Here is a 60,948-nt window from a genome sequence, read left to right as displayed (position 1 = left end):
ATCTGTATCCCCAGAAACAGTTTAAGATTGCCTTAACCTTCTTTTGTGTGCAAAGACCTGTACTAAAGATTAGTGAGACCATCAGAGATCACACAGGATACAGAATTCAGCTCCTACAAAGGAAGATGTGATGATGGACTGTATCTTTCCTACAATTGCCCTGCAGTGCTTTGCAGCCATATCCCTTTCCAGCCTGTTGCAAATGGCATTTAGGATCAGCCATCCATAAATCACCAATAGCATCAAAAGCCCATGAAAACACAGATTTGCTCACCATGAAAAGTTCTAAGAAGCCTTGCTGTAAGGCAGGGTCAGAATGTTCTGGTTTTAATAAATAAGCATTGAGTAAAAGAGAAGTTTTCACTTCTTGTTCAGTATTAGTTACAGAAAACACATTTTCTTGCCCCTTTCCTGTTTGAAAATTCTCACTTGTACATTTGCTCTGGATTGCAGTTGTGGGACCACTTTGGTCACATCCCATAAACTCCAGTGCTTCCCTGGGTTATTGGTGTAACACCTCTTCAGTGGCTTCCACCTCATCAACTGTATCAGCCAAGAGCCCAGCTGGGTGAAACAACAGGACACCAGCACAAAGCCAGGGCTTGTGCAGCACCCATCTTGGTGGTCCAGTGTCCACTGCCCCTGCAGGAAGCCTGCAGTCTGGAACCAGGACCTCTTGCTAAGGAACCCAGGGAGCAGATACAGTGCTGTAGATGAATGGATGGCTCTGAGTTGCTTTCAGCAGTTTTGCTGCACAAGTGATACGTATTGGTATGTCAGCATCTTCCCAGCATTGTTTTGAAACATCAAGTTTGTTAAGAAAACATTTTGTTCCTGTTGTCTTGTATTATCACTCACTTGCTCAACAACAAAAAATGCCTAAACCCCCAAAACTTTATGTCAAAATCCTTGAGTTGAGCACATAAATCTGCAAATAGTTGCTGTTTGTCTTCCTATGCTCTCGTCACAATGAAATTGCTTAGGAAATAACTTTCCATGATAGTATAGAATTAGCTGCTTTACACACATATCTGTGTAATATCAAAATTCATGTCAACCAACAGCAGTGCCTTTTTAGAGAAGCATAACTACAGTGTGATCTGTCAGCCATCATTGCAGCTATTTTGTCCCCTGACCTAAATTTGGGTGTTCGTCACCACCACAAACACTACTACTATTTGCTTCTAAGATTAAAGGGAGAAATAATGTCTTTATCTGCCTGCAGTTGTAAAGCTGTGCCAGAGTAGCTTTTATTCTGTTTATTACTTCTGCTGAGGCAGAAGAGTGCCCTTTCTCATATGGGGATAATTTTAGTGCAGGCTAGATAAAGCATATATAGAAGTAAAATGCTGGGAAAGAGACTATTCTGAAATTTGAACACATTTTCTTTAATCTCTTATTTCTGGACTTTTTGTGAATATTGTGTATCTTGGTTTAACTGAAGGTCAGTCTTGCATTTCTGTGAGAAAAATCAGTCTTGTTCTTTTCCTGGATGAAGCTGGGAAACCTCAGGAATCTCATGCAAGCAATTTTGTGAAATTTCCATCCCAGCTTCCCAGCAGTTTAGATGCAGTCTTAGTCATACTCTGAAGAATATTCTGCCACTTAAACAAGGAGTACTAAAAGAAAAACACCCTTCTTTCAAAGATGTCTGTTGTCTACGGGCCAATAACTCTTTTTGCTAAGGACTGAAAGGTAATTGCAAGCCCTCACAATTGTCCATGTATACATTGGGGATCCATTTTTTGCTAGAATGGTGTTTGACTGACTGTACTTTTTAGCTTCCTTGAGCCAGAACTCCCAGATAATTCATGCTGCCTACACATTAAATCTCCCCTTGTCTAAGCTGGGTGAGCCAAGAACTTGCCAGGAGGAGTGACTCAGACATGGGGATAGCCTGGTTCCCATGAAAGTCTATCCCTCTAGGCTCTGTGGGTGCAGCTGGCTCCAGGAACTGGACCATAAACATAGGCTCAGCTACAGCACTATATGCACGAGCTTAATTTGCCTGTTTCATGTGGTTTAACTAACAAATTGTTTGATGCAGAAAACCCCAACCCAGCTCTGTAGGAGGATGTCTCTCTTCTATTTATGCAGAAAAACCATGAATCCCATAATCCAGTATTCCTTCTATTTCATAAGATGTCATGAACTGCCACTTCTGCAGCTGTCTCTGCAGGCAGAGGCTGGTGCTGCACTTACGGGAACTGAGCCTCTGCTCCTTTATGCTGTAGGAGGGGCTTCCTCAGATGTCCTTGAATGTTTTCTGCCTCTCCAATTGTGGTTCTCAGGAAGTAAAGCGGTTTTACAAGGACCAAGGTTAGCTGGAGCCAGACTGTGCTTCTAATTCTGTAGTTTAATAATACTTTAATATTGTAATGCCTGTCTAACTAGATGTGAATGTGAGAGGAAGGGGGGAAAGGGAAATGAGAGAACTGGAAAGCTGGAGAGAAGGTGAGAAATACACATAAAACAGGAAAGAAATGTACTTGAAAGCAGAACATGGAAAATAAAAATAGAAGCAGAAAGGGAAATTAAAAAAAAAAAGAAGCAAAAAAGACAATTTTTTAAAAAACGTGATTCTATTTGTCATAAGTACTTGGCTCAGCTGCAGCTGAGACTGCAAGATGGAGACACTGATAGACTGCAGTGCAGGAAATGGGCATTGCTCACTTCTTCACAGGCTCACATGCTGCAACAGATGAATGAATGAAAGAAAGAGAAGCTTAGATAAATAGGGTAATTTAAACCTGCTAGCTGTCAGAAATTTTGTAATATGTCATGAGATCCTATGGAAAATCGTGCACATTTTGCTGAGATTTTCTTACTTTCTTCTGCTGAATTTTGTCCTTATTTCTCTTACCCATACTACACATCCAGGGAAGTAGTGGATCTCAGAAACAGCATGCTTATGATTTACTGGAAACTTGAATTTCACGCACTCACATGTGGGAGAAGAAGCTTCAAGTAAAAATTGTTAGATTGTGGTGGCTGGCTCTGACACAAATTCCTGGACAGTGGCAGCCTCGTTTTGTGCTCCCAGGCTCACTGTGCAGCCCATGAGTAGTGGAGCAGGGAACCATCCAAACCCTTGGTGGTTGCTACTGAGCCTAAAGGTTATGTGGGCAAGTTCAAACCTCAGTTCACCCTGCAGGAAGGTCATTCCTTTCATTTGTGATCTTGTATTGAGGGGGACTAACAGCCTTCTGAGCAGAACATCACAGCAGTCATTTAACAGTCAGAACAAGAGGTGGTAGGGTTTCCTTCTTTTCACAATATGTGTATTGAAGCATCTGCCAGGGAGTAAAACACCCGTGTGTTAACTTCTTCCTCTGCCAGAATGGATTTAACTACCCTCCCCTCCAAACTGCAGCAATCACTAGCTGTCCAATTGCTGTGGGACAGAGCCTCTCCTTTTATCATGCATGATAACCAGGATAACTGGGCTCTCATATGGGAGAAAGTTTCATTGGTTCTCTTTCAGGATCATTAAATAATCATTGGATAAAACACCTACTTTCTGTCTATATACAGGCTTGGATTTGACTCTTGACTGAATGGCAAAGCATTTGAATTGTGCTTATTTTACAGAGCACATATTAAATAATAAACAGGATACAGGAATCTGGCTTGCAGTCAGAGGACATAAATCTTGTCCTGGAGGTCACCGTCCTATGAGACGGAAGCAAACAAATCTATCTAAAAGCACAGTTTAAAAACTTTTTTTGCTGACTGACCAAACTATGTTCAAAGGAAGTTAGTTCACCATCACATTGACCTTTTCTTCTGTGAAGATGGCTATCACTGATTCTGTTACATTAATTTCTCACTGCAAGCACTAAGGGTTAATATAGAAAGTATTTTAGTTTAGTATATGGCATTTGTACTATCTTAACCCACTCTAAATAGTCTATTTCATTTTTACTAATTAAAGCTGTCTTCATCTGTGCAGGTTTTACAACTGATAAAAAAAAGGCAAGAAAACTTAAATATATCCTCAATTTCAGAGGAGCTGAGCACACTGCAACAATTGTAAACTTCAGTGGGAATACAAAGAGCCACTTCTGGAATCAAGGCTTCATAGAGGTATGTAAATATTCTCAACTTTACCTGGCAGCAGGCTCTGTGCTATTGAAAGGGCCTGTCCTATTGAAGGGAAACTTCTAAACAATTTAACTTTTTCTCCAGAAGTCCATCAAGTTTGAAAATATTTTTCCAATATAATTAATGTAATTCCAATGTAGTTAATTAGGTGAAAGAAATCAGCACATTTAAATGTTTCCATGTGATGGCTGCATAGATATTTTCCTTTCCCTTCAACAAAATCAGCAGCTTAGACTGATTTTTTTGTAGCTGTTTTTTGAAATAATTCCATTTTATAACTGAAAAAGAGATAAAGAAAAAAAAAAAAACAAAGCAGAATTAAGAGATATTTTCAAATGCTTTTGAGGGCAGAGACTTCTACATTTTGGAATGGAAAGAGGAAAAATAAACCCAGCAGGGGTAATAATAAGAATGTTTCAGCTGAGAACTCAACAGTGTGTAGCAAGATCACTGGTAAAACTGAGGAGCTGAAGTTCAAAGCCCAGAGCTGTGATGTGGGGAATATGTGGGGATAAAAAGATGAAAGGTTTGAATAGCTAGAAGGCCCAAGATTTGCCGGTCTTTACGAAATGTTATTAATTTTAAAGTCCTGTTTTGAGTTCATACAGTTCAGCTTAGCTTACAGAATCTTTCTTTATAGTTTTACATCTGTTGATTTTATTATGAAAATGAACTCTCCCACATAGCAGAGAATGCTAGCAATCCTGTTCTGATAAGAGATATTTATACAGCACCACCAAATCACTTTAACATAAGGGGGCCATGTGCTTATCCTCATTTCTGATGACGAGCCCACTGTAGCTATCTAAGATTTGTCAGCGCTTGTTGATATTCCCTGTTCAGTCAGGGTCAGTGCTTTCCAGTGTTACTTCAGAGCAACAACTTTGACTTACTTGGATATTCTGTGAATTTAATTGCTGTGAATTGAGACTCTTTCTTTGTGCTTGCAGCTTAGAATAGAGAGGTTTTGATAGATGACCTAACTTTTAACCCATCTTTGATCAGGGGGAAAAGAAAAACCTAAGGAGTATTGAGAAACAGAGCAGGGGAAGAAAAGACTAACTTTTGTAAAAAGCAGTGTAATTGGTAAATTTTCATGGCTGAAAGGTATATTGAGTGAGCATAAAACATTTGCTGTAAAGTATTTCTTAGCAAGCCATTTCAGCAAAGTAGAATTCAAAATCATAGTTGTGTTTGGAGAATCTGGGGAGATGATGGTAGAACAAAAGTTATGAAATTATGTTTATACTCACTTCTTACTCTTCCTTCCTTTCTTTCCAAATGATATAATTTAATAATCATTTCAATTTCTGTCTATTGCCCAAGTTCCATCTTCAGTTTAAAAAAATGTAAATTCCCAGTTATGGTTTCATCATATTAAAACCAAATATTTGCCATTATATTACAATGAAGCCTTAACTGCTGTTTCTAAAACACAGTATAATGGAATTGTCTTAGTCTGCACAGACATTTTCTGTAAGGCCCATTCTGTTAAAAAGTGAATGCTTTATTCATCAGATTTTTTAATGGAATGCAATACCAATATAAGAAAGAAGTAACAGAAGCCTGACTTTGTGCTGATGCTACAAACATTAATAGCTGAGAAAACATATGATATACTAGAGCATTTCTGGATTACAAGAGTTGGATAAACTTCAAGTCAGCTGGCGTTGTATAAACTAGAAGAGTGCAATGCATGTAAAATTCTGTTTATAGAGTGGTTTCCATATGAAAAAAAATAATGAAACCCTGTCACAAATTGTCTTTTTATATAGGAATCATTTATCTGATAATGAAAGTCTAAAGTAGCTAGAAAAATATCTCTGGAAGGAGAGAAAGAAAACTAACATTAGATATTTTCTGAGCTAATATTTGTTCTTTTAATGGATCTTTGAAAACTTGTATGGTGTGACATAAAAAGTCTAAAATTCAATCCTAAAAAAGTTTAATGTGAAGAAAAAAGGTTCTGTTATTATCTGAAAGTGTGAGTTTCAAATAAGAGTTCCTTGTTCTAGTGAATGTCCTGTCATTATGAGATCCAAATTTTTTGGATATGGAAAGCATTGCACAGAAAGCCTCCTGGGCAGAGGAGAGACAATTGGGTGGGACAAAAATTCAAAGTCACACAGCTTGCACTGGGACGTTCTCCAAATGCACACTCCACAAGGGCTTTTAGCTTTTAAGTGCACTTATCAGTAGGCTTCCTAAGCCTTGAACTTTGGTCTTCAAGGCAACAGAAAATCTGGGATTAAAAGAAAAAATCTGGTTCTGCCCAAGTTTATGCAGAACTGTGTTCTCACTTGTTTTACCTGCCTTTACTGACCTTTCTCCAGTCAAATATTAGGGAAGCACTTTTCAGCTGACCTATTTTACTTGATTACTAGATATTGATATTACCTCCCACTCTCTCCAATCACCAACAGATTTGATGTCTGTGTTTGCAGTCACTTCTTTTGAATTCAAGATGTAGCTCTAATTCTAACATTTCTTAATTGCTCCCATTCTAAAGAATTTGTGCTGGCAATTTTTCCCTACATATACCTTTGTTTTGTGTAGTGTTTTATTTAACCTCTGGCTGATTTCAGCATTGTCACTTATAGATAACCTGTGCTGGAATATTTTGGAGAATTCTTCCACACTATGTTTGGATAATGGTTAGTTGCCAGATAGGGATTTCAGAATCAATGAATGAGGTGGGAAGAGATCACAGATGGGCTCTGGTCAAAACTGCTGCACAATGCAGGGTGAGCCCTAAGCTCAAGCTGGGTCAGTCAGGGCTCTGGCCAGCCTGAGCATCTCTCATTTCTGTTTCTTACCCTCTGCCACACAGCATGGGCCTGACTCCATCTCCTCCCTCACCCCTGTGCAGGCACTGGCCATTTGCTGGTAGGTCTGAGCCCATTCCCTCCCTGGGCTGAGCGAGTCCCCTTCCCTCAGCCCTTCCTTACAGAGCTCCAGCCCAGACCAACTTCACCACTGGTGTTCTCCTTGGATGGAGGGGCCCAAAACTGGATGCAGTGGTCTCAGCATGGGCTAGAAAATAGTGAACATGCCACAACATTTCAGTGACCAGAACAAAACACCCGGGCTCAGAAGAGGAACAGTCACCAGACGACCTAAGGGCATGAAAGGAGAAAAGGTTCAAAAATATCTTTTTTGGAGGAACAGAGTTCCATCAGGACCAGAGTGCAGTATTTCCTGGAGAAAGTTTTGTAACTGGCTGCACATAATGCCCATATTATTTGTCTTGCAACTCCCAGTCCCCACATACCTGAGTGAAGTGCCTCTGATCATTGCATTCATCCAAACACAATTGTCTTTCATGCAAGTACACCAGAGACACAGAGTTGGAGAGGATTTATCCCATTTCCTTGGTACATAGAGCTTCTGAGTCATTGCCACAACTTGTTTGAGCAGTACTAAATGTAAGCATCTTAGTTGTATCTGTACACCCACACTGAAGTTTTTATATAAGATTCAAATGTGCCTGATTAACATAAGAAAACCCAGTGCATATTTGTGGAGCAGGTGCAAGCAATGTCTCATCTCTTCCTGAACAAAAGGTTAATACATTCTCTCTAAGTGACTTAATCCAACCTTATAGTTAAAAAAATTGTGATTGTAAATGGATAAAAATGAAAGTTAAAAAGCTTCCAGTAATGCCCTGTAAATATCAGTTAATATTCAAAGAGGACAGGGTGCTTAAAATAAAGAAAAAAATTACACCACTAACTACCAACAACGAATTTGCACACACTGGATTAAGAATTATTTATGCTGTAAAATTTAAGCTTAAATACATACAGCATGTGCAATGTAGGAGTGTGAACTAACAAGGTCTCCAGCTCGTGTTTTGACTTGTAGTTTTAAAATCAAGTGAATTGAAAGTAAATGTAAGCCTGGAGGATTTAAGTTTTGTGGTACAGAACCCCATTGAAAAGGGAAGGTAGAAAGCTGGTAGAATATGAATGATAGCAGTAATCCCAAATTCATTTAATACTTTTTATAATTTCAGTTAAAATTTTTTCAAGTATATATGTAATGAAGAGTAATTATGATATGTAGAAAAATAAGAGGAATTACAATAAACATTTCCTGGTAAGAGGTTACCATGAGGTGACAGGATGTGAATTGGGCCTGGGTAACAAAATTCTGTGTGTGTAGCAGGGGCAGGGGGTAACAATTATTTGGGGAATTTAATCCCATTAAGGAGTAAAACCTGTTGTGGATGACTCCCATCTAAAGCTTTTCTGATCCCGAGGAGAAAAAGTTTGCATGTAAATCCTTGTCAAATCAGCTCCAGCCTCCTCCAGTGCAGGAAGCCCAGCAGGGATGGCAGCAGGGGACAGCCTTCACAATGACAAGGCGAGCAAGGAAGGGGCAGCTCTGCAGCCTCTCCCCAGCCCACTGCTGGCCCTGAGGTCGGGTCACAAGGAGCGAGGGCTGGGTGCCTGACCAGGCCTGCCAGGAAACCAGCAAGGACTGCCAGTTAGTAATGACAGCTGCTCTGTGGAACAGACTTTCATATTTAGCTTTCATATTTTCCAGATTCTGTACTGCATTAGTGTATAACTCTAAACTTCATATGAAGTGTCAGCAAGTTCTCTTCACAGTTTAGTCAGACAAAGCAATCCTTTTCCAGCCTGACATCGAAGGACAGTGTTGGAGCTTCAGGCCCAAAAAGTGCAAACCACGGCGAATTGAGGAGAGCCATCTGGGAGGATGGGACTGCAGAACCTGGAGCTGTAATTGGACAGTTAACCCCAGTCTGTAAATGGACCAAAACTCATATAAAGGTGTGAACTTGTGACCTGGCATCCATCTTGGGTGGAGCCTCTTGTACTGCCCAAGGTGTATCCTTTCAAAGCCTTTTTAAAAAACACCTACTTTATTCCTTTAGCTCTGTCTAGCCTCTGTTCTAGCCTCTGTTCAAGGCATCACTGGTAACCTGGATTTGTTAATCTTTGTTAAATGTATTGGCTGAAAAAGCACTTACATGTTTTTCTATGTCTGGAAGACAAAAATTGCACTTCAATTTTTCAATGAGATTTTTTTGTTCAACTGAATTTTGGTTTATTTAGTGATTTTTAAAAAATATATTTTAAAAATATTTTTTAAAACTTTCATTGGTAACAAAGTCTGTACATTCAAATACCAAGTCAAGCATATTAACCTTTTGAATACTGAAAACAGGTAAAGATCCATTCAAATGTGGTTTTAAGATCTTGTTTTCTTAAGCACAGACAGCAATTTCTTTGGGATTTTCTTTCAAGGTTTTTTTTTTTAATACATTCAGAATTCTTAAAAAAAGGAAAAACAGATAATCATTACCAGCACAGCTGAGTAACTGAGAGAGGTGTTCCTCAAAGGATGTAGAGTCTGTGTTCCAAAATTACTTCAGTGTGTTACTATTGCCCCCTTCAGACTACTCCCAGTACTAGAGAAAAATAATTAGTTGGAAATTAATAGCATTCCTTTGCACTACAGGGAAAACCCTAAGAAGACAGATACTGTTAAGTAGATAGCTGGTGAACTTTTTTGGATATTAGCGAAGGTTTTTCCTGGTATTAGAAATGTACAGTAATGCATTAAGTAATTATCTTAATTAGTACAGCAAACAATACCTCAAGTTGCATCTTTAGCAGTTAGATTCAATAGTCACAACTGAGGGGAAAAAAAAAATCTTAGAACAATGGCTGCAGGATGGGCTGAGAAACTTGGAAATCAATTCCAGCTTCCAGAGTGCATTTATACTGTTTTGGCTGAGTGATTCCAACTCCTTGATTAGGGTCTTCATATGCAAAACCAATGGTGCCCTACTTCTTTCTTCCTTCTACTTTAGAGAAAGTTTTTGTAGCATGATCAACACCAGCCTGGTAGAAGCTCTTCTTTACTTAATGCCCAGATAGGGGACAACACCCCTGGGTTTTATATGCCTACACAAATTGTGTGTATTTAAAGTGCTCCATGTCCATACACATAGGTACTGTGTCTATATGTGTGTTCAACAGCACCCTACTGTCAGCTGAAATTAAGTACTCCCCTCAAAAAGAACACCACCTCAGTGAAAATGTAGCCTCAGTTAGTATGCTAAGTGACAAGGACAACTGTAGCTAGAAAATAAAATCAAATCATGGAGTTAATACTTGGTGTCTGGGATGTAATGTGGTACATTGATTTAGCTTGCCTGAGCATCTATTATACAATAGATGAAAAAAGATTTAAAAGATTATCTTATGCATTTAGTCTTCTTTGTGTAAGGGGAAAAATAAACTATGCTGCTGGAAAGTTATTTTGTATCCACCTTTCCCAAGCATAACCTACTGACATAACAGCAAATATAAATACCAGCCTGTAGGGTGATACTGCTTTATTATTTAACCCAAGCATAACCTACTGACATAACAGCAAATATAAATACCAGCCTGTTATAGGGTGATACTGCTTTATTATTTAGCAAATGGCTAAGGAAGAACAGCAATACAGATTTGATGGTGCATTTCATTCCATGTACCTCATAACATGAAGGCTTCCAGAGAACAAAACTTACAGTTTTTAAAAGTGAAAGAAATACTGAACTAAAATAGTTATTTTCTATTTAGGTAAAGTTCAAAGCCTCTAACTGAAGCTCTTGCATACATACAGTATATGCCTTTTGCTGTCCTGTTGCTACTCATTTTGCTGCTAATAGTAAAAAAAAAACAAAGTAAAGTTTTCATTTTTCACATGACAGATTTTCACCATACCAAGGAAAAGACTGACATCAACCTTCAAGTTAAATCACTCTGATGTGACAGAAGGCTCCTCCTCTTCAGGCAGATCATACATCCAATGAAGTGTAGTGCAATACATCACTGAGGTATGTTGAGTGTTGCTTTTGGCAGCTTGCTGCCTTTTCTTTCTTTTTTTAACACTGTAAATTTGAGTTTATCATCCCCATTCCTTGGCACTCAATGATGTAGGTATCATTACCAGGGTCTTCCTCTTCTGATTTTGTCACAGTAAATTTGGCCTAGAAGAGGATTAGAAATACAACACTAATTAAGTTATCACATACAGCAGTTTAAATATTGAGTATCAGATACCCAATAATTGTTCTGCCACATATTTATGCTATTACAGCTTTGACAGATTTAATTTAAAAATCCATTTAAATAAATGTGGTAAAAGTATCTAATTATTCTAAAAGCCTTTAACTCCAGAGTATGCTCACTTTCTACAGGAAAACTCCCAGGTAAATACTATAGCAATTGTTTTATCAATGCTTGTCCTCTATGATCAAGTTCAGCTCACACTGCCTGATGAACTGTACATTGCCAAGTTACTGGAAGAAAATTGATAGGTAAAACTTCCTGAATGTTTGGACTCACCTTTGTTAGCTGCTCTGCAAAGTGTATAGCTGTTTGAGTATGAAGTGTGATTGGTCCACTTTTCACTCTAGACACTCCCTTTGCTAATGCCATAAAAATGATCAGCTGAAAGGGAGGGAAAGGTAATTATTAAATAATTTTTCAGATTCTAGGAATTTATTGATTAAAAAAACCCAACTAAAACATGCAAAATGTCTGTTAATATAAAAATTTAGTCTTCCAAGTTTCACAAAAGTTCATGAAGCTGACTTTGAAGAGTGAACCACCGCTCTAGAAATTCAGAGATTGCTACTGTAATGCCTATTACAGAAGAGCTACTTTTCCACAGTGGAGTTTGCCCCTGAATTCCTATTACTGAATTCCTGGCCCTTAATTCCTATTACTACATTTAACTTGGCTCTCCCCCACCGTATTACCCCAAAATTCCCCAAAGTCACATCAGACTCCAGATTAGTAGTTTACCCACATGGAGAGAAACTCAGGAAGAGGTACTTTAATTCCAGCACTTCCTGATCACATATTTAGCAGACAGACATCTAAAAACCTTTGATTTGACTTAAAAACATCACCATAACAAGAATACTGCAAGGTGCAATTAACTCTGTGCAGTTCCCACACACAGTGACTCTGGCTGTGGCTTGTACCCATCAATGGTACTTGCATGCTTTGAGAACGGTAGGCTGAGTCCAAAACCCAAACACTTATTATACTACATAAAATTAATGTGTGCCCAGGTGTTTCCAGCTAAGAGTTAGCATCATCCTAGCTAAACCAGCCCAAGATTCTTATCAGGCTAAGATAAGGCAGTGGAGAGCCTTCATTATCAAATGAAATTAGGGGAACAAGATAATTGGGAGCATGTCCTAGATATTCTCTAGTGCCTTCCCTTAGTATCAATCTATATATGTAAGGAGGGAGCTATTATCACTGCACTACATGGAATGCCAAATAGAAGCAAATTCCTGCCTCTTTCTTCCATACTTACTGAGGGTTAGAGAAAGGGTTGGTGCAATGCTAAAAGCATTTGTGGTTCCTAAAAACTGTATGTAATTTGCTAATTCTAGTGATGTTGTGACTACAAATCTCTGAGACTACTAACTAACATCTTGTTCCTTCCCTATTCAGATGTATATTGTTTACAAGTAGTGCATGCATGTCCTTGCTACTTCAACTTCATGTAAACACATGTAGGAACCTTACTTGGTCTTGCAGAGAATCATCTACAGTTCCACCATGTTTAAGATTCTGAAGCAGCATCTCAGCTGCTTCAATGCCAACCTTGTCAGCATTCTTTCCTAAGAGAGAAATCAGAAAGCTGAAAATTACTATTTAAAGTTTTAAAAGTAAAAAAAAAGAAAACCTAGAAAGCAACCCAAGAAATTGTCAACTTTTTAGATCTTCTTTTCTTTAAACCTAATGCTCTTGCCTCAAATGTCTGCTTATAAAAACCCTTCCCATCTTATGCTCATATATAGTTCATACTTCCTAAGCAGTGGAGAGAAAGTAGCTTCATTTAGTCAGAAAAACATTTGATTCAAATAATTTAAAACCAAGATCACTTCCATTCATTTTAATCTAGATTCACTCTTGAGCAAAAACTTCAAATGTAAAACACAAAGTCTATGCTCCTAAAGTTCAGAAATATTTCCAGTGATTCTCCATTCTGGTACAAGGTAAAGTTAACAGTTCTGTAATTTTTGTAAATTTCCATTTACTGTGTTTTAAATCTGCTCATTTCTGTTGTCCTTTATTTCTAAAAGCATGTATTTAAAAATTAAACATTCAGAGCATCAGATCTTTATAGAGATGATACTTCAGATTCCTATTTGTCTCATTGGTATATTAAATTAAGTCTCAAAGAATTCATGGAATTCTTACCTCTCTTGCCAAGTGATGACCCAGCTAACAAACAACCTGTTGACGTCTCTGCAACAATACTAAGCAGAAAACCAAAAATAAGTAAAATCAAAATCCCTCATATTACAGTTTATTTATCGGATATGTAATCAAGATCCAGCTAATTAACCAAAAACATTAGAAGTAACAATAGAAAGCTTGGACTCATCTTACATTATTCCACTTCCAGTCCCAACAGCTTGATCATCAGGTTCTCTGACAGGCTGAATGTTAATGTACAGGTCTCTGATTTCTCTTCTGATGCATCTCACTGCTGCTGCTGACATGTCTTTTGCCAGCTAACAAGACAAGACATAAACCCAGTAATTAAACTATGTAATACAGCAATACCTTTTCCTCATAAATTCAATTATTACAGTTAATCCCCGAATTAACCCTTTATTAATTAGAAAAACAAAGGATTGTTATAAACCCCTACAAGCAAGAACTGAATGTGATTTTTTTCTGAAAGTTTTTCTAAAAAATTAAGGTAACATTAAATCCTGTACAAATGACAGCTTTAGAAATGTATGTAGAAATATCAATATCAATAGAAATTCAAGAACTTTTCTTCATTCACAGAGAAAGAAATTTTATTTTAGTCTTCTTGCAAAACTTTGGATTCTAAAAATAACCCATCCCAAAACCAAGTGCAAAAACCCCACCCCACAATTATTATGTACAGAATATTCTCTGTAAGAGAGAATACATAGATTAACAATTTTACATTACAAGCAAATGGGGACATATGGAGCTTATCCCGTTCCTGTGATCTAATCACAGCTATATTCACATACTTGGACATTTTAAGACCAAAACCAGCAGTCCACAGTTTTTCAAAAATTAACTCAGCTTCTCCTCTTCCTTCCTCTACTAATTCCTAGCCTATATGTGAGAAGGAACCTCAAGGAGATCCCAGTACTCAGGACAGGAAGAATAGAAAGGAGGAGATATAAAGGAGCAAATTTTTCTCCCTTTATTTTTGGCTAAACCTACCCTTAACTTGTTCTAATACCCCTAGCAATGGTTGAAAAACTTGTTGCAGACTGGCCTCCACCTATTACAGTGCTCATAAATTTATGAACAAGGGTCCTAATTTCAGATTTAAAATAATGCACATGAATATGAAGAATATATAAATCAGATATAAGGTATCCCTCAGTATATGCCAAAGACTTTCGAACAGTCCTGTGAAGGATGAGGACACAGTTCTCATTTCCTGTTTTAGCTTTACACTGCTGTGTAATTAATGAATTTTAGGTATGTCCAATATAATATTTCACAGCCTCAATAATTAAAACCATTTAATAACGTTGCTTAGCTTGTGTAAGACTGCAAAAGACAGGAGAGTGGAGGAATGATGAGCAGATTGCATGCAATTTTATATAGCTTTTATAAAGTTGGATGCTACCAGAGCCATGATGAGCACTTACTTTGATAGGCAGCGCTCCGGCAACAAATGCCCTTCCATAAATCTTTGTCACTGTGCCACGTTCTGTTAAGTTTATTGGGCTCAGCTCTTTGACTGGAGACATCTGGACCACAACTTCACCACCTCCTTGAGGATAGTAGCCCCTATTTAGAAACAATAATTGGACATAATTAAATGCAATGATCACAAGGAAACCAAAAAAAGGGCCAGGAGGCTCTTCACATATTTTACTATGTATTTTTATGTTCCCTGTTATTGTACATACAAATTTTCCTGATGTGTGCTTTAGAAACCCTTATAATAGAATTAGGCTCTTTAACAGTAATCCTCTGTAATTCACATTTGATTAACTGCCTAACACCAACCTAACTGGCTCCTTGGAAAAAGCTCAGTAATGCACTGCCTGTTCAGCATGTACTCCCCTCAGGGGAGCCAACAGGAAACATTACACAGCAGCTGTAGCCTCAGCAATGAAAAGAAAAGACAGCCAAGAGCCCTATCCCATTCATCATATGTGACAGTACACACAGGGGCAGCTAATGCAGATTAGTTCATGTATTATAAATTCACCCCTCAGTTTGATTGAGAGCCCCTTGTGTGTGCCTCTGCTCACACATGGGTTCAGTAAGGCCCAGCTCTGCTGCATGGCTCCACAACTCACCTCCTTTTTATGTCACACTTAAATGTGAAATTGAACTTTTCTACTATTGGCTTGAAAACCTGAAAAATAAACATATAAAAACACAGAGTGAATTTATTTTGCACTGATAATTTCCCACTATGTTATGCAATCTTAAAAAACAAACAAAACAAAAAAAAAAGCTCAACACAAAAATTTCAGTTGCATTATTAAAAAAAAAAAAAAAGATAGCCAGTCTCATTCATATAGCTTATTTGACATTCCTCATACTTCATTCTCAATGTCACTTTGTGTAAAAGGATTTTGTTACAGAAAAAAAGAAGAGTAATTCACAGCACTTCTAGAAAAAAGAATACATTTTAAGTGAAATTTTCTGTAGTAATTAAAACCAAAGAGACTATTTGCCATTTCAGGAAATTCCATGAAACACCAGTTGCTCTCTACATCCAGTACACTAACAGTGTTATATTCCATGCCTAATTCCATAATCACAAACAGACTCGCAGTGAGAGCAACAGAGGAGCAGCAGTTACATTGCACACACGTTCAGGGAAGAGGCACCAAGGCAAAGGAACTTCTCCCTACCATGACTGTGTAGTCTATCTGAGGAGCCATCTCCGCATTAGTCCCACCTTTTAAATGAAGCTCTGATGGGGAAGCAGCAAACAGCACACAGGGCATTGCTACCTGCATCAGCAGACACACACTCCTAAAAGCAATTGTAAGATACTCCAATGTTCATACATTCATAACCCATAGAATCATTATATATCAAAGAACATTTTACAGAACATTTACTTTTGTATTTTATTTTTAAAATTATCTATAAACTTATTAGTCTTAAAAGATATCACTTTAAAACTTCATGTCCTTAGCAAGCCTAAATATGAAAATTTTCGTTTCACAATAATTGCATTTTTAATAGATCCAATTGAAATAAAGTTATGTATCTTCTTTACTATAGTGATGAAAACTGTGGGTTTAGGTAGCCGAAAAGGTTTAGGCAGCAGTGACATTTTAATACATGAATATGTTCCCATTTCCAAAAGAGCAATATGACATACTGTGCTACTATGAGCATAAGTAAAATGTCAAAATTTACCTTATTATATGGGGTTTATGTCAGACCTCATGGATGTGAGATACTTATCTAATTTAATGCATTTGGTCTGGTATGTAACACACTAATGTGAGGAAATTACACCTGAAGTTTTAAAGACGTGGGCAGCTACTTTTTTCATTACATGAACGAAGCATTCAGCTTTTATATCAGTCATACTTTTAAACTTCACATGTACTTCATGCATATCCTGCCTATACTACATGTTCTTTGGTCACATATCCTGGGTCACTACCAAAGTATAAATGTTCTTTCCTCTCTCACCCCCCCTCCCCCCTCAGTGTGATAATTTTAAAGTTATCAGAAGCTGGTGTACAAAGACATACCCTGCTGTTTTTGTATCTGCGACATGGGTTCCACCTTTGATCTTCCCTGGAGTGAAGGTTATTTCTGTTGAGCCAATTTCTCCACCATTCAGCTTCCCATCACACAAATCTCTAATGATCTCCAATCCAGACAGATGCTGAGGTCTTAGAGAGACAATACACTTTAAAGACACATACAAGTAGACTACATGCTTATGTTACATTAAAACAACCACTGAACTCCGACTAAAAAACTACAGCTGCAAATTTTGGATCAGACAAGGACCAGAAATTCACTCTGGTTGCTACAGTACTTGAGATCACAGGAGTCAAAGGAGTAGCATTCAGGCCATACTGGGATATGCAGGATTCTGGTATCTTTTCCACTAGAATGGGCCCAAGACAGATAGACGAGATGCAAGAGCAGCCACTTGTCCTAATGTGATAAATGCTTGGACAGAAATGCAGTGGGATAACGATGGCAACACTGGCTGAGCCAGAACCGGTTGCAGTGCTACAACAGAATTAAGAGGTTTACTATGTACCTGCCTTGCGCTTGTTTCCATTTGTTAGGGTAATCTAAATAGGAAATGCACCAACTGTTCGTAACACTGGAAATACGCTAACTGTATCAGCACTAGGATACGCACTAACTGTTCTTAGCACTGTACTCTCGGTAAGCTATGCTTACTACATCAGTGTGTTCCTTGTTTCAAAGCGTGTTCCTCTCAGCACCTGTGGAACCATTTCCGAGGCAGCGGCCGGGCCGCGCCCTCACCTGCCCTGCGTGCGGCCCGGGGCGGGACCCGCGCTGAGGGCACCGGCAAGAGAACCGAGCCCGCTTCACGCCGCAGCGTTCCCCCTCACTCCTTGAGAGCCACAGACGGGATTTTCTAGCAAAAAGGCTCTTTTAAAGCAATGGAAAAGCAAACGTTTCAGACGAGAGCAGCCGAGGCCTTGCGTGGCCGTGCCCCAGCCCGGCAGGGCCCCACACGCCGTAAGTGACCGGCTGAGCGCCGCGGGACTGCCCGGGAGGGTCTCACCTGAGGCCGGGCTGGCTCCGCCCGGCGCGGATCCGGCGCACCCGCAGCGGCAGCCCCAGCAGACAGCTCAGCGCCGTGGACACCCGCAGGATCTGCCCGCCCTGCACGGAGAAATGGCGCTCGTCAGGCGCTACGGCACTTCCCTCCCACCCGGCTGGCCCGTACCGCTGCCCGGTGCCAGGTAAGCCGCGGCCCGCTGCGCTCACCCCCTCCATGATCCCGCCGTCTATCTCCACCCTATCCCCGTCCATGGCTGGGGATGACCGGTGTCTCTCGCAGAGGCCACGCCGATGGGATCCCGGCGGGGCCCTAAACACGGCGAGCCCTCGGCGAAGCAGCCCCGGGGCCAGGAACGCTTGACGGCGGCGGCGCGCCCGGGATGCTGCGGTACCGGTGCTGGGGGCGGGCGGCGGTGCCGGGCAGGCGCAGAGCGGAGGCGCCTCCCTGCCCGCCCGCCGGGGGTTGGTCGGGGCGGCTCCGCCGCGGGGAGGAGCAGCCGGCGGGCTCGGCGCTCAAGCAGGGGCCCGGGGTAGTTCCATTGTTCCCGCTGTACTGACCGCGCTCCGCAGGAGGCAATGCCTTTCCCCTGTCCCGAGGGCCGGAGCGGTGACAACCAGAGAGCAGAGCCATGAGTACAGCGCTGCCGCCGGAGGAGAGCGGCCGGACTGCTGCCCTCCTCGTTACGAGCTAGTTTTCCTCAGAATCACAGAATGAATTAGGTTTTAAAAGACCTCTGAGGTTATCAAGTCCACCCTATAAGCGAATACCACCATGTCAACCAGATCATGGCACTAAGTACCACGTCCAGTCTCTTCCTTAAACACCTCTAGGGTCGGTATCTCCACCACCTTCCTGGGCAGCCCGTTCCAATGTCTAATCACCCTTTCTGTGAAGAGATTCTCCCTAATGTTCAACGTAAACCTCCCCTGGCCCATCTTAAGACTATGCCCTGTCGATCGTCACCTGGGAGAAGAGGTCGACCCCCAGCCGGCTACAATCACCCTTCACGCAGAACCACAGACACGGGCGTGTTTCTTTGGCAGGGGCGCTCGGGACTCTATTACACGTGTATGGGGAATGGCCGGGCTCTTCGCGCTGCCCTTCCCGCTACTGCGGCCCGGGGAAGCCGCATGCCGTGCACCGCCACCCGCGGCTGTGGCCCGGGAGCCCCGCACAGGGAATGCTCTCGCGGTCCCTCCCGTGGGCGTGTGCGGGCCCCGAGCACCGCCCGCGGCCCGCAGCCCCCGCCCGCTCCTGGTTGGCTGTGGCGGCGCGGCCGCCGCCGGTTGGCTGTGCCGGGGGTGTGTGCGGGGCCGTTCTGCCCGGGGTAAGATGGCGGCCGTGACCGCGCTGAGGAGCAGCTGCCGAGCCGCGGGGCGCCTGGTAAGGGGAGCGGGGACCCCGCGGGCGGCGCCGCTCCCGGCCGGCCGGGCGGGAGAGATCGCTCGTGGCATCCCCGAGCGCTGCTCCTGCCGTCCGGCGGGCGCACCGCGCCTCTGCAAACGCGGCGCGCTCGCGGAGCTGTCGCCTCGGCGGTGTCCGGGGCCGGGCAGCGCCTCAGCTCCCTCCCCGCTGTGCGCTCCCCGTGCTCCGCGCAGCTGACCGAGACCCCGGCAGGGCCTGGGACCGCCCGCCCCGCGCTGCACAGGGACCCCCAGAGCTAGCCCCCTCTCCCCCGCTGCTCTTGCCCATGCTCCCTGTGAAAGAAACGTGTGCCTTTCTGTAATAAGACAGTGACATCCTCCTCTTCTGTTATTTCTAAGTCATCCCATTACTGCTTTGCCTGTGCCTTGCTCTGCCATCACCGCTTCTCCGCCCACGCAGCAGCTCCCTTTGCATACCGCATCTGCACGGAGACGGTGTGGATACACGGACAAAAAAGGGAAACATTTCTTTGAATCCCAGGAGTCTTGATACTTGAAAAGTAGTTGAGATACCTTGCCATGAGAAGTGAATCTACTCGGTTGCCTTTTTGAGATACTTACAATTTTGTGAACATACGCTTAGTTCATGTATTCTTCTGTCTTCTTGTATTATAGTCTTCTTGCTATTGTGAAGAGTGTTGGTTTCCAATTGTGTCATCCCTATTTTGTGGGATGTCAGAGAAGAAATAATTTTTGAAATTTAGAAACAAAATTAAGGATCAGTTCCAGTTTCTCTTTATAGTTCATATTGTAATTTTAAAGCATAATCATGAGGAATTTTTAAGTGATACTTTTGTAACCTGGTTTTCAGCCAGTAACTTATAAGTATTCATAAATAATTTTACTAATTAGGAGCATTGAAAATAGCACTTTCTTTTAAGTTGTGTTTCTAACCTTCTACTCTTAAATACTGAGGGAGATTCTGATAAGATGAAAATGCTCATCTTATCTATGTACATGCTGAACTATAGAATTGGCTGGTTTATAGTGTTTCCTGCAGGCACATTTTGAATCTGAGCCAGGAGGGCTTTGTGTGAAGTGGTAGGGAAATGGCAGTTACCTGGACACTGGGATGTGTGCCAGGTATTTGGATGAGGGTGACGTTGGATTAAAACACATTACCAGGGATGTTGCTTTAGTATATAGGTAAATATATACTTGGAAATACAGAATATATATGCAAAACACATCTAATTGAGGAAATGTTCATTAAAATGACTCAGTGGGACAGAAGTCGAGAGAGTTCAGCAGGACAGTATCCTTTAATGCAAAGTCATTGCCTGTGAGCATGAATTGTTCAATTGGTCTTGGAAATTTAGTGTTACTCCATCAGGTAATCAGTTCTCTGCAGGCTGCTTAAAAATATTTTGGTCTGAGGCCAGCATACATTTTCAGGATCAGTGGTAGTTTGACAACCGGAGTTGGCTTGTTTTTAAGGAAACAACCAAAGCTGAACCTGAGGGGCAGGGCAGTTGTCCTGAGTGCACTCAGCTGCCCCTTGGCTGGGGTCAGACACGGCTCTGTCAGCCAGGCTGGGTGGCCTCAGTCCCAGAGGGGCACTCGAGTGGGCCCTCGGGTCCTTCTTGCCAGAGTCACTCTGCACATGCCAGACTTGCACAGGAAAGGTGTTCCCTTGCTGTGGCAGTATTGCCTTTAAGTTGCTGTTTAGTGTAGTAGTAGCCACATTAACAAGCTTAGTACTAGCAGTTATCTTTGGGGTTAACTGATAGATTTTTCCAGACATCAAAATATGTAGATGGGTATGCTATGGCTATTAGAGCTAATTTTGTCTTTTGTGTGCCATTTTTATTTCCTTGTTTGGCATTACACCAGTATTATGGTGATTAAATGCTGAAATTGTAAGCACAGTCTCTTTGTTTAATGGATTTTAATTTTTTCCTTGTTAGTAAGGAGCGCTGCTCTATGAAGAGATTGTGTCCTGTATTATTACTTTAACATACTAGCACAGCAACTTTTTGGTAGAGAATGTGCAAAACTGAAAATCAGAAAGATTTCGCTTTTAAAAATGCAGTAGTTTTGAATTATTCCTACAGATATAATATGAAACAGCATGGGTACTCTTCAATAACAACACCAGTCTCTTTTTTTGGCAGTGGCATTACTAATTCACTACCTGCATTGGTAACCAAAGGTTAAAAATCACATGGAAATCATTGTGAAACTTCACATTTAGAAATAGTTCAGAGATTTGATGTGCTCCTTGTGATCATCTTCACAGGTAAATACTGAATGTTTTTCATTTAGGGTCGTGTAAAGAGAAAAGAGTTTTTGCAAGTTTGTGACAAAAAGATCTAGTTAAACAATTTTTTCGGTAACATTTTTATGTAAACATGTAACCTTCAAGTGAGAAGTAACCCAGAATTAAAAACAGATGAAAAATAGGATTGTGAAGATGTACATTGTATACCAATTTTTTAATTTAATGTGAGCTTTAAATGTATTCCTAAAGCATGATTTTTCATAGCTTGAAATTGCCATGTTACCTGATTGTTGAATATGGAAAGTTGTTTGGAAGACTAATGAAAAGATTTTCTATTTGCTTGTTATAGGAATTAGAAAAATACTAATTCTAGATCAGTAGGTACCATCTTAGTGGCAGGCTGAAAGGTAACTCAAATGATATGACTTTGTTGTGTCCATCATGGTAGACTGTGTTGTATAAATGTTTGTTCCTTAAAGAAAGGGGATATTAAATATAACTTGCAGTGCTGGGTTAAATAATACGGCATATGAGTACAGTGTCAGTTCAGAATTGTATGGCCTGCTGAATAATGTACTTTTTAAACAGTGAAAAGTGATAGCAAATAGTTGGACAGTTTGGGGTGTGGGAGGGAAACAAGAAATTTCATATGCTCTGTAATTACTGAAAGGATTTTTTAAACAAGAAGTTAAAATTAACTTTCCCATGCAGGTGTGCTGTTTTCTGGCTCCTCTAAGAAGATAATTTCTAAATTTTACAGTTTTGAGCTACTTGAGGTACATTGTAGCACCTGAATTTTTTTCATATCTCTAAATTAGTTAGAGATAGTATCTACAGAGAAATTGTTATTTTTATAAATTTTACAGCACTCTTAAGACAACATAACACTAGAATTACATGAAATTTAATAAATTTTACTGGATAAGGACGTGTCTGAACTAACTTGTGTTGAGATTAATAAAATACCTGCTTATGTCAATGCAAGCACTACCAACTTTGCTTATGATCACAATCATGACTGATTACAAGAGGCTTTAAAGCATAAAGTTTTGTCTGAAGAATCTTTCAGAAATTTCTGTAAACCCTTTAAAGTTGATTTCTGGATAGATATTATTGTAACCATAAAAGAAAACCATCTCATGGCCACTTCTTATCTGCAAATATCATTGAAGCTGATTTGAGATAATGTTTACTTGAAGATGATTGCGTCCTGTATAGGAACAAAAATGAAAGGGCGACTCTCTGGGCCCTCTGCTGTGAATTTCCTTTCTGATTAGTACTTCTGATCAACCTCTGATGGGACAAAGATGCTGGTTTTCTGTGCAGTCTAGGGAAACCTTCCAGCATTCATCCTGGACAGGAGTATTTCAGATATCTGATGTGGTTGATAGTGTGTGTGTGCTTTTTGTGTGCCTGTCCTGATTAAGCTAATTCCTGAGAGAAACAGTGGCAATGAATCACTCACCAAATCCTGTCATGATTTTTGTTAACTGGTTATGTCACTGTGGCTTTGATCTCCCCATGTGTTGTGTTAGTGAATGAAGCTAAAAACTGGCAAGGGTTTTGCTGATGTAAAGGGGGTTTTACTGTATGTTCAAGAATGCATTCAGTGTAATTGTGTTCCATAAGAACTTCTGTCTTATACAGACTAGGATGAAGCTATTTTAGTATGGCTGTTAGATGGGGAATACTGAATGAGCTCTACCTCCATTGTATTAACCCTTGAGATTTTCTCCCCAGGTTTGCATTCATCGCGTTAGATCGTGCAGCAGCATTCGCTTTATAAAATCAAAATATGTGTGCGTGTTTGACAAATCTGCCCTCAAGTTTAGTCATCAACAGCGATTATTCAGAACATCTGCTGGTAATCTTTTTCATAATAAAATAATTTCTTTTATTTTGCTATTTTATGAGTGTTATGTTAGAGGTTTGCATATGGCTGGTATGTAGACTGTTTCTGATGCATTCAGATTTTTCTGTCTGATAGCTTGTATTTAATATTAAACGTGCTGTATTTTCTTATTCTCTGTTTCAAGTTTCATGTGGTCAGATTGTCCAGTTTAAGCTTTCTGACATTGGAGAAGGAATTACAGAGGTGACTGTAAAAGAATGGTAAGCTCTGCTTTCCTGGAAATACACTAAGAGATCAGCAGGTAGTTTAGCAGCTTTAGCTGTATGATCAATGAGTTATTTGAGAATATTTTTGGGTTACTAGTGAAGTTTTTCAGGTTTCATTTTGCACATTTTAAAACCTTGTACTTACTAAGCTTTTTATTTTTTTTGTTTTCAGTCTCATATATTTGTGAGTGGAAAAATTGGAAGGAATGGGATGCACCTGTATATAGGCTTTTCCTTCAGTGATTGATTTTTTTTTTTTTGTGTTCAGGTGGCCTGTCTTTTGTTATGTTTACTTAGCTTTAGAAACAAATGGCTAGTCTAAAGAATACACATAATTTTATCCTGTACCCCTCCTCTATTGCTTTTAGTAAAAGATTTAACTTCTAAATTGTTTGTAAAAAGCCAGGAATGAATGGATTAAACAAAATCAAAGTGAACAGTGAAGGAATACAGTGTTAAAAGGCGTTGTTCTTTGTACAAATACCTCTCTCTGCATGGAAGACAGTGTTCCCTACTATCCATTTCCTTTCTGAAACTGATCGTATATTGACAAGTTGAAACCAACAACTTCCTTGCATTCAGATTAAACTGGGCTCATTCTTATTTTTAGGTGCTTTATAATCTGACAGGAAAACTCTGCTTTACTAAAGTAACTGTAATATGTGTGTAATGATATTCATAATCATTTTGCCGTTTCACCCAACAAAGAGTTCTGTATCAGACAAGATGCATGTAGCAAATATATCCAGTGTGTAGAATTTGTTTTCTCATCTGGAATGCACTTCCATGTTGTGGGATGTATATTACTGAACCTACCAAAGGAATACACAGAACGGGTTTTTACCCTGACTGTGTTTCCCAGTAGCCTGTGTCTTTCCCCAGGTACATAAAGGAAGGTGACAGTGTGTCTCAGTTCGACAGCATCTGTGAGGTGCAGAGTGACAAAGCCTCTGTTACTATCACCAGTCGTTATGATGGCATCATCAGAAAGCTCCACTACAGCATAGATGATATTGCTTTTGTTGGAAAACCACTAGTGGACATTGAAATTGATGCTTCAAAAGGTATTGTAAGCTATTTTTTTTCTCATGCATATTTTGTGTTTGTTGTCATAAAACAATCAGTGGCAGAGAAGCTTACTTTTTCCTCCTGAAAATCTTCAAAATTATTTTCCCTTTATAAAGTCAAGAAATTTGAGTAGAGAAAGTTTAAAATTGCCTAGACATTTCCTCATGAATATTTAGCTTTAGCAAGCTGTGTTCCCATGCACATTAACTCAAAGTAAATCTTAAAAGCTTCAACTGTCACAGAATGGTTGAGTTTGGAATTTAACAAATGCTTATAATGTAGTCAAGTTAATTTTTTTCTTTTTGTTTGCAGGTGTTGCCTCAGAAGAAGATGTTGTTGAAACACCTCCTATGTCTCATGAAGAGCACACTCACCAAGAGATAAAAGGTCACAAAACATTAGCAACCCCTGCAGTTCGTCGCCTGGCCATGGAGAACAATGTAGGTTTGCTGAACGGGTCCTGCTGCATTTTACCCAGCTTTTCTATGGCAGTTTGGCTGACTAGAAGAGCACTGATCTAGAGGAAACACTTGTTTTCAAATACATTTTACATGTGTGAGAACTGCTGTAGAAATGAAGAGGGTTGTGCTTTCTGATGATTATGGTGGATTGAAGAAGAATTACTGGGCTTAAAAGACAGTTAGGAGGCTTTAGGCTGAAGACTAAGAAAACCTTTCTAGAATAAAAATAAGAAACTGTCAGAGGAGATTGCTGAGAATCTCTACAGAGAAAGTAGGAGGGAAAAATAAAAAAAAAAACCACCTTGTTTTGCTTTTCAGATTTGTATTAGAGCAGAGGATATACTAGGTGGTGTTTTACATTGCTTTTTTCCCTGTGAATATTCCATTGGTTTCGAAAGCTCATGATGCATTTTTAGGAGAGAATTAAATGACAAATAGCTTTTCTCAAATTAATACTTCACTATTGGTCGTGTGAGGTAATTAGGAGGTTAATAGTATTCATAATTCCTCCTTGAAGTATGCAGTCAAATACCTAGTGGGACTTTTGGATGATTTGAACTATGTTGAATACCTAATAAATTATAGAAAGGAACAGAAAACTGCAAATATGTTATATCAGAAGTGGGAATAGTTTTTAACCATAGCTCACAATATGTGATATTTTTATGTTGCTGTAAAACTAAAGAATCACTGCTTGATATGTACTTTTCAGATTAAATTGAGTGAAGTTGTTGGGACAGGAAAGGATAACAGAATCCTTAAAGAAGATATACTCAACTACCTGGCCAAACAAACAGGAGCTATTTTGCCTCCATCACCGAAGGCTGAAATTGTCCCACCTCAGCGGAAAGCAGAGGCTGTGCCAGCTGCTCCAAAGGACAAAGCACGCAAAATCCCTCTTCCTGTTTCCAGACCCATTGCATTTGCAGGAAAAGATAAAACTGAACCTGTAACAGGTAAATCATGAAATTAAAGTCTTGAGACCATGGTCACAGTAGACTTCCAGTACCTGTTGCTCTGTGAGTAGCTGATTCCTTTGATAGAAGTGTGTTTCATGTGGTTGTTATGCAACTGAGCATTTAGGAAAACATTCTCTGTAAGAAGCATCACTGCTGAAATTATTTTATTAAATATTTATTCATGTTTTGGTTGGATGGAGTTGTGCTGCAAATTGTACTTGCTCATTCTTCAAGTGTGTGTTGAAACAGGTAGGAATCCTAAACATGGATTTGTCATGGTAGGAATCATTATGCAATTACTGATAAAGTGCAGTGAATTTAAGTGATTATCAGTGTTTAGTAAAAGCATACTGTACTATTATGTGAGTAGCATTCACAACTGTTCTGGAGAACAGTGCCATAAAAGACACTAAGGTAACAAAAAATCACATTAAAAAGGGAAGATTAAAATATTTTACTTGCCTTTCAAGCAGTGTTTATTTGGTGAGGCTGGAAAGCATAATGCAGATTTCCAATTTATACATACATAGGAGATGCAGTAATATAATCTGAAGTATTACAGTTATCAAAATTGAGTTCTATGAACTGAACAACTCAGTAAGTGTTCTTTATGCTTTGGTTTTGGTTTGGTTTTTGTAAGTTGTGTAATTTGGTTAATGGAAACAGATGAAATTTCACCATAACTTCACAGAAGCCCATTTTTTGGTTAAAGAAGACGATGAATATTTTCCAGGTTTTCAGAAGGCCATGGTAAAGACTATGAGTGCAGCCCTGAAGATCCCCCACTTTGGTTATTCTGATGAGATTGATTTGACTCAACTTGTTCAGCTGCGAGAGGAGCTCAAACCTCTAGCTGAAATCCGTGGAGTTAAGCTTTCCTTTATGCCTTTCTTCATAAAGGTGAGGCCTGCAGCAGAGCTCTGTATGGAGTATTTACACAGGTTTTGCCAAAATCTGTTCAATGATTGTAAGTTTGGAGCACCTCTCTTATCATCTGAGTTATGGCAGATCATAGGAAAACTGGTTTTTTTTGTCTATTGAGCCACTTACCAATTTACAGTTGGAATTGCAGGTAGAGTTATGTAGTGTCATTGAAATTTTTTGAAATATTAATGGGAAAGGATAAGAGTGCCTTCAGCATAATTTAATATGGAGGTAAGCATCACCAGGTGTTTGAATCACACAAAACAAGTTTTTGAAATTGTCAGTATTTTTTGAGGTCATATGAAATGCATCATTGTTCTTGTTGGTGTTATTATTATAATCTTTGTATTGCTAAGGAATCCCTTAGGTCACTGACTGTTGTCCCTTCTGTTGTTCAGAAAAGCAGGCAGTTGCACTCATGTGCAGTGAATGTACAGATTAGTCTGGTAATGCTATTGCACCCAGAGTGCTACCTAAACACTTATAATTAACAATATAATTAATATTGTTATTGATCTAATCTTTTTCCTACCATTACTTCTTTTCCATGGAGCTTTCTGCTCATAAAATATAAAAATCTATTTTATTTTCTTTTGTTGTATTTAACAGGCAGCCTCTCTGGGATTGCTGCAGTATCCCATTCTTAATGCTTCTTTGGATGAGAACTGTCAAAATGTCACATATAAGGTTTGTAAACTGTGGATAAATGTTGTGAGCAAAAAGTGAAAAGTATTGTCTAACAGGGGCCTTTCAGAATGTCTGAGCTAATTACAAGAACTAAATTATGATGTTGTGCAGGGAAATAATTTGTGTGTTCAGATTTTGAGATCTAGATTTGATTTATTGTTGGCCTTATTTCACTAGTTTGTTAGGTAAGAGCCACTTTGTTATTCAGACTTGCCTCAAAAATGCATATTAATACATTAATTTCCTATTTTTCTCCTGAATATGGGCCAAGCTTTTAAAATGAGAACATCTCAAATATAATACAACAATTTTTGGGGTTTTTTGTGCACAGTAGTTCAGCTGTTCCAACACTCAACCCTTTTATATTGAAGTACAGTCTTGATAAAAGTTGTATAGTTTTATACAAGCTGCTGGATTGATACTTCTTGGAAGGAAGTATCTATTTTCTTAGGTGATGTGTACTTGCACCTTGCAGTACAAACTTTTTTTGTGCTGTTTTATAAATATCTCTCAGCATCCTTATATTCCTTCCAATAAATGGACAGAGAGTTAGCTAAGGTCATCTGTAATGGAAATGGAACATGGAGTCTCCCTTTGTTGCAGAGAAACTCCCTAGCTCATGATTGAAAAGTTTGTGGTGTTTTTAGATGACTAGGCACACACCAAATTTCTTTTTTTCCTTATTTTTAATTTTAGTGTTGTCTTTGAAATATGCTATTTATGTTTTGTTACACATATGATCATCCTAAAGTGCAATGTTTTCATTGTGAAGTTGATTCCAGGACTTTGTATTCTCTGAAGGTGGAATTGTCAACATCAATTTACAGTTTGCAGGTGTGAGGCTAATTTAAAAAAAATTATATCCTTTCTCCCCTCAAAGTTGTATGCAGTAGTTGCTTACTAAATAAATTACTAAATAATTTTCCAAGTTAAAAAGATAAATAAGGAAAATGTGATTGAAGTGGCTTTTTACCTAAAATACCTTTTATGTTGACAGCTTATATTAATGTCTGGTTAATGGCACTTGCTGCAGGCTTCACACAACATTGGAGTTGCAATGGACACAGAGCAAGGTTTAATTGTCCCAAACGTGAAAAATGTTCAAGTCTGCAGTGTGTTTGACATTGCTGTGGAATTAAATCGCCTCCAGTCCTTGGGCTCTGCAGGCCAGCTGGGAACAAGTGACCTCACTGGGGGAACATTCACCCTTTCAAATATTGGCACAGTAAGTACAGGGAAAATGAGAGCTGAAATGCAACTTTATTGAAGTTTAATACAACTTTATTGAAGTTTAATACAACTTTATTGAAGTTTAATGCAACTTTATTGAAGTTTAATATTCAAAGAATAAAATCTGTAGCAATTAATTCAAGAGACAATCTGCTTTAAAAAAGTTGTTAAATAATATTCCCACCTTTTTCTTTTTTAGATTGGTGGCACTTATGCCAAACCAGTGATACTACCTCCTGAAGTAGCTATTGGAGCACTTGGAAAGATACAGGTATATTAACTTTATCTCAGTATGTGAGTGTTAGCTAAGGTCATCTTAATGAAAATGGAACATGGAGTCTGTTGCAGAGAAAATGCATAGCTCATGACTGAAAAGTTTGTGGTCTTTTAAAATGACTATGCACACACCAAATGTTTAATTGGATGTCTCTTACACCAAAGGTTCATATTTATTTTCCAGAATCCTGTTATGTTTCTTTCACATCTGTGTTTAGCCTTCGGATTAGTAAGAAACAATATAAATACAGTTCGGCAAGTTTTGCAACATGGCAATAGCAATTTTGCTATCAGCAGGGAGAAAACTTGAGAAGTATTCTGAAAAAGAAGTTCAATTTCATAAGCCAGGTAGCTGTATCCATACAGAATTTTGGATGTGAAGGCAGTTTTATATTTTCTGAATCTCAGGTTTGAATTCTTTAATATAGACATTGGAGCTCAGTGCTGGAAATGAAATTAGTATTAACTGAAATTATTTATATGTTCCTCCTCTGAGCATTTTTAAGAGGTGCTTTAAGGAAACTGCACTTTTAAGGAAAGTGCAATAAATTATTCAGGAAGAAACTCTGGAGTAAGGAAAAACTCTTACTACTTCAGTATTGCCATGATGGTGGAAAAAGGCTGTGACTGTTTATTATGCAGGCTTGCAATATATTCTAATCCACACCACAAAAAGTCGTGGAAAGGTCTTGGTTTTTAGCATGGTGCTACTGCTGTCTGTCTAATTCAGCAAAATGTTTTAATTTAGATCAACAAATCAGCAAGAACAAAAAAGGCAGATTTGCTAATGAAAATATTACATTTAATAGTTCTGGTTTTGTCCCTCCTCTGATTTTTAGGTTCTTCCTCGGTTTAATAGCAAAGGTGAAGTATTTAAAGCACAAATAATGAATGTGAGTTGGTCAGCTGATCATCGCATCATTGACGGAGCTACAATGGCCCGGTTTTCTAACTTGTGGAAATCTTACTTGGAGAACCCTGCTTCGATGCTGCTGGACCTTAAATAAAGGAAACCATGGCTAGAAAATGCCTTTAAACTCTGTGGATTAGACTGAATAGTTATACAAGTTATCTGCTAACATGTGCCCTTGGCTACGTGCATTATATGATAATGTTATGTGGTTTAAAGTTCTCAACAGCTGATATCAGTCTCAATTAGTTGTTGCTTCTTTCATGTTGTATTGCTGTAATTTCATCTACAGCAGACTGTCAAACTGAGTAGGTCACAGCTTCTGAATATGGTGGTGGAATGTCTTTATTTTGCCTTTTATAATGAAAATGATTGTCAGGCTGGTGTGACTGAGTGCCACTGCTCTACACCTGCAGTATTTATAATCTGAAGGGAAATTTTGGAGGGGAATACTCATAGTTCTTCTATTTTGGACACATAAATTTATTTTAACAAATAATATCTGAATTCCTATAAGGGATTATGCAAAAATCATATACAAATAAAATGCCTTTAATGCTTCTGCTGTAAGATGTCCAGAGAGCTTTTTGTTGTTTAACTGAGTAAACCTCTTAAGTCTCTTGCTAGTCCACTTTTTCTGGCAATTACTTGCACAGGTACTCTTTATCAAACTGTAAATGAAGAGGCCATATTTATTCAAATGCTTACTGACAACACTGATAACTATCAAGGCCTTAATACTCTCTAGAATATCCTATATTTTTAAAGGCTGAAAGTAGTTTCAGCCCTTAATGCTTTCTAGTTATTTTTGATTCTTATAGAAAGTATCTGTCTGTTAAAATGAAATGAGAAAGAAAAGCAAAACAAAAAAAAGGATCTTGTTTTATTATTCTGTCATTAGGTAAGCCTGACAGTAAGCTGATAATGATCTTGCATTCTGTTATTGATATTCATATACTAGAATCTGATAGATTAATCAGATTCAACAAAAAATGGATATTAAAAAATACTGTGAGATAAGGACTTCTTAAACTCAGACATGAGGCACATAATGAATAGGTTCAAGTTAATGACTTTAGAGCAGAAAACTTATGTGGCTTTAAGGTAAAATAAACAGATCACGAAGATTGCACTGCTGATTTAATGGGAAATATGAAGAAAACTGTTGGATATGAATACCTTCTAAACACATAAATTTCACACAGACATGAGAAAAGACAGTTACATAGCCTTAAAAATGAATTTGTAACGCACAAAATGGACATTTTCTCCTTTTTTTAGATATATCAAAAACAGGAGCATTCTTCAAAATGGTAGACCAAAGGTGTCTATTGCATTTAGCTGTGAAGATGTGAGACAGGCTACCAGAGGTAGAATCCCTGCTATCCATGATGCTGAGACTGAATAAGAGAAAAGCTGGTAATGTATGGAGTGTGGCGCATCCATGTAAGGTGCTATTAACATTTCTATTGTGGTATAAGGGTCTTTTATATAAAAGTTATTTCTTGCAAAGTTTGACTGTTATATCATGCTTATCACCTATTTCATTTTTATCAGATTTATTTATTCCTAATAAAAAATGTAAAGCCACAAAAAGTTGTTTTTATTTGTGAATTTTATGCAGGCAATCCTGTATGGGTGACTCAAACTCTCTTCTTGCCTTAAAGAACATACTGTACTCAAGGCTACCAGAAGAACACAGCCTAATGTCTACTTTCCTACAAGTATATTGTTGTGGTAAGGGCTTAGTCTAAAGGCTTAGGATATTTTTTAATCTGATGATCATTGAGAAAATAAATTGAGGAAATAGAAGTGTATGAAAGAAAGCAATAAAATTAATTTGAAATACTTAAGGCAGAATACTTTTACTTACACAAGGAGAAGATTGAAAGCTAAAGTACTTAGTGTCTTTTTAAGTAGGTAATGGTATTAATGTATTCAGTTGTTTGTGGACTTTAGAGGTTTTTTTGGTTTTTTTGTTGTTTTGTTTTTTTTTTTTTTGTTTGTTTGTTTTGTTTTGTTTTGTTTTTTTGTTATAAAATTCTGTGTGGTAGAATTATAACCAAATTAATGATACTTTTAAAATTTTATCTTCACATTTTATACTCCAGCTCAATTGGTTAGAACTATTCAGTTTTATGGCTTCTGCCTCAAATAGTAACCTAGTATTGTTGTCTCTCTTCCCATTTGATTGAAGTAAAAGATTCTGACAGACTTGTTCTCCTTTTATCTTCTCCAAGGGCTATTTGAAGAAATAGAATGTTAAATATTTTTCATTATTGGAACCATGAAAAGGGGTGAGTAATAACCCCTCTGCACATCCTGGTAAAGATTACTTTTCTGCCTGGACTTCGAAAATTTGCAGTAAAATTCTTCAGCAAGAGAATTCTTCAGCATTGGCAAAAGTAATGAGTAAAATACTTAGTGATGTAATACCTTTTCTCATCTGTTTAGTGAATGTTGCTGTTTAATAGCACTTTGAAGCTCAGTTACCTTGCAGAGAAGCATTACTAAAGAAGGCAATAATTTTTAATTCAATACTGGCCTTTTTTATTTCTATTTGTAATTTTTAATTCAAAACAAACTTATTGTGCAGCATAACAATATTCCTTTGTTCTTTGTTCACAATTTTTGTTAATAGAGTCCAGTTTAGGGGAGCCCAATCATACTCAGCAAAATGGGAAGACTTCAACAGTGGCAAATGCTTGGGGGGGTTGCAAAATGCCTCATGTGATGTCTTCTATTCTCAGCATAGGTTAAAATTAGAACTAGACTGACATTGCACTGGAGTCTGAGTGAGAGTTTTAAATGGCTTTGGTAATGCAGACAAGATTCATAATTTATCTCCACTCTTGTCCAGAAAGCAGTGAGTCACAGAAAATCCTTGAAAACACCGAATAATTAAGGTGAGTTGTTGTTAAACTCTTTCTGATGCTTGGATGTGAAGTTGTTGGGAGATCTGATTACTAGGGAGTGAATTTGCAGTTGTTTTACAGCCACGCTTGGGAATTCACTTCTGAATTGTTGGCTGTGATGGCAAGATTTTTATGGTTTTTATTTTCTTGACAAATAGTGAGATCTAAGAACAAGACCTTTTTGATGGAATCCTGTTATATAAAGAAATCCTGAAAACAGTTATATACTTAGGTCCTTTGACCTTTCATACTTCTAAGGCATATCTGTTGAATGATATGCAAAAGAGAGTTGCTCAGGTTAAGCTTTACTAGAAATAAGTATGAGTTTGACTGTATAGTATGATACTGGGTTTGGTAGTACAACTATTAACAAATGTCTCTTTTCTGCACAATTTATATAAAAAGATTTCTAGTTTTCTGCCTAAAAGGGCTTGTAGTTCAAAAAATGTCTTTAAACAACAAGAAATTATAGATTAGCTAATCACTTGATCTCAATAGAAATTTGGTCTTGAAAAAAATCAGGCAATTTGAATTGAACCTCTGACTGGAGCAAAAAACCTCATGCATACATAGCATTACTGTTGTATGTTGAGATGGAGACTGGGAAGGGTAATTACTCTGACCACTGAAAGAGAAGCTAATCTTTCAAACTAGTAAATGTGATCACATTTATGTGGGGGATGGAAAGTATACAGTCTTCTCTTTACAGGAAAAAATCCAATCCCCCTGTAGGAGCCCAAAGGCCAGACTGCACTGCCACACTGGGGTTGCCATTTGTGTCACTTGTCAAATCCTGCCATTTTTCCTTACAAACATAAGAATCATAAATATTAGTGTATTAGACCAGATTCTTCTTTATTCAAGCTTTATAATTTGATTTTATGCTGTCTTTACAACAGGAAGCAATCCTGACATTTTACATTTTATTTGCCTACACATTTTAACTTAACTTCAGACTTTACAAATAAGTATGTTAGCAAAAGATATAGTAAACATAAAATAGAATGATTGCCAGTTTGAACACAAAAATAGTCCACTAAGCAATTGTGGCTTATCCAGGCCACACAAAATTATAACAAATATGAAAGAAAAGATTGGTTCTAGAAGACAGACCTGCAGCAATTATTGTAGGGAAATATATGTATGAAAAGACATGAAATTCCTCTTTTGTTGTTACCTACCTGCTTGTTTGGAAGAAAGTTATTCTTACTTTTTTTAGTTTAAGGCATATATAGGACATTTTTCTTACTTGCCACTACAAGTATCAGAAAAAAGGTAGAAAGGGAGCATTTAGATCATCAGTGTTCAGAGCACACTGCTGCTGGTATGAAATTTAGCCCTGCAAACTTACCTGAATATCAGTATCTTGACTCCAGTAATGGCAATAAGAATGGTTTTTAGAGGCATGCAGTGATTAGGATGAGTGAGTATCCTATTTTGCTGCTCTTCAGGACAATATGTATTAATTGTCTCACAAAGGATACATAGTTTCAAAACTTTAGACTGCGTTTAATTTTAAATGTGAATTCTGACACTCAGGGATACACAAACTTTCAAAGAGAAATCAGAAGGATTCAAATGCATTTTCCTAAAGGTAATGCATTGCTAACTATAAAATGCATTGTAATGAGTTAAGCTATGAAGAAAATGAATGCAAATAAAGTATACTCAGTAATTTCCAGGAACAGTGCAGTTTCTGTCAAGTGCAAAACTCCTTCAGTGACAAGTATCTATATCAGGTAGGTGTCAGAATGCAGCTATCAGAACTGAACTGCCTTAGGTTGCAGGTGACAGTTTAATGTGTTCCTGGGATGGGAATGAATGCTCAAATCTGCATTTAATAATTATGGCAACAGCCTACCCTTGAAGGAACTGAGAGAAGCAGTTGTTCACTGAATAAGAATGCAGAGATTGCAAAAATACCTTTTCTTATTATAATAAAATGTAACTAGATGCAATTATCTAGTTTTATAAAGAGAAAGCAGTTGATAAAATGCTGTAAGTTCATTACATTCACTCATTTGATAACATAATGAAGTGGGTATTGCAGTATTTTATTTTTCACGTCACTGTCCCCATCTGGGAACCCATACCTGAAGTGGTGCATTGAGTCAGTTTCCTGCAAGCAAATCTGAACATGTAAAGGACCATGGCTGAAACTGCAGTTTGCCTGGGAACATTCTCTGCTGTGAAGACACTCTGGGAAGTGAGAATACACAAGATAAATGAAGAATTACGGAGAGAAAAGGAATTCAGGCAGAGGTCTGCAGGAAGGTAGGTAAATTGTAACTCTTTAAGTATGTGAAAAGCTAGACCATATGTTACATTGCAGAAGACTGTAATTGGTTTCTTCAAATTCATTCAGACTCTAATTCCTTAGTTGTTACTCCATCAGGAATCCCAGTGATTAGAATTTATATTATCTGTGATAAGAAAATATTAGTATATAGATAAAATCCCCTCAACTCAGATACTAAAATCCTCTGCTCTGTAAATATTCTAACCAGTGAAGATTTGTTATGCTTTCTTCTCCTTTGAGGTATTAAGAGGGTTTCTTGGTCTTCTGTCTGGCTCGCAATTTAATGAAATTTTAAGAGATTTAGGATACTATTTTTGGTACTCCTAATTTACCAGATGTGTTTGAAGTGGAACAACAAATTCAAAAGTTACTCATGGAGAATACAAGCAGAAAGACAGAGAACTACCTTGTCATAACTCTTGTTTAGGTACCCTTTGGAAATCAAGCTAAAAGAAGCTGATTGACCTATTTTCTTGCACTTATATGTGGTGGACTGGAAGGCTTTCATTTTAGGAGTCTACTTCAAAATGTGCTTTAGAACTTAATTCCACATGACTTTATATTCTGTGGCCCTGCTGCTACATGCTGAAAGTGAATTATGTCCTCCTTCTGAATGTAAATTTAAAGAACTGTAAAATAGAATTCCTATAAATTACCTCAGCCAAACATTAAGGGCTTTTCTTCTCTCCAACTGATAGTATATTAACATCCAGTTAAAATGGATAAAAAAAATTTGACAATAATTATTTTTCCAGAAAATAGATAGGATAGCAATTATTGGCTGTATTCATTGTGGCACCACTGGCAGATCTTTTTTCCCTTGTAGGCTACTGCTTGTCTGGGAGGAGAGAGCTGCTTTAGCAAAGCTTAAAGAAAAAGTTATTAATGAAGGTGGAAGAGCAATTTTAAGGATAGAGGAAGAAGAATGGAAGGTAGGGTTGATAGGAATGAATGCTGCCTTTGTTGAATGACTGATGCATTAGAGAACTACTATTTACAACTTTACACTTACAGTGCTACTATTTGTGTTCTGTTAACTGCTCACTGTGCTTTGCTAACGGTGAATTGGGACACACTGTTGTGAGTATAAAAGCAAGCTGAGTGGTTTTTAGGCCTGAATATTAAGCATTACTCTGCAAAATCAAAGCCCAAAAGACTTTTCTGCATTATAAACTATTTTCACTGCAAAGTATGATTTTCATTATGTAAATTCTCATTTAACATTCACACACCAGAACTACTGAAATGTATCAAGATGAAAACCCTCTGTGTTTGGGTGCATGAAGATATCTCTTATTGTTTATTTTCTCTTTCTAAGAGTGAAAATGAACCAGTAGATTCCCAGAACACTACTACTGTTGTTTCTCATGTGCAGAGCTAATCTGCTGTTACTGCTGGCAGAGTGAAGGCTATCAGTGCTCTGAGCCATGCAGAAATGCACTGACCAGCTCCTAGAAGGTGATGAGAATTAGTTTGTGTTGAGGCCAGTGAGAACACAACAGCCAGACCAGTCTTCTGTGCAAAAATCTATTCAGTGCAGTTTCATCTTCAGTTATATTGAATTAAAAGAAAAAAAAAAAGAAGAAATAAAAACAAGCCTGAAACTTGTCAATTACAGTAGTGCAGGTATCTAAATCCTGGGAGCCAAAAGAGGGAAGGTTCAATGTGTGATCAGGTGATCAGCATGACAACCCACACTGGTGTTCACTTCAGGATCATGGAATATGCTGAGTTCATTGAGCTGAACTCCTGGCTTTGCACAGCACCATCTCCAAGAGTCACACCATGTGCCTGAGAGCATTGTCCAAACACTTCTTGCACTCTGTCAGGCTTGGTGCTGTGACCACTGCCCTGGAGAGCCTGTTCCAGTGCCCAACCACCACCTGGGGGAAGAACCCTTTCCTAATATATTGATGGGGGAAGAGCCCTTTCCTAATATATTGATGTAAACCAACCACCACCTGGGGGAAGAACCCTTTCCTAATATATTGATGTAAACATTTTCCTAATATGTATGATATTAAAATCATACATATTTTAATTATGCTTACTATTTCTAGCATATTTGAGTAAACAGTTATCAGAATTCATTTTGTAACCTACATGTTGCAGTATAGCTTAAGAAAAAGGACAGACTGTTATTGTTTCAAATAAAACTTCTGCCTCAGCCTGTATTCTAAACTAAATTTCTTCTGGTTTGTATTTCTTGTTGCAGACATTACCTTCATGCTTACTGAAATTAATCCATCTCCAGGAATGGCAGCTTCACAGAACTAGTTTACAGAAAATTCCTCAGTTTATTGGAAGATTTCACAGCCTTGTTGTTCTGGATCTATCCCGGAACTCAATTGAAAGTGTACCTAAAGAAATTGGTGAGCTGTGCTTTGTTTTATTTTAAGCTGCTTTCCTAAGAAAATTGGTCTCACACAAATGTACCATTTTTGTGCCCTTTGCCTGTCTAATAAGCCTGTCTGTTGGGGAGTAAGAAAACAGATTATTTAAATCTGACAATGAGATTGAGATCTCCAAACCATAAATTCCATATAAACTAAAAATGGGGCTGGATGGAAGAGACATATCTCTATGAAAGCTCCCCATGACAAAAAAAAAAGACCTGTTTGCACAGCAGGGACTAGACATCAGAATGCAGCTAGCAAAGTGATACTGAAAAACAGACTTCATGTTCTGAGTCCACAGCAGGAGTAGCCTAGTCACAATTTTTGGGTTTTTTCTTGAAGCACTCAACTAGATTGCAGAACTAGATTGCAGTCCTGTACTAAAGAGTCCTGAGGTGCTGCTATTTGCAGTTTGGTAATTTTTTTGTTTGCTTGTTTTGTTTTGTGAGAACACATTTTTTCATTTTTATAAGAGTAAAAGGATAAGGCAAAACAAATAGTATTGTGCTTCAAATAGAATAAACATGAACATTTCTCATTTGTACTCTCTGCAGGCCAGCTGACCAGCCTCCAAGAGCTGCTTCTCAGTTACAACAGAATAAAATCTGTTCCTAAGGAAATAAGTAACTGCATCAGTCTGGAAAGATTGGAACTGGCTGTCAACAGAAATATCTGTGATCTTCCTCCTCAGGTTTTGACAGAGTTTGGTTTTGTTTGATGCATATTGTAAATTTATCCAAAGCCAATTATCGTTACGTGTTGCATTTCTGTTATCAGATTTGCTGTGATTTCACAGTACTTCACACTGATGTGAACAACCTTTCCATGACTGGTCAAACTGAAGCCACACGAGAAGCACATACACACACCTGAGTAGCTGAAGGAGCCAGTCTTTATTTTGGCCAGATAAATGACTCGGCAGTGCATGGAGGGCAGTGACACACTCCATATCAATTTGTTTAGGCTGGATATCATCACTGATTTACCCCACTAAGAATCTGATGCCTTAGCACAGAGAAGTTCGCTTTTATGGTTGAGAGTACAAATTCATACCACATGAATGGCAGCTGCCACGTGGCAGCTGTAAGCATCTTTACCAGAACAGCTAGATCTGAAAAAGGGTTGTGTGATTTATACAACTGCCTGTGCAGAGGTGAAAAATTGTTGTTCTCAAATGTTGAAAACAATTATGAGAGAATGAAAACAACTACTCACTTATTGTAGTCAATTGTAGTCAGCAGTTATGGCACTCACTACTGGGTGGGAGGTAAAGTTCTGCTGCCTTATCAGCTCCCAACCTATCTACCTTCCAGGCAAAACTGTTATTGTCAGGTACTATCAGCAATTGGAACTCAAAACCATTCTGTTTACTGGCTCCAAAATGTACTGTAATGTTTCTCAACATTACTAGATTACTGCTGTACTGCTGCAGCAGCTACATGAAGTTACATTAAATCCCCCCTTCTTTTCAGCTCAGTGATTTAAAGAAGCTGTCACACATAGATCTGTGCATGAATCAGTTTACTGCCATCCCTTCAGCTCTCCTCAACATGCCAAATCTTGAATGGTTAGATATGGGGGGAAACAAACTCCAGGAGCTTCCTGACACAATTGACAGGTAAATACAGCTCAAAGCTCATCTTAGTCTCAATTCCACTGCACTGAAATTCTAATTAATAAACACTACTTCAAACAATAATTTTTATGTTAACCTCACTCCAAAGTCAAGATTTTATCAGCCCTAATGTTATGTTTTGGATAAACTGGAATAATCCATTCAATTAACAATAAATTCAGTATCAACTATAAGGTTAAATATTTATTGTCAATCACATTTTTGAACAGAGATTAGGTAATTATCTTGGATATGGGGTTTCCTTTGAGACTTGTTGCATTATGAGTCCTTTATGTGGCTGAAAAATTAATTTTATAGTAATGACTCAGAGGATTAATTCTATGAAGGTTGATTTATTGCACAAATACCCTTTTTTCAGAATGGAAAACCTCCACACTTTATGGCTCCAAAGGAATGAAATAAACTCTTTGCCAGAAACCATTGGTAATATGAAAAATCTTAGTACTCTTGTTCTTAGCAACAATAAACTTAAGGATATTCCAGTTTGTATGAAGGACATGACAAATCTGAGGTAAGAAAAAACACCAGTAATATAAATGAAAATAACCAGAAAATACTTTTTTAAGCCCTCTTGAGTTGTAGATCATAGTGATACTAAGGGAGAGGAAAAGGCATTACCACAGTTGTACAGGTGGATACAATAAATCAGCGTAGTTACACAGATTCACAACAATTAAGGATCTGGTGAAGTAAGCTTTGTGTAGTGAAGTACTTAGTTAAAAAAGTAAATTATGATAGCTACAGTCTCCCATGAAAAGTAGACTATAATACATTTTCTCATTTCATAGCCCTCCCACTATAATTGCCCTTTGATATCACTTTCTAAAGGCAAGAGCTTACAGAAAAATGCGGCAGGCATTAAAATGACAAAAAGTAGAACCAAAGAATTCAAGCATTCAGAATTAAACAAAATTTATTAGGTTTAAGGACATGGATGAAACTGTCATGTACTTGATATGGAAAATAAAAAATCATGTAAATTCTTAATTGGTTGATTTTGAACTACTCAATTACTCCTTAGTGTACTGTGATAGACACTTCCCTGTTGTTAGCATTTTCATTTGGGTTATTGGATGCTGGCTGTTTTAGAGAAAGAATGCTAGGCTGCATAAACCATGTCTAACCCAAGAAGACAATTCTCAGCACTTTTTGAAGAACCTCCTTAACTAAATATATATAACTATAGGCCTGAGGGTGGAACAAGAATAAAGAGATAAAGGATTGGCTCCTGCCTTGCAAAGCTGGGAGCAGCCACTTGCACTGTTCTCATTTACTCACCTGTTTGTGAAAGCTCAATACATCTGACATTGGGGTCAGAAACTGAAGACAGAATGATGAAGACCACAATGTTTTTTCCTACCACAATCAGTTACTGTTATAAAGCATCTTCTTAGCTTACTTAATAGAGTGGTGAGTTTAGTATAACAAGAAGTTAACTTCCTTCTGCTTAAAACATTATTTGAGAAATCTTAATTCAGTTCCAAAAGAATTATTTTCTCTGGACAAAACTTACTACAGGATTAACCTTTTCTGGCGAATTCCTAGATTTGTCAACTTCAGAGACAACCCACTGGAGCTAGAGGTAACACTCCCTCCATGTGAGAACACAGATGAGGAAGAGCAACAGGAAATGTTTGGCATTGACTTCATGCACATGTATATCCAGGAATCACTGAAGAAAACAGGTATGGCTTTTTTATTAATTCTGATCTCTCCACAATATAGTGAGGAAGAAAGGGACAAACTGGATAAATAGAATCTGGGATATGTATAAAAATGAAACATGAATAACCTTTTTAATAAATGAGTAATGTTTTCAAGAAAATCTGTAAACAGGCTTTTACTGAGGACAGTGGCACTTCTAACAGGAGTTGGCACAGTAGGTCTCCAACAAACAGCACAGATTCTGGTACGAACATACTGGAAAACAGGGAGCACTGGAAGAAATGTGCCTGAGTTACCAACACCATGGATAAAGAGAAGCTGATTACTGTCTTTTGTATTTGCAATTTAATCATTTTACATAGTGAAAGTCTTCCAGCACCCTTTAATTCACAAAGCTCAACTTTTCCTATTTTTGGATGTTGTCCAGGTAGTACTTCCAGAGGAAGATTAAGGGAGAAATGTGTATGTTCCCAAGATATGTCTTTTAGCAATGAACTATCAACACCTGATAAACAGATGTTTCTCACGACTTGCTTTCCCTGACACAAAATACAGTCACTTAAAAAAAAAAAACCACCCAGTTTCATCCCACTTCTAAAACATGACAAAAATTTGCTGTTCATTGTCTCTGGGGTAACAGCTTTAATGCTGCAGTAACAGACCCAAATAAGCACTTTGGAACAGATGTTCAGTTGGCAGCTGTTACTTGCAGCAAGCACTTCACTGCAGATATAAAATTATCTCCCTGATCTTCATTCTGTGTTTTGTGAACGCTTAAAAAAATGAATGTAATGCTCTTGTTTTAGAACACTGAACCAGCTTTTTCTTATCAATATTTCATGAATGAATTATCAAATTAGCAAAAATATACAAGATGACACTTCAGACATAAGTTTTTTTTCTGAATAGGTTCTCTAGCAGCACAGGCTGATCAAAGTACTTAGGCCTACTTAAATATTTTAAGAGGAAATGCAAAGCTATTCTGAACTTCAAAGTGAGAATAAAGCATGTCAACTTATCTTATTTTAACCTATTGTCTTTCAGGAAATGTGGAAAGTTGTACTTCTGGTTCTCCTCCTGTCATGAATCCTAATGAATAAAGAATGTAACTGTGAATGGAAGAAAATATCAAGTACACTTCTTCACAGCAAAGAGGCTACAACAGGTTTCAAATATTCTTAGGGATTTTATTTTTCCACTGATGAGGACTGGTTTGCATATTTGTAATTCCCAGTGAAACTGGAAAATGTAAGACTTTTTCTTGAGTATAGGAAAGATGATAACTTTTTTTTTTTGTAAGAAATGGAGTAGTTTTAAAAAAAAATATATATATAGGGTTGGTTTCTTTTCCCTACCAATTCCAAATCTATCTCCTGTCATATAGTTGGCTCTGGTATCAAAGAAGGATTTGGGACAGCTGTCAACAGGACATTCTCCAAGGACACAGCAGCCTCTGCATAATACTGCAGTGCAGCCTTGTATCCATGCTGTTGTAAATACTCAATGCGCCCGTGATCAATCAGCCGTTTGCAGAGGCAGCCGATCTCCTTCCGCTCCTCAACACTCAGTACCCTGGGTCCAGATAAAGGAAGGAAGGAACAGCTGTCAGAAAATAGTTCTGCTAATTAACATTAGTAGTTAAGCTTAGAAAAACTACTGAAATCATTGTAAGTTCATTTCGGTCAGGTAAGCATGACTGTTGAAATATTTTGAAATGTACGTCCATGAAAATAATATTTTTAAAGTATACTAATAAGTAAACTTTACTATAAGTTTACTAATTAAATATTAGTCCTTTTGAGGGCCCAAAACAATTTAATGTGCCACTATACATAGCTTTTCTGCTGGAGTCCATTTGCTAGGAAAAAAAAATGTACATACCCTTGTAAAGTATCAGAACCACTTGCTGTCTTGCTGAGCGTGTGCTCGTGTTCTTCTGTGTCGATAGTCTGATCTTCACTGACTTCACTTGTAAAAGCTTTGCTTGTGGTTTCTTGCATGCCACAAGTGGCCCAACTACTCATTCTCTGAAAATAATGGAATTCTACTGGTCCCAGTCCTACTGATTTAAAGAACTCTCTGCCTACATAATGTGTCCAGTCACACTTGTGATGGCAACAGAGAGCAATAACAATTCCAGCTACAGGCTTATGGTCTTCTGTGGTGCTTTCATTACCAGCAGATTTGTGAGGAGCCACCTCTGTCTGAGCAGCCCTGCAGCGTTTTGGTGCAGGCTCTTCATCTTCTCCACCACAGCAAGTGGTGTAACTTTCAAGCAAGCATCTCAAAGCAAGGTCTGGGAATGAACAAATACATCCCCCCCAACAAAAATATCCATAAACACCATGCCATTATTTATACAGGCTGCATCATAGTTGGGAATGTGCTTCCCACAAAGAAAAACAAAATTACACATCACAAACTAAGCCAAAAAGCAAGTTCAATGGTAACTAAAAATTACAAACATGCTTTGAAAACATGTCGTACTCTACCTAGTAGCCATATAACATTAGAAAAACTGTGTTAGTTTAAAGTTGTCAGAACAGAAACACAACCTTATTTGTGTTTGGGATACATATTCAGACAGCCAATAAAATTTTAGAAACAAAATTGTTTCAAAGAAGAGGCAACTGTGCTAAAAAAGTACTCTCAAATACATGGCCCATGCCACCACACACTGTTCTCTGTTCTAATCTATTAAAGCCAAGAAGGGCTTCACTTCTGCTTAAAGCATCCTTACATCTATTATCCTTTTACTATTCCACTGGAGTCAAGAGATACTTACAATATAATTACTGTGTTCACCAAAAAATGGTTAGAGGGCAAGAACAGCTTAAAAGGACAATTTGGAAGATCAGTGTATTTAGAGTGTAAGGTTTATAAGCAGACTTTCTGCAGTTCACACATCTGTAATTCATACCTGTTGCAGCACCACACAAATGCTTCCCAATTCCTACCACTGGTAGTTTTTTCTTCTCCAAAATAGGTACCTTATCTGGAGGGAAAAAATAAAAACAACCAACAAACCCCCATTCAATCCACAACTACCCCAGCACCTCTGTTTTTTCTGAATAATATAATTTCAGCACACTTAGAAATAAATATTTGCCACTACTAAAAATACATTGATTTGCACATTTTGTTAAGACAAATCAAAAGAATAGGATGCAGTGGCTGGGAAGCACATTTAACCATTTCAGCCTTTCTACACTGCCTTTGAAATGTAAATATGACATTAATGCATCTCCTGCTGACAGGTGCTCCCACAAATTCTGCAGCATTGATGGTGCATCATTTGTTTAATTCTACACATAAAACAAGGCAAACATGTTTAATTCTGCAAGTGCTAAAAACCCTTAAAAATGTATTTGTTTTGGTACTTTCTCACCTATAATGTCCTATGAGCGTAAAAAAAGTAGAAAACTTTAAAAGTCCATTTAAAATACATGTATATGTGTACTTACGTATATTCACACATGGCTGTGTGTCTGTATGTGTATACATACAGCATCAACATGTCCAAACAACCACCGAGAATAATCTTCAGAACCAAGTACACGTAAGCATGTACACACAAAGTGCAGGAACCCCAATTCAAAATTTAAAAATAAGCCTCTACTTCAGAATGACACAGGCCAAGAAGGAACTTACTTAAACATAAGTGCTGAATGTCCACTTGAAGCCTCTCAAATGCAGAATCTCTCCTTTTGTGTTTTCCATCCACCTGTTGGATGGAAACAGAACAAGAGATGGCATAGGGCTGGCCACTAATAACTATAATTTTGTTCCAGGTATTAATGCCAGACATTTTTCTTGTCAAGTCAACATCTGTGAATTTCCAACATTAAAAATCAAGATTTTTCCTAATAAATTTGCTATTGGTGAAGTATGGAATGTATAACTTGTAAAATTTAAATGTACTGATGATAAAAAAGAAATACTAACAACTTCAATGGCAATGGTTTAAAAATGATACTTTACTAATGTAACAATATCCTCTTACCTTGAATCTTGTGGTTGCCCTTTCCACAAGCAAAAACTGAACATTTTCAACATTCTCTAAGGCAATATCAATCCAATGAGACAGCTTTCCTCGCCCAGCTCCAAACTCAACAAAACACCTTCCTGGACCAAGTAAATGCAGTTTTTCCATGTTACCTAAAATAGAAGCCTACAAACATCAAAAGATCATTTGTGAACCAAGAAAATTCTCTTGTGAACCAAGAAAATACTGTGTTTTGTAATGCCTTATAGAAAAATTATTCCTTCACCAAACTGCAGAAGACTTTTTTAAGCCTTCCTTTCAGTGAGGGATTGAGGAAAAGATGATGTGTATACAGAGGAAAGGGATTATACCTTCTGTTTTACCATATCACATTTCCTCTGTGGGAAGCAACTGGAATTATGCACCCAGTCTCTCAAATTTACAGCAGCACAATTCCATGTCCAAACTCCTCTATAGTTATTAGTAAATCAGACCAAACCTGTTGTTTCAGGTGTTTGAAAGCAGATTCCCCATTCTTTGGGTCACTTAAGGCTTCTTGTAAAGCCTGGTGGGACAGTATTTGTTCCTTAAGATGAAGTTCCAGGCCTGGAAGCAAATGCAAAACTTTTAGGTATAGGTTTTGAGTTTCCAAGGGTTCCTAGTTTGTAACACACATTATTACAATTGTGACATGAGCTCAGTTTGTAGCACTAATAAAACAGTCTGCTGGGAGTGTAAAGCTATCTTCATATGTTTATAACAGAGCTGTACTGTTATCTGTAGTGGTATCTGAGTGAGAAAAAAAACCCCAAAAGGAAGGGAGCACAGGATTGGAGATTTATCATTCTTTCAGTCTAGTTTACTTTTTGGAGTAAAATTTAGCTATTGGAGGTCTGCCTGATAATTATTTCAAATGTGTTTTATGGCACCTCTCTCATATTTTTACAGGTATCTAACAACAAAAATAACAATTAAATATTTAATCAATTCAATTTAAAACATCTTATTTTTAGTATTTAGTATTAAGCTCACCATTAGTTGCGTTTTTCAACCTGGTAATTAAATTCTGCAGCTCTTCAATAGATAGAGAAGATAGAGGAACCTTTGTAAGGGAAAAAAGTGACACAAATAAATATGAGACCTTTGAGATTTTCTGTATATTTGTAGTAATAAATTGCAACATGTAATGTAAGGAATGAACCTAAAACCAAATAATGTACTCACTTGTTTTTCTGATATTTCTGCTACATCTTTTAAACCAGCATTAATATCTTGAACAAAGTAGACCTTAAAAAAAAAAAATAAAATAAATTTGATTCAGTTAATTACCAGGAAGCAAATAGCTAAATTCTTCAGTGTTCTTATGGTAAGGTATGTAGCAATAGGAATCCACTGCAAAGTAAGATTTTCCAAGTAATTTTCCTTCCTATAGTCTGATCCTGAATCCCAGCCAGAAATTACTCTTCTGACACAGTTTTACAAGACTGAACATGCTCATAAGAGTTAAGCAATCAGAGCTTACTACACAGATTCCAGAAACCATTTTCAGGTTTCCCAGGGAATACTAAAGGTGCAATTCTAATAAGGCAGAAAGGCAGGCAATAAAGAAGCCATCCTCTGCTTTCTTGAAAGAGCTGTCTAAACACATGTCCTGTTGCTTCCCTCAGCAGCTGTCAGCCAAGCTTTCCCTGGCTCACTGCCAGCCTGGCTGCAGTGGGCAGCTGGCTGGGATACCCAGAGCTTCTCTGCAGGTTTTGCTTTGCCAGGAGAACCTCTCACCCAGCCTCTGAAATGAATGGCGTTGTGAGAGCCTCTTCCCTGCGTGCCTTTCTGAGAAAAATGAATTCAATATTCTTATTTGTAACCAAGAGCTGAAAAAGTGCACCAAATTACAATGAGAAGGGGCAGAGAATATGAGGGGACTGGAATGTGAGTTGCATTTCAGCAAGTGCTTATAGAGCTTCCATCCTGCCTTGCTAGACCTGCTGCCCTGCAGCTCAGAGCTGCTGTCAGCACAGAGAATTCTCTGCAGGACTGCAATGTTACAGGTCTTAAATCCGAGAGGATGTGCTGAAATTACACTGCACTTACAGGCTTTGGCTTCTCTCTTGAGTTGCATTTTTTTAAATGCTTTTGTAGTTGGTCTTCGTATACAGTGCTAAAAGCCAAATGGAGAGAAAAGTAAGTATCATGCGACTACTGACAAAGAACGGGAAAAGCATTTACATATACTCACTGTTTCGGATCAAGAGGACACGGAATTCTTTTTCTGTCATTTTGTTCCTAGTTAGAAAATTTTAGAAAACACTTCAGCATGCATTCAGCGTTTTGTTTTAAAGAAGCTGTTGAGGGACATCAGCTTCATAAAACATCTATTCAGAATAAGTGAGTTAACCAGAACGGAGAAACGGAGACGGGCACTTAATACTTGACTGTATCCTAACAGAATAAAGCCCTAATGCAGGGTGGGGGCTGCTGCTGGGCTGAAGCGAGTGCCGGCACACGGAGGCTCAAGGGAAGGCACAGGCTCTGCCTCTCCCACCCCCGAGCCCGCCCGCCCCCCCGGCCCGAGAGGGTCCCTGCACCTCCTCGTGCCCGTGCTCCCCGCAGAAGCGCCTGCCGGGCGCCGGGATCATCCTGCAGAAGCGCCTCTTCCTCAGCACGAAGTGAGCGCAGCGCCCCGGCTCCGGCTCGGGCGCCGCCATCGCCGCTCCCGGCGGCCCCCGCGCCGCCATGTTGGGCCCCTCCCCGCGGGCGGGAGCAAGATGGCGGCGGAGCGGATCTTCGACCGGGCGGTGTCGGTGCGAGTTCGGGGCTGCGGCTGCGAGGAGCGGTGAGTGCGGGCCGGCTGTGGGGGAGCCTCTCTGCGCTCCTCAGAGGGGCTGCGAGCCACAGGCGCTGCCTTCCTGCCTGCTCTCAGCGCCGCGGGGCCGCGCTCTACGTTGCTGCGGGCGCCGTCCGGGTGAGGGAGGGACCGGTCTGGCGAGGCTCGGGGCAGCCGGCGAGGGCCGGGCGGTTGCCGTGGGCGCCTCGCCAAGGGAGTGAAGCCGGCGGGGCGCCGGCAGCGGAGCGAACTCGCAGTGGCCCGGCAGAAGCGCCGCTGTGCCCGGGGCTGAGGGACCCGAGGGCCGGGCGGCTGCCGGGCCCGCGCGGTGCTTGGCGTCTCCCGGGCCTCGGCGCTGCCCTCCCGCCTCTCCCCGCCGCAGCGCGGCCTCCTGAGGCGCGGCTCCTCCTCGGCGCCCCGGGACCCGCGGGTTTGGGCCGCCTGTGCGAGGGTGCGCACGGCAATGGTGCCTGGGAAAGCCCAGACGTTCCCTGTGTGAGGCGTCTCTGCAAAATGGGATGAATTTCGGCACTGTGGGTCCTGTCTGGGTTAGACAGGGTGAGGAAGCACGGAAAGGCTGGTGTGTGTGCGTGCGTTGTAACGTAAGTGACTTGGTACTCGATGAGAAATCATTGAAGGCAAGGTAGCACCGTGTAAATTATCATCAGGAGTTTGAGCACTCGTTAATAAATTTCATCAGGCTTTTACAAAAGTTGTAGTTTCTGGACAAAGTTTCAAAGCTTCTGCCTTGCTATTTAAAGTCTGGTGGATAACAAGCAAGCAGCAAAAAAAAACCAGCTCTGACTGAGGAGCTGCAGTAACTGAAACTTCTATTTTAAGTGTAGTCATTGGTGGGAACTTTCTTAATGTTTCTGTCTAAATTTTTATTTTTGAGATGTCATTGATTCCTTTAATGCAGCTGTGAACACATTATTTGGAAATGTTTTCTTTATTTATTACTGAGTTTCATCTTTTTGTACACAGGAGATTAAATGTTCGAGTGAATATTGAACTACTGTCAATTTCTAATCCTGTTCATAAAAAGGTTTGTAAATTAATAATATTTCTGTCATTCATTAGATATTATCTGAATTTCATTTTATGGAAGTATAAGTAGGAAAAGGAAAAGCAAAGTGGGATTTCAGTGTTTGCGGTTTGACCTTACTTTATTTTTTATACAATTTTTTTGAGTAACTTGGTTGGCTTGGTGTTGTGTTTTTCCACCCTTTCCCCCCAGCCTTTTTTAGCCCTCTATTTTAGTTTGGCTGTTTATGGGTCTGAGCAAGCTTGCATGTTAAAAGTATTTGGAGATGCTCAGGGGAACATGAGTTGGTGCTTAGGAGTACCTTTGGTTCAAGGTTCTAAATTTGGAGTAAAAATAATCTTTCTCAGGGAAAATCACAATGAGAGCACTACTGGAGACTTTGTCATCTCTTCTGTTGTACGTCTGGTTTGTCACCAAAGTGTTCATCCTTCCATCATGATGTTAACGTTGGTTATGGTGGTGTTGGGTAAAGATTTGTTTGTGTAGGAATGCAGCAGTTTTTGGTCAGATTCTGCTGCTGGGGGCAGTGATAATGGATAATGGTGCTTCCTCTGAGCAGAAGCAGTTCAGTTAGAAGTGTGTGCTGAGCTGCAGCCTGTGTCAGGAGGAGCCTGGAGACCGGAGATGCCGTTGAGTCCGTCGGGGAGTGATCAGTCTAAAGGAGAACTTCCAGTGCTTAATCAGCTAATGGGACATCAGACCAAGCAGGCATTTGATCCCACCCATCAGTCCACCCCAGCTGGCTTGGGGTGGCATTAATTTTAACTGTCTGTGTGTGTAAACCCCTGAGTTTGTTTTTGCATCTTCAGCTGAGAGTTTTGTTGGTGTTACTGGCACCTGAATTCCTGAAAGAAGTTTCAGTTACGTGTCTGTACCGTGCTGTGTCACACTTCACTGTGTCAGAACAGCTGACACGTTTCTGCTTTCCTTTTGTACCTCTGCTAGGGAATATCCTTGCCACAGGGGCGAGCCTTGTTCCAGGGAGCAGCTGCCTGAGCCTAATGTACTGCACAACCCCATCCCTGGAATTCAAGGCTTAATGCTTATGGAGAGGGCAGGTTCTCCAAAACACTGTGCAGGCCTCCAGTGAACAAATGAGTGTCTGTTTCAAAGCTAAGCAGCATAACCCTGCAGTTTGCCATGTGGGATTCCTGGATTCAGCTGTATCCAGTCTGCTGAGCTCTGTATTCCAGTATATAAAAGCAGCTGGTGATTTCATAAACTTCAGGAGCAGTGTGCTCTGAAAGGCTTCCAGTTATGGGAGTGATGTATTAGTAAACCATGACAGTGGACTGCTAGTGCTAGACTTATTCCATGAGGAAAAAAAGAGCAAATAGCTTTTGCTCTGAAAAATGATGGATACACACTGAATTTCAAAACCTTTGCTGCTCAAAGTTTAAGGTTTTGACTTGGTTTGTTTTTGTGAAAGAGTTTTCCTTGTTTTCACACTATAATATTTGAAGCTGTGTTTAATGGTAATGTTTTACACATTCTGAATCAGTTGCCACAATATTGTATTTTTGACTAAACAATGAAAGCATTCAATACCGTTTGCAATGCTGGTTTAAAATATTTATAGTATTTTAATCTTATTTAAATGTACATCTTTTCAGGACTTAGCTGTTCGATTGACTGATGATACTGATCCTTTTTTCCTTTATAACCTTGTCATATCAGAGGAAGATTTTCAAAGGTAAGTGAAATTACAGTATTTTCTCTGTTAAACATTTCTGAATGGCAAAAAAGAAAAAGGCAACATTTTAGCTTAGAGTGGCCTGTGTTAGAGTTCAGGTTTTGGCAGTGTTCTGTCAGTATTGTTCTCTGACCAGCTGGTGAAACAGCCAGGCTCAGGAGGGTGCCCAGCTCAGGTTACACAGAGGAATACTGCCGGGGTCTTCTGTTGATCCTAACTGCTGCTTACAGACGATTGTGTGTGTGGGAACTAGTTGGGGAAATGATTACGAGAACAAAGTCTGTTTGCATGGACATGGTTTTACAGACCTCTGCCGGGGTCTTCTGTTGATCCTAACTGCTGCTTACAGACGATTGTGTGTGTGGGAACCAGTTCAGGAAAAACCCCTAAGACCGGTGCCTGTATCTTAGGGGTTTCTTGCACAATTGTACTGCTGGGTCTCATTTACTTGCTCAGAATTTGAGCAAATCATCAAATTTGGATTCCAGCATGAACAGATGAACAGTTCAGTTTTCTGCTTTCTTTAGGTATTTATTTATTTTGGTTTTTGCTTTGTTTTGTTGTTGGGGGTTTGATTGGTTTTTTTTGGTTGTTTGGAGTTTTGGCGGGGGGAGTGGCTTTGGTGGTGTTTTTAAAAAGGGAGGTGTGATCAGCGTGTGGATCAAAAGCAAAAGCCAAGTGGCGTTTGAGGAGAAATGCGCAGGAGTGTTTTGTTGCACAGGGGCACAGCTTTGTGCGTGCACTGCGGGGTGTTTGTCTGAGTTTGCTGTGGCTGTGGAGAAGGGGGGCAGAGATGGGCGAGTGGGGCATCGAGGCAGTGGCTGAGGCTCCCCTCCTTGTCCTGTGCCTGTGTCCTGTGCCTGTCCCGTCACTGCTCCACGCTGTGCTCTGAGGGTGATGCCTGGCTTGAGGGAACACGTCTGTTCACCACAGCAGCTTCTGCTTTTTAATTGGTGCAGCCCATTTGCAAGAACTCTTGTGGTCAGAAGTATCCTCTGGGGATTGTTATCCAAGACGTGCTCTAGGATGACCCTGCTCAAGCAGGGAGGTTGGACCAGCTGACCCACTGTGGTCCCTCCCAGCCTGACCACTTCCATGATTTTCTGATATGTGGACACACTTCTGGTTGAAAATAGCATGCTAGTGAACTTTAATGATCAGAACTGGTTCTTTCTACTAGAGTAAACAAAATATTTTATAGGAAATAAATTATATTTCTCTATATTGGTAACATTTTTTTTTCCTGTCTGTTCACATAGTTTGAAATCCCAGCAAGGTCTCTTGGTAGACTTCTCTGCTTTCCCGCAAAAATTTATAGATCTGCTTCAGCAATGCATTCAGGAGCAGAACAAGGATATCCCAAGGTAGGTCTCAAGTGTGTGCCACGTTACTCTGTGTGTACCTGTTGAGTTCTTAAAATGCTTCAGTCACTCAGACTGAGAAGAGTCAGTAGAAAAGGATAATCTGACCTGCCCCAACCTGAGTATGTTGGTGGATGTGGCAAAACCTGAGTCTTTGGAGGAGAATTCTTTCTTGAGCAAAATCTGGAAAGCCTTTTACTGCACATATAAAAATATATTTTATTGGGAAATAGATTAGGATCTACAGGTAGTTTCAGGAAAAAAAAAAGCTAAACATTTGATTATCTTGGTTTTTCCCTAGGTTTTTGCTGCAGTTAGTTTCTTCAGCACCTGCTCTAGATCACACACCTGTCTCTTTAAATGTAGTGGAGACCAACCCTTTCAAACATCTTACCCATCTCTCTCTAAAATTCCTGCCAGGAACTGATGCAGAAATAAAGAAGTTTTTAGCCAACTGTTTGAAATGCCTTAAGGTAAAATGAAAGTTTATTGTAACTGCAACTAAGCCTCAGTGCTGTATGTACTTAAGCATTTTTTCATTCTGAGTAATTCAGGAGTATGTGCCAAGTTGTATGCTCTGGTTCATTTTTCCTTCTAGCCCAAATATGTAATTGCATGCAGCTACTTGGGTGCATGCTGTAAAATCTGAGTTGTTAGCATCCCCCTGGCAATGGAGGCACATTCTGTGTCCTCAGGCAGGCAGTGCCATTTGAAGTGGCAGGAAGGGAGGAGTGCAGCTGCTGCATGCTCTGGCTGCTGCACTCCCCTGCTCACAGCCTGTGCTGATGGCCACAGCAGCTGCAGGACATGCTGGACCTCCAGTCTCTGCACTTGGCTGTAGGAAAGCACAGGCTGCTGCTAATTGTGAGGCTTGGTGGGCTTCAAAGGACTAACAGCTATAAAAAGCCAATTAAAATTGGAATGTTGATGCAGTTTGGTAGCATGCTAGGTTTGATTTTGTGAGAAATTAAAGGTCTCATAGTTTGACTGCTGTCTGTTTCAGTTTCGTAGCCTGGGATTTGTCTCTCCTATTGTGCTGTTATATTTCTAGGCACCTAATAAGCCATTTTAATAACCTGGATTTACAGTATTTCAGTTGATCTCTCCTTTGTAAACATATCTTGTAAATAAGATATTATTTCCTTGTAGAAATTTGGTAAGAATTTAATTTGGGGTTTTTACACTGTGGGCTAATACTTTTTCTTTTGAATTTACTAATTATATCTTATTCAGTATGACACTTACTTAACAGGGTGATCTTTTCACAAATACAGTGAGTAAATGGGTGCTTAGGCAGGCTGTGCTGATTAAATGGGAGCTAAATGCTACGTGTATTTTGGGAGCTAAGGATTTGACTTGATGTCAATTTGTGCATAGGAGGAAAAAATGATGTTGGAAGAAAAGCTTAAAAGAACTGAAGAGGATCTTACCAGGCAACTGAGCTACACTCAACAGGTAACATAAAATTTTAATTTTTGTGTATTGCTTTGTGTAAAAGTCTGTGTAAACTTTTTTGACTTATGGCAAGTGTCCCTTTTTGTGGGCTGGTTGGTTAGCCACTGCCTAGCCAAGGTAACTGACTTGAGACTGAGTGAAGAGAGTAGTCTAGTGTAGCTTTTCTAGAGAGTGCATGCAGCCAGCAGCTGAAGAATTAAATTGAGCTCTTGCAGTACTCAGGCAGAATTTTATTTTGTGCAGAGGTCTGTGTGTGTACACACAAATTGAATACTAAATATATGGTCATGTGCAGATAAATGATAAACATATTTAATATATTCCATGAATCGCTGGAAATTGTTTTATTTGGAAAAAATTTGAAACTGGTAAATAAATTGGAAGTCTTGGACTTGAATTACTCCATTTTGGTTTTTGCAGTCAGCATAGTAATTCTCTATTTCAAGAGAATGATTTGGGTCAAATTCTGCAGTTATCAAGGTGACTTTTTTGACCATAATGAAACCATAATTCCATTAAAACTGTTAAGAATTATTCTTGGAATGGAATATTTGTTTGCCTCATGTCTGCAGCTTCAGTTTGAGTTACTGGAATGTGTCTGCTGAATTGGAATGCAGAATTACAAATCAAAAAAAGGAAAAGATGCCACTGAAGAACTTTATTTCTTTTTTTGCCCTAATAGACTGCTCTCTGTTACAAGGGCAGAGAGCATCAGCAGGCTGTTTTTCACTCTTGAATAGTGGTTGGAAAAAAATGCAATTGCAAATTAAGTTTATTTTTATCCACAGCATTAGAACAGTGCTCTTCAGCTTCTCAGTGTGTTACTTTTCCTGGTTACAAAATTAACATATTTCAGCATCTGGTGCTGAAATTTAGACTTGTTTGTAATAATTCCATGTCCTTTTAGTAAGTAACAGTAAAGAGTCAGTATTGGCTTACATTTTTAAATTCTGTGTGCTTTGTCAAACTTAAACAGAGCTTGTCAGAGAAGAGCCGGGAGCTTGACAAACTGAAAAATGAATGGACATCCTACACTACAGCTCTGAGCAACAAACACTCACAGGAGCTGACAAGTGAGAAGGAAAGAGCTCTTCAGGTACAGTGGTTGGAAAGAAGGAACAAGATTCCTGTAAGGGAATTGTCAGAGTCAAATAACTGCTTCACTTCTTTGCTTCTCACAGGCACAAACTCAGTACCAACAACAGCATGAACAACAGAAAAAGGAATTGGAAAACTTGCATCAGAAGAGTATTCAGCAGTTGCAGAACAGGCTCTCAGAGCTCGAGGTCATCAATAAAGACCTAACAGAGAGGAGATACAAAGGAGACTCCACAGTCAGAGAACTGAAAGCAAAGCTTTCTGGATTAGAAGATGTACGGCTTCCCGATATCCAAAATTAAGCTTACTACTGCTAGGGCATTAACAGTGCCTGCCTGGGCACGCCATAGGAAATACAGCATATCCAGTTCAATTATTTCCTTTTCATTCCATATTATGCTTACTATTTAGATATGTCTGGTTAAATTACTGTTACAGGTTTTCTTGAAGAATAAAATTCAATTCCTTCCCAACATTTAGGAATGTCAAAGAGCAAAGCAGGAGGTGCTGTCCCTGCGTCGGGAGAACACAACTCTGGATGCTGAATGTCATGAAAAAGAGAAACTCCTTAATCAGCTGCAGACACGAGTTGCTGTCTTGGAACAAGAGATCAAAGACAAAGATCAGCTCGTCACCAGAACAAAAGAAGTCTTAGATGCGACACAGGAGCAAAAGGTTTCTTCATTAATTTTTTTTAACCTTCCTAACTGTGGCTTCCATAGAATAAAGTATACTAGGTTCAGATTTAATCCTGTGGTACTGGAGTAATAGTTTATGGTATTTTTGGTAGGAAAAAAAAGGTTAATCCAGATCCTATAAAATTGGACTGAAAAACACTGGCTGGTTCCTTGTAAGGATAGTACTGAAAGAATTATGAATGTTCTGCTTGAAATCATAAACGATGTGTACCACAGCCTTACTGTATTTTGTAACATTCTTTTCAAGGTGATACTGGAAGAGAGTACAGAGGAAAAACAAAGGCATGTTGAAAAGCTAGAGACAACAATTAAGTCGTTGTCAGCTGAACTCCTTAAGGTTTGTTTGAACACGGCACTTCCCTTGTCAACATCTCCCTTATTCTTAGGTGCTTATTTGTTTAATATATGGCTTGGGTTTGTTTTTAATAGGCAAATGAAATTATCAAGAAGCTACAAGGAGATTTGAAAACTCTAATGAGTAAATTAAAATTGAAAAATACAGTAACAATTCAGCAAGAAAAACTATTGGCAGAAAAAGAAGAGAAACTTCAAAAAGAGCAGCGGGAATCACAGGAGATGGGACAATCCCTTCGAATGAAAGAGCAGGAGGTATTGATGGGTTAACCTTGTGTGCTGGAAATGCTGTTGTATGGACTTTGCTGGGTTTTGTGGGGTTGAACTTAGTTAAAGAAATAAGGTCTTAAATCTTTCCATGCAATAGAATATACTCTTTTGCTTATTAACATATTTATTTAAATGTGTCATCAACTTTCAGATTTTTAATGTTAACCTGATTTGTAAAAGCCATCCATTTACATGGAAGGCAACCAAAATTGTTTGACGAGAACAAAGCAATGTAGTGGATGACTGAGCACCCTTTAGAAGGCACATTCATGTGTAAGTTGGTGAAGGGAATAAGAACAAGACCAGAGTGAGCCTTTTTCTTCCATTCCATTAAACAGGACATTCCCCTGTTTAGAGTCCTTGCACTATTTAATCATAGAAAAATAAAGGTCAGAAAGGATTCTGGCTGTCACCTTGTCAAAATCCTTGCTGAAAGTAGGGCTTCCTTTAAAAGAATTACTACGTTGCTTTTGTGACAAACTGAGTTCAAACTTCTTTAATTTTAGATTAACTTCATAAATGCTTTTTTTTGTTGTTGTTTGTAGCTAGTAGTATAACACTCCTGATAGTGTTACAATTGTTATGGGAATTACAGGTTTGCAAGCTACAAGAGCAGCTAGAAAGTACAATACAAAAGCTCGAAGAAAGTAAGCAGTTACTGCAAACCAATGAAAATGGTAGGTTTGTACAGCTTGATTTCTCTCCCTGTAAAGATGACCCGGTGATCTTATTACTGCTGAAATTGATAGAAGCAGTTTTTGGGGTTTTTGTGAAGAGCTGCCATGATTGTCATGTGTGGAAAACAAGCCTCTGGCTGTGTGGGCATGCAACAGCCAAGAGCTGCACATAGGGAAGCCTTCCCGTGGGGCTGTGGGGTGCGTGCTCAGAGGCCTGGAGGGGGAGGAAGCTTCAACAAGTGGCTTTGTGTGGTACTGGGGAGGAAAAACACCCGGTGAGCTGTCGCTCCTTGTGAGGAAGGGCTACTGGCCATTTCAAACAGCTTGTGGGAGGGAGCAAATGGACTTGAGCTTTTTCTCCCTCTTTGCAGTTATCACGTGGCTGAACAGACAGCTGAGCGAAGTTCAGATGGCAAAGAAGCTGGACAGTCCTGCCAGTGCCCATGCTGCTGGGAGGGCTGCTGCTTCACCTCTCAGCATGGTAAGGTAGAGCTGTAAGGAACAGGCTGGTGAGCTGGGCATCACTTGCTAAAAAGCAGGGCCTTCAAAGGGGAAAAATAAAGTGCTTTCATCTTCTTATGGCCTTACAGTTTTGGGTGGGCATGGTTTGGGTTTGTTTTTCAACAATATAAAACTCCATTGGGTGCTTCTTGATGCCCTGAGCCTCGTAGGTGAGAATCTTATAAGCTCTTGTTTACATAAAATACACAGAGCAATAACAGAATTAGTTTGGAAAAGATGAAGTGCAGAGTGAAGGCAAAAAAGGCTTTTTTGTGTTGAGAGGTTTACTTGCTAATTCTCTTTGTAAAGGTTAAAACCCAAAGTGAACTCTTTCAATACTCCAATGATTTTTAGGAACAGGACAGGTGCTAAGGAACGCTGCCTGCAGTCATTGTAGGATAGTGTAACTTGCTGCTTCTCACGCTGTGTTGTACAGATCTCTGCTGCCACAGCAACCACAGGAATTGATGAGCTGCTTGTTCACAGCTCAACCTCTTGGCTGTTCATACCAAGAGGTCTCTGCATTTGTAGCTGGATACATTAATTGCTTTAATCAAAGACAGGGTCTGTAGCTTATTGCTAGCTGAGAGTGCTCACCTCATCTGACTTTTTTAAAGTTAGGTTTTCCTTAAGTGTGCGAATCTTGGAAAAATTATGTTTTCTTCCCATCAGGACAACTCACATAAGCTGGCTTTGTAATGGCAGGTAGTTTGTTAATTTTGGAATTTATAATCTCTGCAGTTACTTGTAAAATTATGTTTCTTATTTATGGATGAGTTTTTCTATTTGTTTTACAGCCTGACCGACCATCCTTTCATAGCTCAGGAATGAGTCATCCCATTTCTCCTCTCTATGCCTTCCAGAACTTTCTGGAACCGATACACAGCAAAAATGGAAATTCCCAATGTCCAGTATCAAAGGCAGGCACTTTGACTTTTTTTCTTTGCTTAAGAATGTATGAAATAGTATAAAATTTTATTTATTTGTTGTATAAAATTTTATTTAAATTGTATAAAATATCAAAGCACAACATTTTGACTATTTCTCAAAGTGTGTATTTACTGTATTTACTCTTAGGCTCTCTGCCTTGAGCATGATGACTGTTATTCATAGCTAATGCTTGTCTTTAGGCTGTTTCTCACAGGCTTTTGCACAGCAGGGCCAGTGAGGTGTAGAAACAGGAATCTGGAAATTTGGCTCTGTGAATGTCCTTGGGGAGGGGACTCTCAGACCTGGAGTAACTCTTAACCTGCAGCTCTTTGTCTCTGCAGGTTCAGTTGAACTCCCAGCTTTTGAAAGCCAGTCGGTGTTTGGATGCTCACACGGTGCCTGCAGCTGGTCACGCAGCAAACAAGGAGAAGTGAGTGTCAGCTACTGCAATTTGGTATTTTTGTTATTTCGCTTTATACAGCCCTTCGTCAGCTTGGTGTGTTTGGAATTGACTAAAGGTTCCAGTATTGGCCTGCTTCTGTGATCTGCCTTTCTTCATTACCATGCTAACCAATTTTGTGTTGGTTTCTTGAAACCGAAGGAAGAGCTGTGCTTGCAGGAGTGGGCCCCAAGGAACACCGGTTCAGTGTTGCTCCTGCTGACAGATCTAAGCCATCAGGTGCTGGGGCACTGAAAAAAATGAGTTCTAGGCTGTTCTTAACTTATTCAGTGATGGTTTAACTTTACACGGTGAAGGTCATGAAATGCAGTAGTTGCACTTCTAGTGAAGGTTTTCCTGACCAAGTCTGTAGCTGTCCTCGCTATGCACTGGTGACAAACTGCATTTGCTTTAAATTTTAATTTGCCTTTCTGTTTCTAGTGGTGATCAGCTGGGGCTGGAATCAAAGTATTTCAAGAAAAAAGATGACAGCATTCCTTTACGAGGGCTTAGTCAAAACACACTGAACTCGGGTAAGTACGAAACAGAAGGTGTTCTTTGAAATGTCCTTGAAGGGCAGTGACAGCTGTGCTTTAATGCAGTGTCCTGTGCTGTTCTGCAGAGTACCTGAGACCATACTTGCCAGCCAAAGCACAGCCACAGCCAAAAGCTGCTGGAACACCAGCCTCGGCCTATTTTCCTGGATCATAGACAGGGTTCTTACTGGAAGAGTCCTCTTTTAATCACTGGGGGGATTTTTGAATGGCCTGCAGTAGTGTGTTAGTGAAGTATCAGTGTGAACTGACAATTTTATGAGCCAGTTTTCTTTGAGGAAGGGATCTTGACTGACTTGGATGATGCTTCAGGGTGCTTGAGCCTAAGGAGAAGAAGATAAAGCCTTAAGGAGCCGTAGTGGGAACAACACTGACAGCACCAGGGCTGTGCAGAATTTTCTCAGCATATTGTTGACCCTGTAAATCCTCCTAAAAACTCACCAAAGTGCTCTGACTTTTTTAAAAAAACAGATGAAATGTACATTCCCTGAGTGAGAACAATTACCTGAATTTCTATTTGACTCCTTTCAGAGAACAGATGGAGTGAAGGGAAAGCACAGGAGAACTGTGCTATGCTGTCCATTTTAGACTGGTCAAGCTCACATGGGGGCATGATTGCCTCACTAACCCTCCCTTACAGTTCAGTTTTTAAAACCTGCTTCATTTTGGGACCAGCTTATTTAAATTGTATATAGACTTACAAATAATCTCATGCTAAAAATGCTAAATTATTTCACTGACGGTAGAAAATCAAAACTTAAAATTCTCAGTCTTGGTTCCCCTAACAATCCTGTTAATCTCTCAGTATTACATTCCACAGGCCGCCATGCATAAAACATTAAAAGGTGGAGTAGCTGAATAGTTAACTGTTGACAAGTATCAACATCTTAATTTTATAAATTATACTTCACAACTTTTAAGACTACACAGAAATTTCAGATAGGTCTCTGTAGCTTGTTCTGCTGTCTGGGTTCAAATGCTAGGATAACCCCTGGGACTTGGTGTCCCCTGCAGAATGAGCACGCATGGACTTACGCCAGGCAAAGTATCCTTCGAATGACTATTCCTTACTTTTGGTAAAGATATTTCATTCCTTTTGCCTTAGTTACTCAAGTGCACCCAGAGGATTGTACATTTCAGTGCTTTGTTTTGCTGTGTGAAAGGTGTACATTTGTTTATAAATTAGTACCGTGTTAATGTATAGTGTCTGGTTTTGTCATGTGTACATTTTAATGGAGATATTAAATGGTTTTTATCAAAAGCTGTGATTAGTAACTGTTTCAGGAGTAGTACTAACCAACTTCTCCACCGTACTGGAATTCCCAGCTGAGGTAAGCACCAGAACAGCTCTAGTTTATTTACCTTTCTCTGCAGTTGGCTCCGTGGCTCATTGATCCCCGGGCCCAGCCCCGCAGAGCTCCTCTCTCCTGCTGTCCTTGGGGCCAGTGCTGTGTTCATGTGTGCAGAGGAGCTGCTGTCACAGGAGTGTGGCAGCACTCCCAGGCCACTGCACTCCAAAGCGAGCACACGTGCTGTGGGCCTGGGCAGCCCTGGCCAGGCTGGCTGTTCCTTGGAGCCTGGATCTCTGGTGTCCTGTTCCACGGGGTCCCCAGGAAACAAGGAGCAGCTGCAGGCAGCCTGTGCTGCTGGACAGCAGGGACCCTTCCACTGTGCTCAGGGCTGCTTTAGCTAACACATAAAGCTCCAGGCTGGATCACTACTCCAGATGCCTTTTTCCACCTGCTGAAGCATAACACACATGCAGCTACTGAACTTCACTTAAGGTTTGAAGAGACATTCACAGTTATTTAAAAATTCATTAAAATATTCAACTTTATTAACAGTATATTTACATTTTTTTTCCTGCTCTTGGTCAACCATGGTGAATGTTCAAAGGTAAAAAAGCATTAAGCAATAACCACAAGATGAAAACATTTTAAACCTATACAATACTTTATACACAAA

General features: G+C 39.3%; 6 protein-coding genes across 12 annotated transcripts in view; 3 read left to right on the top strand and 3 right to left on the bottom strand.

Annotated features, from left to right (window-relative positions):
• Window positions 1-10,535: 10,535 nt before the first annotated feature.
• RTCA (RNA 3'-terminal phosphate cyclase) lies at window positions 10,536-18,960 on the bottom strand. The gene is made up of 12 exons (XM_041421462.1): window positions 18,874-18,960; window positions 18,117-18,496; window positions 17,911-18,011; window positions 16,889-17,032; window positions 16,028-16,151; window positions 15,464-15,522; window positions 14,804-14,945; window positions 13,545-13,669; window positions 13,353-13,411; window positions 12,675-12,769; window positions 11,475-11,579; window positions 10,536-11,116 (listed from the first exon to the last, which is right to left on the bottom strand). Exons 2-12 carry the CDS (start codon window positions 18,159-18,161, stop codon window positions 11,012-11,014), a joined length of 1,104 nt encoding a protein of 367 aa, XP_041277396.1. The 5' UTR covers window positions 18,162-18,496; window positions 18,874-18,960; the 3' UTR covers window positions 10,536-11,011.
• A 241-nt stretch (window positions 18,961-19,201) lies between these two features.
• Window positions 19,202-30,753, top strand: DBT (dihydrolipoamide branched chain transacylase E2). 2 transcript variants are annotated; one of them, XM_041421427.1, is made up of 11 exons: window positions 19,202-19,293; window positions 23,296-23,419; window positions 23,592-23,667; window positions 24,556-24,737; window positions 25,054-25,181; window positions 25,915-26,158; window positions 26,895-27,061; window positions 27,695-27,772; window positions 28,806-28,997; window positions 29,202-29,273; window positions 30,118-30,753. In XM_041421427.1, the coding sequence occupies exons 1-11, from the start codon at window positions 19,243-19,245 to the stop codon at window positions 30,283-30,285; spliced, it is 1,482 nt and encodes a 493-aa protein (XP_041277361.1). In that variant the 5' UTR covers window positions 19,202-19,242; the 3' UTR covers window positions 30,286-30,753. The 2 variants fall into 2 exon arrangements, with proteins under 2 accessions (XP_041277361.1, XP_041277362.1); XM_041421428.1 differs by lacking the exon at window positions 19,202-19,293 and adding an exon at window positions 22,313-22,331.
• A 2,187-nt stretch (window positions 30,754-32,940) lies between these two features.
• LRRC39 (leucine rich repeat containing 39) lies at window positions 32,941-42,413 on the top strand. 3 transcript variants are annotated; one of them, XM_041421432.1, is made up of 9 exons: window positions 32,941-33,094; window positions 35,203-35,377; window positions 36,229-36,334; window positions 37,618-37,774; window positions 38,353-38,489; window positions 39,271-39,416; window positions 39,793-39,945; window positions 40,980-41,119; window positions 42,144-42,413. In XM_041421432.1, exons 2-9 carry the CDS (start codon window positions 35,253-35,255, stop codon window positions 42,197-42,199), a joined length of 1,020 nt encoding a protein of 339 aa, XP_041277366.1. In that variant the 5' UTR covers window positions 32,941-33,094; window positions 35,203-35,252; the 3' UTR covers window positions 42,200-42,413. The 3 variants fall into 3 exon arrangements, with proteins under 3 accessions (XP_041277366.1, XP_041277365.1, XP_041277367.1); XM_041421431.1 differs by having other exon boundaries at window positions 32,945-33,094; window positions 35,154-35,377; XM_041421433.1 differs by lacking the exon at window positions 39,793-39,945 and having other exon boundaries at window positions 32,945-33,094; window positions 35,154-35,377.
• TRMT13 (tRNA methyltransferase 13 homolog) lies at window positions 42,278-47,819 on the bottom strand. Its single transcript, XM_041421430.1, has 11 exons — window positions 47,670-47,819; window positions 47,321-47,367; window positions 47,176-47,242; window positions 46,309-46,371; window positions 46,117-46,186; window positions 45,584-45,690; window positions 45,103-45,270; window positions 44,751-44,823; window positions 44,020-44,094; window positions 42,981-43,395; window positions 42,278-42,671 (listed from the first exon to the last, which is right to left on the bottom strand). Exons 1-11 carry the CDS (start codon window positions 47,817-47,819, stop codon window positions 42,476-42,478), a joined length of 1,431 nt encoding a protein of 476 aa, XP_041277364.1. The 3' UTR covers window positions 42,278-42,475.
• A 6-nt stretch (window positions 47,820-47,825) lies between these two features.
• SASS6 (SAS-6 centriolar assembly protein) lies at window positions 47,826-60,230 on the top strand. 2 transcript variants are annotated; one of them, XM_041421425.1, is made up of 17 exons: window positions 47,826-47,917; window positions 48,893-48,953; window positions 50,567-50,646; window positions 51,906-52,010; window positions 52,309-52,480; window positions 53,385-53,462; window positions 54,439-54,558; window positions 54,644-54,835; window positions 55,041-55,235; window positions 55,506-55,595; window positions 55,688-55,867; window positions 56,478-56,559; window positions 56,931-57,040; window positions 57,924-57,980; window positions 58,332-58,420; window positions 58,871-58,962; window positions 59,052-60,230. In XM_041421425.1, the coding sequence occupies exons 1-17, from the start codon at window positions 47,850-47,852 to the stop codon at window positions 59,138-59,140; spliced, it is 1,860 nt and encodes a 619-aa protein (XP_041277359.1). In that variant the 5' UTR covers window positions 47,826-47,849; the 3' UTR covers window positions 59,141-60,230. The 2 variants fall into 2 exon arrangements, with proteins under 2 accessions (XP_041277359.1, XP_041277360.1); XM_041421426.1 differs by having other exon boundaries at window positions 57,858-57,980.
• Window positions 60,231-60,364: 134 nt separating this feature from the next.
• MFSD14A (major facilitator superfamily domain containing 14A) overlaps window positions 60,365-60,948 on the bottom strand; it is a 14,663-nt gene continuing 14,079 nt past the window's right edge. Inside the window, exon 13 of one of the 3 annotated variants that reach the window (XR_005953913.1) lies at window positions 60,365-60,723. The gene's annotated coding sequence lies outside the window, so the exon portion shown is untranslated. Of the gene's footprint in view, window positions 60,727-60,798 lie in introns of those variants that run through there. The other 2 variants (XR_005953914.1, XM_041421429.1) reach the window with 2 other exon arrangements.

Source organism: Onychostruthus taczanowskii, unplaced genomic scaffold, assembly GCF_017590055.1.
Source record: "Onychostruthus taczanowskii isolate IOZ18803 unplaced genomic scaffold, ASM1759005v1 scaffold7, whole genome shotgun sequence".
NCBI classification, from domain to species: domain Eukaryota; kingdom Metazoa; phylum Chordata; class Aves; order Passeriformes; family Passeridae; genus Onychostruthus; species Onychostruthus taczanowskii.
This window is presented reverse-complemented; position numbering and strand designations above follow the sequence as displayed.

Excerpts from the sequence above, each read along its gene's own strand:
- RTCA (XM_041421462.1), bottom strand. The coding sequence starts at position 18,161 with ATGGACGGGGATAGGGTGGAGATAGACGGCGGGATCATGGAGGGG. Across the intron at positions 16,152-16,888 it reads GCAGATACAAAAACAGCAGG|GAGTGTGTGTCTGCTGATGC; the intron begins GTATGTCTTTGT and ends AATTGCTTTTAG. Across the intron at positions 15,523-16,027 it reads AGATAGACTACACAGTCATG|GTTTTCAAGCCAATAGTAGA; the intron begins GTAGGGAGAAGT and ends TTTATTTTTCAG.
- LRRC39 (XM_041421432.1), top strand. The coding sequence starts at position 35,253 with ATGGCTGAAACTGCAGTTTGCCTGGGAACATTCTCTGCTGTGAAGACA. Across the intron at positions 36,335-37,617 it reads TAGAGGAAGAAGAATGGAAG|ACATTACCTTCATGCTTACT; the intron begins GTAGGGTTGATA and ends TTCTTGTTGCAG. Across the intron at positions 39,417-39,792 it reads CTTCCTGACACAATTGACAG|AATGGAAAACCTCCACACTT; the intron begins GTAAATACAGCT and ends CCCTTTTTTCAG.
- SASS6 (XM_041421426.1), top strand. The coding sequence starts at position 47,850 with ATGGCGGCGGAGCGGATCTTCGACCGGGCGGTGTCGGTGCGAGTTCGG. Across the intron at positions 50,647-51,905 it reads TCAGAGGAAGATTTTCAAAG|TTTGAAATCCCAGCAAGGTC; the intron begins GTAAGTGAAATT and ends CTGTTCACATAG. Across the intron at positions 57,041-57,857 it reads CTGCTTCACCTCTCAGCATG|CCTGACCGACCATCCTTTCA; the intron begins GTAAGGTAGAGC and ends TTTGTTTTACAG.
- TRMT13 (XM_041421430.1), bottom strand. The coding sequence starts at position 47,819 with ATGGCGGCGCGGGGGCCGCCGGGAGCGGCGATGGCGGCGCCCGAGCCG. Across the intron at positions 46,372-47,175 it reads CAAGAGAGAAGCCAAAGCCT|GTCTACTTTGTTCAAGATAT; the intron begins GTAAGTGCAGTG and ends TTTTTTTTTAAG. Across the intron at positions 44,095-44,750 it reads CATTCAGCACTTATGTTTAA|ATAAGGTACCTATTTTGGAG; the intron begins GTAAGTTCCTTC and ends TTTTCCCTCCAG.
- DBT (XM_041421427.1), top strand. The coding sequence starts at position 19,243 with ATGGCGGCCGTGACCGCGCTGAGGAGCAGCTGCCGAGCCGCGGGGCGC. Across the intron at positions 19,294-23,295 it reads GCCGAGCCGCGGGGCGCCTG|GTTTGCATTCATCGCGTTAG; the intron begins GTAAGGGGAGCG and ends TTTTCTCCCCAG. Across the intron at positions 24,738-25,053 it reads TGAAATTGATGCTTCAAAAG|GTGTTGCCTCAGAAGAAGAT; the intron begins GTATTGTAAGCT and ends TTTTGTTTGCAG.